Source organism: Lucilia sericata, unplaced genomic scaffold, assembly GCF_015586225.1.
Source record: "Lucilia sericata isolate MDLA Ls3-8-SP2 unplaced genomic scaffold, ASM1558622v1 Contig000830F_arrow, whole genome shotgun sequence".
Lineage (NCBI taxonomy): Eukaryota > Metazoa > Arthropoda > Insecta > Diptera > Calliphoridae > Lucilia > Lucilia sericata.
Window position 1 is genome coordinate 156,015 of NW_023994822.1, and position 66,336 is coordinate 222,350.

Consider the following 66,336-nt stretch of genomic DNA (forward strand, 5'->3'; position numbering starts at 1 on the left):
TAGCGGCGATATTGTGAATATGGATCATTGGCTGAATCTGGTGACACTGGATATAATTTGTGGTGCGTAGAAAATATATTTTTTTTGTATTAAAAAGCAATATAACAATATAATTACCTTATCGGGCGAGAACGGTTGTTCTTTAAATGTGCATACAGTTAATCACCAAAAAAAAAAGTATGCAGAAATACTGACGATTGGTTTTATTTAAAAAAACACATTATTTTTTCAAAAAACAAGAAAGTAACACATTTATTTATTAAAAACAATTATGATAAGTATTATTCACCACTTTTTTTCTTCATATTTTGGTTCTTTGAGTTCTCATTTAAGCTAAAGTTAAAAAGGTGCAAAATTTACGTCACAAAAGTAAGTATACAGATCATTTCAGTATATATATGTATATCGAAAATTGGGACTCCTTTTGTAACATATGGAAAAAATTTTCGTAGACGTAGAAGTTATTAGAAAGTAAGTTAGTTAGTTAGTTAGTTAGTTAGTTAGTTAGTTAGATAGTTAGTTAGTAGTAGTAGTTAGTTAGTTAGTTAGTTAGTTAGTAGTAGTAGTTAGTTAGTTAGTTAGTTAGTAGTTAGTTAGTTAGTTAGTTAGTTAGTTAGTAGTTAGTTAGTTAGTAGTTAGTTAGTTAGTTAGTTAGTTAGTTAGTTAGTTAGTTAGTTAGTTAGTTAGTTAGTTAGTTAGTTAGTTAGTAGTTAGTTAGTTAGTAGTTTAGTTAGTTAGTAGTAGTTAGTTAGTTAGTTAGTTAGTTAGTTAGTTAGTTAGTTAGTTAGTTAGTTAGTTAGTTAGTTAGTTAGTTAGTAGTAGTTAGTTAGTTAGTTAGTTAGTTAGTAGTTAGTTAGTTAGTTACTTAGTTAGTTTAGTTAGTTAGTTGTTTAGTTAGTTAGTTAGTTAGTTAGTTAGTTAGTTAGTTAGTTAGGTTATATTAGTTAGTTAGTTAGTTAGTTAGTTAGTTTAGTTAGTTAGTTAGTTAGTTAGTTAGTTAGTTAGTTAGTTAGTTAGTTAGTTAGTTAGTTAGTTAGTTAGTTAGTTAGTTAGTTAGTTAGTTAGTAGTTAGTTAGTTAGTTAGTAGTAGTTTAGTTAGTAGTTAGTTAGTAGTTAGTTAGTTAGTTAGTTAGTTAGTTAGTTAGTTAGTTAGTTAGTTAGTTAGTTAGTTAGTTAGTTAGTTAGTTAGTTAGTAGTTAGTTAGTTAGTTAGTTAGTTAGTTAGTTAGTTAGTTAGTTAGTTAGTTAGTTAGTTAGTAGTTAGTTAGTTAGTTAGTTAGTAGTTAGTTAGTTAGTTAGTTAGTTAGTAGTTAGTTAGTTAGTTAGTTAGTTAGTTAGTTAGTTAGTTAGTTAGTTAGTTAGTTAGTTAGTTAGTTAGTTAGTTAGTTAGTTAGTTAGTTAGTTAGTTAGTTAGTTAGTTAGTTAGTTAGTTAGTTAGTTAGTAGTTAGTTAGTTAGTTAGTTAGTAGTTAGTTAGTTAGTTAGTAGTTAGTTAGTTAGTTAGTTAGTTAGTTAGTTAGTTAGTAGTTAGTTAGTTAGTTAGTTAGTTAGTTAGTTAGTTAGTTAGTTAGTAGTTAGTTAGTTAGTAGTTATTAGTTAGTTAGTAGTTAGTTAGTTAGTTAGTTAGTTAGTTAGTTAGTTAGTCAGTTAGTTAGTTAGTTAGTCAGTTAGTTAGTTAGTTAGTTAGTTAGTTAGTTAGTTAGTTAGTTAGTTAGTTAGTTAGTTAGTTAGTAGTTAGTTAGTTAGTTAGTTAGTTAGTTAGTTAGTTAGTTAGTTAGTTAGTTAGTAGTTAGTTAGTTAGTTAGTTAGTTAGTTAGTTAGTTAGTTAGTTAGTTAGTTAGTTAGTTAGTTAGTTAGTAGTTAGTTAGTTAGTTAGTTAGTTAGTTAGTTAGTTAGTTAGTTAGTTCGTTAGTTAGTTAGTTAGTTAGTTAGTTAGTTAGTTAGTTAGTTAGTTAGTTAGTTAGTTAGTTAGTTAGTTAGTTAGTTAGTTAGTTAGTTAGTTAGTTAGTTAGTTAGTTAGTTAGTAGTTAGTTAGTTAGTTAGTTAGTTAGTTAGTTAGTAGTTAGTTAGTTAGTTAGTTAGTTAGTTAGTTAGTTAGTTAGTTAGTTAGTAGTTAGTTAGTTAGTTAGTTAGTTAGTTAGTTAGTTAGTTAGTTAGTTAGTTAGTTAGTTAGTTAGTTAGTTAGTTAGTTAGTTAGTTAGTTAGTTAGTTAGTAGTTAGTTAGTTAGTTAGTTAGTTAGTTAGTTAGTTAGTTAGTTAGTTAGTTAGTTAGTTAGTTAGTTAGTTAGTTAGTTAGTTAGTTAGTTAGTTAGTTAGTAGTTAGTTAGTTAGTTAGTTAGTTAGTTAGTTAGTTAGTTAGTTAGTTAGTTAGTTAGTTAGTTAGTTAGTTAGTTAGTTAGTTAGTTAGTTAGTTAGTTAGTTAGTTAGTTAGTTAGTTAGTTAGTTAGTTAGTTAGTTAGTTAGTTAGTAGTTAGTTAGTTAGTTAGTTAGTTAGTTAGTTAGTTAGTTAGTTAGTTAGTTAGTTAGTTAGTTAGTTAGTTAGTTAGTTAGTTAGTTAGTTAGTTAGTTAGTTAGTTAGTTAGTTAGTTAGTTAGTAGTTAGTTAGTTAGTTAGTTAGTTAGTAGTTAGTAGTTAGTTAGTTAGTTAGTTAGTTAGTTAGTTAGTTAGTAGTTAGTTAGTAGTTAGTTAGTTAGTTAGTTAGTTAGTTAGTTAGTAGTTAGTTAGTTAGTTAGTAGTTAGTTAGTTAGTTAGTTAGTTAGTTAGTTAGTTAGTTAGTTAGTTAGTTAGTTAGTAGTTAGTTAGTTAGTTAGTTAGTTAGTTAGTTAGTTAGTTAGTTAGTTAGTTAGTTAGTTAGTTAGTTAGTTAGTTAGTTAGTTAGTAGTTAGTTAGTTAGTTAGTTAGTTAGTTAGTTAGTTAGTTAGTTAGTAGTTAGTTAGTAGTTAGTTAGTTAGTTAGTAGTTAGTAGTTAGTTAGTTAGTTAGTTAGTTAGTAGTTAGTTAGTAGTTAGTTAGTTAGTTAGTTAGTTAGTTAGTTAGTTAGTTAGTTAGTTAGTTAGTTAGTTAGTTAGTTAGTTAGTTAGTTAGTTAGTTAGTTAGTTAGTTAGTTAGTTAGTTAGTTAGTTAGTAGTTAGTTAGTAGTTAGTTAGTTAGTTAGTTAGTTAGTAGTTAGTTAGTTAGTTAGTTAGTTATTTAGTTAGTTAGTAGTTAGTTAGTAGTTAGTTAGTTAGTTAGTTAGTTAGTATTAGTTAGTTAGTTAGTTACTAGTCTACCCTTTTTATTACAGTTTATTTTACACTAAATTCAAGTCAACAGTCAAGTCCATAGTCTAGTTCTACAATCTAGTCCATAGTCTAGTATATAGCCTAGTCTATAGTCTAATCTATAGTCTAGTGTATAGTCCAGTCTATAGTCTAGTCTATAGGCTAGTCTACAGTCTAGTATATAGTTAATCTATAGTGTAGCATATATGCTAGTCTACACTCTAGTCTTCAGTCTAAGCTACAGTTATTCCATAGTGTAGTCTATCTTCTAGTCTATAGTCTAGTCTATAGTCTAGTCTATAGACTAGTCTATGTATAGCTATAGTTATAGTCTATAGTCTAGTCTATAGTATAGTCTAGTCTATAGTCTAGTCTATAGTCTAGTCTATAGTCTAGTCTATAGTCTAGTCTAGTCTAGTCTATAGTCTAGTCTATAGTCTAGTCTATAGTCTAGTCTATAGTCTAGTCTATAGTCTAGTCTATAGTCTAGTCTATAGTCTAGTCTATAGTCTAGTCTATAGTCTAGTCTATAGTCTAGTCTATAGTCTAGTCTAGTCTAGTCTATAGTCTAGTCTATAGTCTAGTCTATAGTCTAGTCTATAGTCTAGTCTATAGTCTAGTCTATAGTCTAGTCTATAGTCTAGTCTATAGTCTAGTCTATAGTCTAGTCTATAGTCTAGTCTATAGTCTAGTCTATAGTCTAGTCTATAGTCTAGTCTATAGTCTAGTCTATAGTCTAGTCTATAGTCTAGTCTATAGTCTAGTCTATAGTCTAGTCTAGTCTAGTCTATAGTCTAGTCTATAGTCTAGTCTATAGTCTAGTCTATAGTCTAGTCTATAGTCTAGTCTATAGTCTAGTCTATAGTCTAGTCTATAGTCTAGTCTATAGTCTAGTCTATAGTCTAGTCTATAGTCTAGTCTATAGTCTAGTCCATAGTCTAGTCTATAGTCTAGTCTATAGTCTAGTCTATAGTCTAGTCTAGTCTAGTCTATAGTCTATAGACTCTAGTCTATAGACTAGACTCTAGCCTATAGTCTAGTCTAGTCTATAGTCTAGTCTAGTCTATCTATAGTCTATATTCTAGTCTATAGTCTAGTCTATAGTCTAGTCTATATTCTAGTCTATAGTCTAGTCTAGTCTAGTCTATAGTCTAGTCTATAGACTAGACTCTAGTCTATAGTCTAGTCTATAGTCTAGTCTATAGTCTAGTCTATAGTCTTCTCTATAGTCTAGTCTATAGTCTAGTCTAGTCTATATTCTAGTCTATAGTCTAGTCTATAGTCTAGTCTATAGTCTAGTCTATAGTCTAGTCTATTGTCTAGTCTATAGTCTAGTCTATAGTCTAGTCTATAGTCTAGTCTATAGTCTAGTCTATAGTCTAGTCTATTGTCTAGTCTATAGTCTAGTCTATAGTCTAGTCTATAGTCTAGTCTATTGTCTAGTCTATAGTCTAGTCTATAGTCTAGTCTATAGTCTAGTCTATAGTCTAGTCTATAGTCTAGTCTATAGTCTAGTCTATAGTCTAGTCTATAGTCTAGTCTATAGTCTAGTAGTCTAGTAGTCTAGTCTATAGTCTAGTCTATAGTCTAGTCTATAGTCTAGTCTATAGTCTAGTCTATAGTCTAGTCTATAGTCTAGTCTATAGTCTAGTCTATAGTCTAGTCTATAGTCTAGTCTATAGTCTAGTCTATAGTCTAGTCTATAGTCTAGTCTATAGTCTAGTCTATAGTCTAGTCTATAGTCTAGTCTATAGTCTAGTCTATAGTCTAGTCTATAGTCTAGTCTATAGTCTAGTCTATAGTCTAGTCTATAGTCTAGTCTATAGTCTAGTCTATAGTCTAGTCTATAGTCTAGTCTATAGTCTAGTCTATAGTCTAGTCTATAGTCTAGTCTATAGTCTAGTCTATAGTCTAGTCTATAGTCTAGTCTATAGTCTAGTCTATTGTCTAGTCTATAGTCTAGTCTATAGTCTAGTCTATAGTCTAGTCTATAGTCTAGTCTATAGTCTAGTCTATAGTCTAGTCTATAGTCTAGTCTATAGTCTAGTCTATAGTCTAGTCTATAGTCTAGTCTATAGTCTAGCCTATAGTCTAGTCTATAGTCTAGTCTATAGTCTAGTCTATAGTCTAGTCTATAGTCTAGTCTATAGTCTAGTCTATAGTCTAGTCTATAGTCTAGTCTATAGTCTAGTCTATAGTCTAGTCTATAGTCTAGTCTATAGTCTAGTCTATAGTCTAGTCTATAGTCTAGTCTATAGTCTAGTCTATAGTCTAGTCTATAGTCTAGTCTATAGTCTAGTCTATAGTCTAGTCTATAGTCTAGTCTATAGTCTAGTCTATAGTCTAGTCTATAGTCTAGTCTATAGTCTAGTCTATAGTCTAGTCTATAGTCTAGTCTATAGTCTAGTCTATAGTCTAGTCTATAGTCTAGTCTATAGTCTAGTCTATAGTCTAGTCTATAGTCTAGTCTATAGTCTAGTCTATAGTCTAGTCTATTAGTCTAGTCTATAGTCTAGTCTATAGTCTAGTCTATAGTCTAGTCTATAGTCTAGTCTATAGTCTAGTCTATAGTCTAGTCTATAGTCTAGTCTATAGTCTAGTCTATAGTCTAGTCTATAGTCTAGTCTATAGTCTAGTCTATAGTCTAGTCTAGTCTATAGTCTAGTCTATAGTCTAGTCTATAGTCTAGTCTAGTCTATGTCTAGTCTATAGTCTAGTCTATAGTCTAGTCTATAGTCTAGTCTAGTCTATAGTCTAGTCTATAGTCTAGTCTAGTCTATGTCTAGTCTATAGTCTAGTCTATAGTCTAGTCTATAGTCTACTCTATAGTCTAGTCTATAGTCTAGTCTATAGTCTAGTCTATAGTCTAGCCTATAATCTAGTCTATGGTAGAGTATATAGCCTAGTTTATAGACTTGTATTGTCCACAGAATTACAAAGAAACAATTTTTCTGGAATATAATATTAATTGTATATATTTTTTTTTTTTTTGAAAATTTCAGTCAACTTTCTAAAAATTATGACGCATTTCAGTACTCATACATTTCAGTACTCATGAACTATTTATATTATTATTTAAAATTATTATTATAGGCTCGTATTAGACTGATAATTCTGTTTTTCAATCTAGAGTTTGGGTTTTGTTTATTTAGTTGAATTCCGTACGTCGTATTATAAACAACAAACGTGCTAATGTATTTAATTGTAACTATCTCCGTATTATTTTTTCTCATTTTCTTAACAAAATTAAAAAAATTCCTACGTGTAAAATATTTAGCGCGTAATTTTGTGGGTCCCAAAACATGGCCTTTGCTAGGCAATTTAAATCTGTTTTTGGGTGCTCAACCAGATGACGTTTTCAAAATTGTCGCTGATGTATTGTGTAGTTATGGCAAAACTGTAAAATTCTGGGTAGGACTAGAATTGAGCATTTTCATGTTAGATACCCAAGACGTTGAATATGTTTTGGGTACCAATAATTTGCTATTTAAATCTAAAGAATATGATTTTCTAAAAAATTGGTTGTGTGAGGGTTTGCTGCTAAGTAAACCCGTCAAATGGTTTAAACGTCGTCGAATTTTAACGCCTGCCTTTCATTTTAAAATATTGGAACAATTTATTGAGGTATTTGATCGTAATGCAAGAATTTTTGTGAAAAATATACACAGAGAATCTCAGAAGGGAAGTGGTCTTATCAGCATGGATCATTGGGTACATTTGGTTACACTAGATGTTATTTGTGGTAAGTTTGAATGTTTGCACGTGTAAAATTTCATTTGATGAAACTGATAGATAGCCCATATAGACAGTCCTATAGTCCACACTTTAGTCCAGAGACCACACTATATCCCAGACTATAATCTGTAGTCCAGACTATTTTCTGCTCTATACTCTACAATATAGTCTTATATTTAGTTCACACTATAGTCTGTTCTATTGTCCCGACTATGATCATTTCTACAGTCCAGTCTATAGACCTTCCTATAGTCCAGTTAATAGCTTGTTCCACACTTTAAACTATTCTATAGTCCAGATTATAGACTGTTCGATAGATTGATAGATTTGTATATGTTCTACAGTCTACACCATAGTCTAAGTTCAGACTATAGTCTATTCTATAGTTCAGACTATAGGCTATTGTATGGTCCAGAGTATAGAATAGACTATAGTCTAGTTTATGCTACAGTTCAGACTATAAACTATTCTATATTCCAGACTGTAGTCCATTTTATACACCATTCTATAGTACAGACTACATTCTATTCTACATACAGTCCAGACTATAGTCTATTCTATAGTCCAAACTATAGTCTATTCTATAGTCCAAACTATAGTCTATTCTATAGTCCAGACTATAGTCTATTCTATAGTCCAAACTATAGTCTATTCTATAGTCCAGACTATAGCATATTCTATAGTCCAAACTATAGTCTACACTATTGTCCAGATTATAGTCTATTCTACAGTCCAGACTATAGCCTATTCTATAGTCCAGACTATAGTGTATTCTATAGATTAGACCATAGTCTATATAGTCTATTCTATAGTCCAGAGTATAGACTATTCTTTAGTCCAGATTAGAATCAATTCCATAGTCCAACTACAAACTATTCTATAATCCAGATTATAGTCAATTCCATAGTCCAACTACAAACTATAGTCCATTCTATAGTCCAGACTACAGTATATTCTATAGTTCAGACTATTGCCTTTTCTATAGTCCAGACTATAGTCTATTGTATTGTCCAGACTATTGCCTTTTCTATAGTTAAGACTTTTTTGTATTCTTTAGTCCAGACTATAGTCTATTCCATAGTCCAAACTATAGCCTATTCTATAATCCAGACTATAGTCTACTCTATAGTCCAGACTATAGTCTACTCTATAGTCCAGACTATAGTCTATTTTATAGTCAAGACTATAGTCTATTCTATATTCCAGACTATAGTTTATTCTATAGATCAGACTATAGTCTATTCTATAGTACAGACTATAGTCTATTCTATAGTCCAGAGAATAGAATTGACTATAGTCTATTTTATGTCATAGTTCAGACTATAAACTATTCTATAGTCCAGACTATAGTCCATTTTATAGTCCAAACTATAGATCATTCTATAGTTCAGACTATGGTCCAGATTATAGTCTATTATTTAGTCCAGACTATAGTCTATTCTATAGTACAGACTATAGTCTACACTATAGTCCAGACTATAGTTTATTCTATAGTCCAGACTTTTATTCGATAGTCCAGACTATAGTCTATTCTAAATACCAGAATATAATCTACTGTATACTTCAGACTATAGTATATGCTATAGTCCTGACTATAGTATATTCTACAGTCCAGACTATAGTCTATTCTATAGTCCAGACTATAGTCTATTCTATCGTCTAAACTATAGTCTATTCTACAGTCCAGACTACAGTCTATTCTATAGTCCAGACTATAGTCTATTCTCTAGGCTAGACTATAGTCTATTCCATAGTCAAGACTATAGCCTATTCTATAGTCCAAACTATAGTATTTCTATAGCTCAGACTTTGTTATATAGTCCAGACTCTAGCCTATTCTATAGTCCAACTACAGTCTATAACATTTTCTATAGTGCAGACTATAGTCTATTCTTTCTATAGTCCAGACCATAGTCTATTCTTTAGTCCAGATTATAATCAATTCCATAGTCCAACTACAAGCTATTCTATAGTCCAGACTTTAGTCTATTCTATGGTCCAGAGTGTTGTCTATTCTATATTCCATATTATAGTCTATTCTATAGTCAAGAGTATAGTCTGTTCTATAGTCCAGACTATAGGCTATGCTATAGTCTATTCTATAGTTCAAACTATAGTCTAGATTATAGTCTGTTCTATAGTCGACTGGAGCAAGATTTTAATACTCGCTTGCTATCCAGCCTTTTATCACGATTTTCACTCACTGGACCAAGATTTTGAATAGGAATTAAGTTAGATTAAGCGTTTAAAAAGCATATTAAGTTGTATAAGTATAAGTGTTAGAAATGTCTATAAATTAAGTTGAAATCGGATCTATATCATTTTAACCCCATCCCCATAAACCTTGATTTGGGACCTTACTTTTCTGTTGGAAAGTAATTGGTCGTTTTGTTAGGGTTTTTTGAATTTTTCGGAAAATATCTATTTATAAAACAACAAATTTATCGCCTGGTCTTCTTGGGCCATAAATTTAGCACAACAATTTCCTTGTAAAATTCCATTAAAAAATCATAACAAAAATTTAATTTTAGTATAAAAAAAATCTCATTTTTATATGTAAGTGAATGACACTTTTTAAAAAAATTTATAAATAATCTACTGAAAATTAAACGAAAGTTTAAAGTTCCTATATATGAAAGATTAATTGAAAAGAAAATATATTATATATATACGAACTGTCAATGTTAAGCAATTACATTGACAGTTCGTCTAAAAACACCAAACCCCCGAGTTACAAAATGACAAAACAAAATAATATGAATCTATTGCAATTACAAAAATTTTTAATTATTAAAATAGGCATCACTGTCTATACTCAATTGCAATTGCGTGTGGATTTCCAGTCGTTGTTGCTAATTGAGGTTTAAGTGTATTAAGTATAAAAATTTCTTATCAGTTTTTTAGCGTAAAGTTGCATGCATTTCAATTATTTTGAACAAAATTCAACTTAAAATATAACTGATCTTTTAATTGTTCCTCAGTTTAAGAACAATGGTCCACGGTGACGAGTTACAATACGGTTTCCTAGCATATCTCTTAACGAGTATTGCAATATTTTTATTTTCCGCTGTTATTTATGGTCTAATTTTATATTTAACCAAATTTAAACGTATCATCGAAATAACCAGCAATATACCCAGTGGTCCCACTTGGCCTATCATAGGTCATGCCTATCATTTTATTGGTGTACCGGCCCACATGATGCTGCAGCGTATTTGGAGTTTAGGTGAAGAAAATTTACGCCATACAAAATGTATGAAAATTTGGTTGGGCCCAGAGTTGAATCTTCTAACAAGTGATTTAAAAGATATTGAAATTATATTGGGTGGCATAGTGCACAATGAAAAGGCAGGCGAGTACCAGGTTTTAGAGCCCTGGTTAAAAGAAGGTCTGCTTATATCACGAGGACGTAAATGGCATCAGAGACGTAAATTGATAACGGGTGCATTTCATTTTCAAATTCTACGACAATTTATTGATAATTTTGAATCTGAATCACGGCTAATGATAACGAAATTGGAAAGAAAAATCCGTGAAATTGGATTTGCTTCAGAGATAGATCTCTATGAGTTTATAAGTCTATGTACTTTGGATGTTATATGTGGTAAATATATAATTTATATGTATATGTATATATGATTTTATTTATATGTAATCCATACTATATAGAATAAAATCTGAACTATTGAATATTAGCGAGGAGACTATAGTCTGGACTATAGAATAGAATATAGTATGGATTACAGAATAAACTATAGTACAAAGAGTAGACAGAATAGCCTATAGTCTGGAATACAGAAAAGTTTAAAATATAAAATAGACTATATTCTAGACTATAGAATAAACTATAGTCTGGATTATAGAATTAACTATAGTCTACTCTATAGAGTAGACTATTGGATTATAGAGTAGACTATCTGGACTATAGTGTGGACTATAGACTTCAGTCTGCACTATAGAACAGACTATAGTCTGGACTATAGAATATATTATAGTCTGGACTGTAGAATAGACTATAGTCTTAACTATAGAATAGCCTACAGTCTGTACTATAGAATAGACTACAGTCTGGACTATAAAATAGACTATAGTCTGGACTATAGAATAGGCTATAGTCTGGACTATAGAATAGACTATAGACTGGACTATAAAATAGACTATAGTTTGGACTATAGAATAGGCTATAGTCAGGACTATAGAGTAGACTATAGTCTGGACTATAAAATAGACTATAGTCTGTACTATAGAATAGACTATAATCTAGCCTATAGAATAGACTATAGACTTGGCTATAGTCTGGACTATAGAATTGACTATAGTCTGGACTATAGAATTGGCTATAGTCTGGACTATAGAATATACTATAGTCTGGACTGTAGAATATACTATAGTCAGGACTATAGAATAGGCTATAGTCTGAAGTATACAGTAGACTATATTCCGAAATTTAGAATAGTCTATAGTCTGAACTATAGAATAGACTATAGTGTGGACTATAGTGTAGACTATAGTGTGGTCTAGCCTATAGGATAGACTATAGTCTGGACTATAGGATAGACTATAGTCTGGACTGTAGAATAGACTATAGTTTAGACGATAGAATACACTATAGTCTGGACTATAGAATAGACTACAGTCTGGACTATAGAATATACTATAGTTTAGACGATAGAATAGACTATATTCTGGACTAGAGAATAGACTATAGTCTGAAGGTTACAGTAGACTATATTCTGGAAAATATCTGGCCTATAGAATAAACTATAGTCTGAAGTATACAGTAGACTATATTCTGGAATTTAGAATAGACTATAGTCTGGACTATAGAATATACTATTGTCTGGACTATGTAATAGACTATAGTCTAGATTAAAATCCAGACTATATAAGAGAATATAGTCTAGACTGTTTTGTTTAAATGTTTTCATAATTTATTAGAATTTGTTTAATAAGTAAACAAACCAGAAACCATAGATTAGCCTTTTACAAACCTGGGGGTTGCGATTTGTTTGACCTTAAATTCAATTCAAAGAGATTAGCCAATATCAGTCCCAAAATTTTTGTTTGTCTATTTAGAACAATATCAATTAACGATAAGATAAGCTAAGTAGCTACCAAAATAAAACAAATATTTATTTATTTTGAAGTTACGAAAAATATTTCCAAAAACAGTTATCGGCGTTGGTTCAAACCGTTAAGGCTTTCATAATGCTGGAAATTGTTTTAATAGTTTTACCCGTATGCTTTGGGTTAGGTCTTTATTTCTATAAATACAAATATTTAATCGAAATCACACGTAATATACCTAGTCCTCCTACCTGGCCTATAATAGGTCATGCATATCATTTTATTGGGCAACCGCCTCATAGGAATATTGCCATATTAACGGAATTTCTAGAGAAATATGGTAATACTCTGAAAATATGGTTGGGTCCGGAGCTTAATATGTTTTTTAGTGACATCAAAGATGTGGAAATTGTTTTGGCCAGTATGCGTTTCAATGACAAGGCCGACGAATATTTGCCATTGGAACCTTGGCTGAAAGAGGGATTACTAGTGAGTCGTGGCCAAAAATGGCATAAACGTAGAAAGGCTATAACACCAGCATTTCATTTTAAAAGTCTTGATGATTTTATAGAGATTTTTGAAAGAGAATCTCGGGTGCTTTTAGCAAATATGGATCGAGAGTGGCATATGCAAAGCGATAATGGAATGGATTTATATGAATGGGTTAATTTGTGTACTTTGGATACGATTTGTGGTAAGAGTTGATGTAAAAAGGGACAATTGTAAAATAGTCTATATAGAAGTTTGTGTTTTTGATGAAAAATAAGAGTTTTGAAATTGAGATTTGCATCAGGACTCCAAATATATAAAAAATATTGATTATAAATAAAATTTTGAAATGTCTAGAACCATTTAGTGATTATTTAAATGTTTTATTATGAAATGAAGTAATATATTTTTAGTTTAATTGAAACCCCTCTTTACTTTCAGAATCCGCCATGGGTGTTTCGGTGCATGCACAGACCAATGCCGATTCCGAATATGTAAGAGCTGTCAAAACGTAAGGTTTTCATTAATAATTTTTTACACAAATTCCTTGTTAGAAATATCGTTTTTTTTTCAGAATTTCTACTGTCCTACACAAGCGTATGTTTGACATATTATATCGTTTCAACTTAACCTATCAATTTACCAAATTGGCGCGTGATGAAAAGAAAGCTTTAGCTATATTACACGGATTCACTGAAAAGATTATTGTTCAAAGACGTGAAGAACTTTTAAAGGCTCAAGATAATGTAACAGAATCGCATGAAGATGATATCGGTTCTAAACGTAAAATGGCCTTTTTGGATATATTGCTGCAGTCTGAAATTGATGGCAAACCTTTAAGTAATTTAGATATACGTGAGGAAGTGGATACTTTTATGTTTGAGGGTCATGACACCACTTCGTCAGCCATTACATTTTGTTTTTATAATTTGGCTATGAATCCGAAATGTCAACAGAAATGTTTTGAGGAGATAATACAGGTATTTGGTAAAGATAAAAGCAAGCCGGTAACCTATGAAGATCTTAATAATTTACATTATGTGGAGTTGTGCATAAAGGAGACCTTGAGAATGTTTCCCTCGGTGCCTTTGTTAGGCAGAAAAGTCACAGAAGAGTGTGAGATAAGTAAGTAAATCGTTTCAGTTTTAATTCGAAATCTTATTCCCCCTATATTACAGATGGTAAAATTGTACCTGCCGGCACTAATATAGGCATTTCTCCCTTACATTTGGGCCGTCAAGAGGAACTGTTTCCCGAAGCCAATACCTTTAAACCGGAACGTTTTGAAATGGACTATACTACCGATAAAATGAGTCCCTATGCTTATATACCTTTCTCGGCGGGTCCACGCAATTGTATTGGTCAAAAATTCGCCATGTTGGAAGTTAAGACTGTTTTGACTAATGTTTTGCGTCACTATGAGCTGGACTATGCGGGTAATAAGGATGAGGAATTATTGTTAATTGCCGAATTGATATTAAGACCCAAGGATCCTTTAATGTTTAAAATTAAACCCAGAGTTTATTAGATTTATTCCTATTGTGTGTTTGATAAGTATCTATGTACGTATTTTTATGTGGTTAAATCTTTTTATATTTATGTTTATAATAAAACTAATTATAATTATGTAAGAGATTGAAAGTCTTTATATGATTTATGCCACGCCTCCCTTTTATAAAAAATTTGGGTAAAACAAAAAAAAAAAAAAAAAATATTGTAATGATTTATACCCTCCCCAGAGAATGCCAACGTATTGATTAGCTTAAACCCGGTGTTATTGTATGGAGGTGCTACCGCATATTCTTTATAATAATATAAGCTATTCTTGTTATTGGACCAGTGGTTGTAGTTAAAACGTAAGTGGGGAAAAGAGTAAATCTGTTAAATGACTAATGCAAGGTGAAACACAGAATTTAATGGACTTAACAGGGTCCCACAGAGGTGACAGAGACACGATTCATGCTGATGTTTCCGAAGTAATTGGTTAAGTGATTATTGATGTACGGTATTCATATCCTTTTGGTATAGATAAAGTACTTTTCTTTGTCGGGTATGCATCGGCTGTTAGTCACACTTGACCTACCGCAATGTGTTTATCAATACTAGTTTAGTTCAGTTTTAGTTCAGTTCTCGTGCAGCTCTAGTTCTATTCTAGGTCTGTTCTAGTTCTGTTCGAGTTCTGTTCTAGTTCTATTCGAGTTCTGTTCTAGTTCTGTTCTTGTTCTAGTTCTGTTCTAGTTCTGTTCTAGTTCTGTTCTAGTTCTGTTCTAGTTCTGTTCTAGTTCTGTTCTAGTTCTGTTCTAGTTCTGTTCTAGTTCTGTTCTAGTTCTGTTCTAGTTCTGTTCTAGTTCTGTTCTAGTTCTGTTCTAGTTCTGTTCTAGTTCTGTTCTAGTTCTGTTCTAGTTCTGTTCTAGTTCTGTTCTAGTTCTGTTCTAGTTCTGTTCTAGTTCTGTTATAGTTCTGTTCTAGTTCTAGTTCTGTTCTGTTCTGTTCTAGTTCTGTTCTAGTTCTGTTCTAGTTCTGTTCTAGTTCTGTTCTAGTTCTGTTCTAGTTCTGTTCTAGTTCTGTTCTAGTTCTGTTCTAGTTCTGTTCTAGTTCTGTTCTAGTTCAGATCTAGTTCAGTTCTAGTTCAGTTCTAGTTCAGTTCTAGTTCAGTTCTAGTTCAGTTCTAGTTCAGTTCTAGTTCAGTTCTAGTTCAGTTCTAGTTCTGTTCTAGTTCTGTTCTAATTCACTTCTAGTTTAGTTCTAGTTCAGTTCTAGTTTAGTTCTAGTTCAGTTCTTGTTCAGTTCTAGTTCAGTTCTCGTGCAGCTCTAGTTCTATTCTAGGTCTGTTCTAGTTCTGTTCGAGTTCTGTTCTAGTTCTATTCGAGTTCTGTTCTAGTTCTGTTCTAGTTCAGTTCTAGTTCAGTTCTAGTTCTGTTCTAGTTCTGTTCTAGTTCAGTTCTAGTTCAGTTCTAGTTCAGTTCTAGTTCAGTTCTAGTTCAGTCCTAGTTCAGTTCTAGTTCAGTTCTAGTTCAGTTCTAGTTCAGTTCCAGTTCAGTTCTAGTTCTGTTCTAATTCACTTCTAGTTCAGTTCAAGTTCAGTTCTAGTTTAGTTCTAGTTCAGTTCTAGTTCAGTTCTAGTTCAGTTCTAGTTCAGTTCTAGTTCAGTTCTAGTTCAGTTCTAGTTCAGTTCTAGTTCAGTTCTAGTTCAGTTCTAGTTCAGTTCTAGTTCAGTTCTAGTTCAGTTCTAGTTCACTTCTAGTTCAGTTCTAGTTCAGTTCTAGTTCAGTTCTAGTTCAGTTCTTGTTCAGTTCTAGTTCAGTTCTAGTTCAGTTCTAGTTCAGTTCTAGTTCAGTTCTAGTTCAGTTCTAGTTCAGTTCTAGTTCAGTTCTAGTTCAGTTCTAGTTCAGTTCTAGTTCAGTTCTAGTTCAGTTCAGTTCAGTTCTAGTTCAGTTCTAGTTCAGTTCTAGTTCAGTTCTAGTTCAGTTCTAGTTCAGTTCTAGTTCAGTTCTAGTTCAGTTCTAGTTCTATTTTAGTTCTGTTCTACTTCAGTTCTAGTTAAGTTTTAGTTCAGTTCTAGTTCAGTTCTAGTTTAGTTTTAGTTCAGTTCTAGTTCAGTTCTAGTTTAGTTCTAGTTTAGTTCTAGTTTAGTTCTAGTTCAGTTCTAGTTTAGTTCTAGTTCAGTTCTAGTTCAGTTCTAGTTCAGTTCTAGTTCAGTTCTAGTTCAGTTCTGGTTCAGTTCTAGTTCAGTTCTAGTTCTAGTTCAATTGTAGTTCAGTTCTAGTTTAGTTCTAGTTTAGTTCTAGTTTAGTTCTAGTTTAGTTCTAGTTAAGTTCTAGTTCACTTCTAGTTCAGTTTAGTTCTAGTTCAGTTCTGTTCTAGTTCTGTTCTAGTTCTGTTCTAGTTCTGTTCTAGTTCTGTTCTAGTTCTGTTCTAGTTCTGTTCTAGTTCTGTTCTAGTTCTGTTCTAGTTCTGTTCTAGTTCTGTTCTAGTTCTGTTCTAGTTCTGTTCTAGTTCTGTTCTAGTTCTGTTCTAGTTCTGTTCTAGTTCTGTTCTAGTTCAGTTTTAGTTCTGTTCTAGTTCAGTGCTAGTTTAGTTCTAGTTTAGTTCTGGTTTAGTTCTAGTTCAGTTCTAGTTCAGTTCTAGTTCAGTTCTAGTTCTAGTTCTAGTTCAGTTCTAGTTCAGTTCTAGTTCAGTTCTAGTTCAGTTCTAGTTCAGTTCTAGTTCAGTTCTAGTTTAGTTCTAGTTCAGTTCTAGTTCAGTTTTAGTTCAGTTCTAGTTCATTTTTGTTCTCTTCTAGTTCTGTTCCAGTTCTGTTCTAGTTCTGTTCTAGATCTGTTCCAGTTCAGTTCTAGTTCAGGTCTAGTTCAGGTCTAGTTCAGCTCTAGTTCAGCTCTAGTTCAGTTCTAGTTCAGAATTTGAATTTAAACTTTTCGAGGTAGGCTTCATATATGGTCTAAAGACTGCCGGACATTCTTTCACTACCGCCACCAGATTGTTCTTGCTAGTCACAAAGGGCGGCTGGAGTGAACTCTCTAGCTCATCGTGCGATTAAAATATATGAAGTCTTCAAGGCAGGTGATTACGTACAGCACTTCTAGAAGTTTGTAACGATTTAAAAGTAGTGTAGGAAATCTATAAGTCTATTCAAATGATTTGCTGCCACGCCCCCTTTTAATGTTCTTGCTAAAACTATTATAATGTAATATTTTTAAAAATTTACATCACAAATTGTACAAATTATGAAAAACAGATTATAAAACTATGAATTGGAATAAACCATAAGACATAAAATTTTTAATGACACACCCTGAGAATATTTTTCCGAATTTTCAAGAAAAGTTCTAATTTTCAAAACATTTGTCGTAAAATGTTTACAAACAAATTGCGTATAGAAATTTCCATTTTATGTTCATTAAGACCTTGTACATTTATTGTGTTTCTTTTGCAAAAAAAAAAACAATTTTTCATTAACATGTTTTTTAGCGGTTTCAAAAGATATTTTTCATTTTTAAACTACATGAAACATTAAATACCAAAATTTATTATAAATACAAATTATTTCTTTTCTTTTTTTTGTAAAATCACACACAATTCCACAAGGTCTTTGTTTTGTTTAAGATTTTGCTTATTTTTTTTTATATAGACTAGAACAAATATTGTCATTTTGTCATCAAATAGAATTATGATCGTGATGATGCCTCCGCAGCTGATGAAAAATTGTTTTTGAAAATTTTCTTTTTTTGGGGAATTTTTTTCTCACACTAGATGTTTGTATATTATATGTTTTTATTTCGATTTAGTTGTTGAATGATATTTTTTTTTTTGCAAAATAAAATAAAAATATCTAGAGAAACAAAAAGACGTTTTTAATATAAATATAATAGAAAATACCATATGTATATCCGAAAATACTATGAAAACTAATGAAATTACGTTGTCTCTGAACTTCCGCATTGTTAGTCATCGAAATATATTTTTTGTTTTCTATAATATTTAAATATGATTTTCTTAATAACATAAAAAGGGGAAAATCATATATAATAAATTTTAGAACTAGTTAGTTGATAAAAAGATGATGTTTTAGTTCAGCTCTAGTTATGTTCTAGTTTAGTTTTAATTTACTTCTACATCTAATTTACTTCCAGTTCATTTCTAGTTCTGTTCTAGTTCTGTTCTAGTTCTGTTCTAGTTCTGTTCTAGTTCTGTTCTAGTTCAGTTCTAGTTCAGTTCTAGTTCAGTTCTAGTTCAGTTCTAGTTCTGTTCTAGTTCTGTTCTAGTTCTGTTCTAGTTCTGTTCTAGTTCTGTTCTAGTGTTGTTGTAGTTTTGTTGTAATTCTATTCTAGTTCTGTTGTAGTTCCGATCTAGTGTTGCTGTAGTTCTGTTCTAGTTTTGTTCTACTTGTGTTCTAGTTCTGTTTTAGTTCTGTTGTAGTTCTGTTTTAGTTCTGTTCTAGTTCAGTTCTAGATGTGTTCTAGTTCTTTTGTAGTTGTGTTCTAGTTATGTTCTAGTTCTGTTCTAGTTCAGTTCTAGTTCTGTTCTATTTCTGTTCTAGTTCTGTTTTAGTTCTGTTCTACTTCTATTCTAGTTCTTTTGTAGTTGTGTTCTAGTTCTGTTCTAGTTATGTTCTAGTTCTGTTCTAGTTCAGTTCTAGTTCTGTTCTATTTCTGTTCTAGTTCTGTTTTAGTTCTGTTCTACTTCTATTCTAGTTCTGTTCTATTTCTGTTTAAGTTTTGTTCTAGTTCTGTTCTAGTTCTGTTCTCGCTCTGTTCTAGTTGTGTTCTAGTTCTGTTCTAGTTCTGTTCTAGTTCTGTTCTAGTTCTGTTCTAGTTCTGTTCTAGTTCTGTTCTAGTTCTTTTCTAGTTCTGTTCTAGTTCTTTTCTAGTTCTGTTCTAGTTCCGTTCTAGTTATGTTCTAGTTATGTTCTAGTTCTGTACTAGTTCTGTTCTACTTCTGTTCTAGTTCTGTTCTGGTTCTGTTCTAGTTCTGTATTAGTTCTATTCTAGTTCTGTTCTAGTTCTGTTCTAGTTCTGTTCTAGTTCTGTTCTAGTTCTGTTCTAGTTTTGTTCTTGTTCTGTCCTAGTTCTGTTCTAGTTCTGTTCTAGTTCTGTTCTAGTTCTGTTCTAGTTCTGTTCTAGTTCTGTTCTAGTTCAGTTCCAGTTCTGTTCTAGTTCTGTTCTAATTCTGTTCTAGTTCTGTTCTAGTTCTGTTCTAGTTCTGTTCTAGTTCTGTTCTAGTTCTGTTCTAGTTCTGTTCTAGTTCTGTTCTAGTTCTGTTCTAGTTCAGTTCCAGTTCTGTTCTAGTTCTGTTCTAATTCTGTTCTAGTTCTGTTCTAGTTCTGTTCTAATTCTGTTCTAGTTCTGTTCTAGTTCTGTTCTAGTTCTGTTCTAGTTCTGTTCTAGTTCTGTTCTAGTTCTGTTCTAGTTCTGTTCTAGTTCTGTTCTAGTTCTGTTCTAGTTCTGTTCTAGTTCTGTTCTAGTTCTGTTCTAGTTCTGTTCTAGTTCTGTTCTAGTTCTGTTCTAGTTCTGTTCTATTTCTGTTCTGTTCTAGTTCTGTTCTGTTCTAGTTCTGTTCTAGTCTGTTGCAGTTCTAGTTCAGTTCTAGTTCTGTTCTACTTCTGTTCTACTTCTGTTCTAGTTCTGTTCTGGTTCTAGTTCTGTTCTAGTTCTGTTCTAGTTCTGTTCTAGTTCTGTTCTAGTTCTCTTCTAGTTCTGTTCTAGTTCTGTTCTAGTTCTGTTCTAGTTCTGTTCTGTTCTAGTTCTGTTCTAGTTCTGTTCTAGTTCTGTTCTAGTTCTGTTCTAGTTCTGTTCTAGTTCTGTTCTAGTTCTGTTCTAGTTCTGTTCTAGTTCTGTTCTAGTTCTGTTCTAGTTCTGTTCTAGTTCTGTTCTAGTTCTGTTCTAGTTCTGTTCTAGTTCTTTTCTAGTTCTGTTCTTGTTCTAGTTCTGTTCTAGTTCTTTTCTAGTTCTGTTCTAGTTCTGTTCTAATTCTGTTCTAGTTCTGTTCTAGTTCTGTTCTAGTTCCGTTCTAGTTCGGTTCTAGTTCTGTTCTAGTTCAGTTCTAGTTCTGTTCTAGTTCTGTTCTAGTTCTGTTCTAGTGCTGTTCTAGTTCTGTTCTAGTTCTGTTCTAGTTCTAGTTCTGTTCTAGTTCTGTTCTAGTTCTGTTCTAGTTCGGTTTTAGTTCTGTTCTGTTCTATTTCTGTTCTAGTTCTGTTCTGTTCTAGTTCTGTTCAATTCTTGATCTGTTCTGTTCCTTTTCTAGTTTAGTTTAGGTTCTGTTTTGTTCTAGTTCTATTTCAATGTAAGTCTGTTTTAGTTCTGTTCTAGCTCACGAATATTCCTAGAACAGTTCCTTTTTTTAAATTTAATCCCTCTATAACTCTTAATCTGAAATAATACATTTTATTATAATTTTTGTAATTAAATTTTCTTTTTTATTAATTTTTCTTTTATTTTCTTTTTCTTGTCAATCTTTTATTATTTATTTTTTTTATTTTATTCATTTGTTTTTTATAATATTGCTGGTAAGGTAGATACACAAAATTATATTCACATTTCAATTTGTTGTTAGTTTTTTATAATTTGAAAATGTTTTTTTTCTGGTTTTTATGTAAAGGATTTATTAATTGCAATGTTTTTTTATTTGTTTTTTTTTTTTTTACTAATTAAATGGGGTTTTTTCTTGACATAAAAAATCTGTTTTTTCATTGTTTAGTTAAATATAATTGTAAATATTTTTTTGTTTGTTTTATTTTTATTGTTTTTTCTTTTTTATTTATATAATATAATATATAATTGGAATATATAGTTTTTTTTGTTTTAGTTGTATATAACATTTATAAAGATACATTATATATAACAAGTTTATAAATTGGGAGGTTGGTTTTATTTATATTTTTTTTGTTAATTTTAAATTTTTTTATATAACGATTTTGTTTAATGGTTTTTTTGTTGTTATTTGTTATTAAGAGTTTTGTAAAAAAGATTTGAATAGGATTTTGGTTTTTAATTATTTTTTATATTAATTAATTGATTTTAGCTTAGAAAATATAACTAGAGGAGTTTAGTTCATTTGAGATTTTGAAAAATGTTGTTTTTTTTTTAAATGAGTTATAAAAAAATTATATAAAATTTAACAAAAAACAATGTATCAGAAAATCCAGCAAAATTTTAGAAAATATTTGGACTTAAGGCCATTATATACAGCCCATCTATTTACAGATATAATGTTGTTTATTTGGTTCAGAGTAAGACTATTCCCGAAAATGTATGGTCAGTGTATTGGTAAGCCTTTAATCACTCAACTATTGTCAATCTATAGACGTAACTATAGTCTGTTTATAGTCCAGTCTATAATCAGTGTATAATCCAGGATATTCAGTCGAAATAATAGTAAGTCTATAGTCCAGTCCGAAAAACTATGGTCAGTGTATTGGTCAGACTTTAATCGGTCTATAGTCTATACAGACAATTGACTATAGCTATAGTCTATCTAGTCTACAGTCAGTCTATAGTCCCTACTATGGTTACTCAATAGTCGTTACTATAGCAGTCTATAGTCCTGATTATATTCAGTCTATATTCCAGACTATTCAGTTTAGAATTCAGACAATATAATTCAGACTGGAGTCAGCCCGGACTATAGACATTCTATAGTCGACACTATAGACATTCTATAGTCGACACTATAGACAGTCTATAGTCTGAACTATTGTCAATATATAGACGTGTCTACAGTCTGTTTACAGTTCAGTATAGTCCAGTCTATAATACAGGATATTCAGTCCAGATAATAGTAAGTCTATAGTCCAGACTAAAGTCAGTCTATAGTCCAAATAATAGTCAGTCTACAATCTAGACTATAGTCAGTCTATAGATTAGACTAGTACACAGTATAATCAGTCCATAGTCCAGATTGTAGTTAGTCTATAGGCCATTCTATAGTTGACACTATTCAGTCCAGACAATAGTCGGTCAAATGTCACTCTACGGTCCAGACTATAGCCAAGGCTATAGTCCCAACTATAGTCAATCTATAGTAGTGACTATAGTCAATATTTAGTCGTGACTATAGTCAGTCTAAAGTACAAACCGTAGTCAGTTTATTAACTTGACTATAGCCAGTCAATAGTCGTTACTATACCAGTCTATAGTCCTTATTATAATCAGTCTATATTTAAGACTATATTCAGTTTATGATTCAGTACACACTTCCCACCGTAGTCAATCAATAGTCCAGCTTATAGTAGTCAATATATAGTCAGTCAATAGTAGTTACCATGACAGTTTATAGTCCAGATTATAGTCAGTCTATATTCCAGACTATAGTCAGTTTATAATTGACACTATAGTCTGGAGTGAAGACATTCTAAAGTCGAGACTATTGTTAGTCAAAAGTCCAGATAATAGACAGCCTATAGCCAATCTATACTCGCGACTATAGACTGTTTATAGTACATTATAGTCCAGGCTTCTCAGTCCAGACAATAGTAATTCTGTTGTCCAGATAATAGTTACTCTACAGTCCAGAATATAGTCAGTCTATAGCACAGACTATAGTAACTCTATAGTACAGAATACAGCCATTCTATAGTACAGACTATAGTAAGTCCATAGTACAGACTATAGTCAGGTTATAGAACAGGTTATAGAACAGTTCTTCTATAGTCCAGACTATAGTCAGTCTAAAGTCTATACTATAGTCACTCTAAAGTCCAGACTATAGTCAGTCTATAGTCCAGACTATAGTCAGTCTATAGTCAGCCTATAGTCCAGACTATAGTCAGTCTATAGCCCAGATTATAGTCAGTATATAGTCCAGGCTATAGCCAGTCTATAGTCCAGACTATAGTCCGGACTAAAGCCGATACAATAGTCATTCTATAGTTGAGACTATTTAGTCCAGACAACAGCCGGTCAAAAGTCTGTCTACGGACATGGTCTGGTCAAGGCTATAGTCCAGACTAAAGCCGATACAATAGTCATTCTATAGTTGAGACTATTCAGTCCAGAAAATAGCCGGTCAAAAGTCTGGCTACGGACATGGACTGGTCAAGACTATAGTCCGGACAGTAGTGATGATAATTTGTATATAGTCCAGTCCACAGTCTAACTATTGTCAGTGTAAAGCCCAGGCTTATTGATAGTTCAAACTAATTAAATTTATAATCTGAACGCTAGATATTTTCGTGATCTTTGCTGGATTTTATGATTTTTTTGTAATTTAAAGTATTTTTTAAGCAGACTTTTATACATTTTTATTAAAATTTTGTATTTAATGTCAATGTTATTGAAATTTTTTATATAAATTCAAACTACAAACGAGTAGATAATTATTTTTTATTTCGTTAATTAATTTAAATATTTCTTTATTTGATTACAAATATTTCAAGTCTTTTCTGTAGTATACTTTTTTTACTTACATAATTTGTTTGTTTTTATTTTAACTAAAAATATACAATACATTAAAAAAAATTAAAATTTAAAGGAATAACAATATTCACCTAAAACTTTTAATAAAACGTCTTTACAGTCTATGAGATTTCCGGATTCTTCAAAACTATATAAAGTTTAACTTTTTTTGAAGCAAAGAGCTATCTTTCTCTGCCCTTTAAAGCATTTCCATCTATAGATTGAAGTTTTCGTTTAAGTGAATATTCTTCCAAAACAAAAGATCCTTAAAAATTAAACTCTTGAACATCAAATTTAAATTTACATAATTTTAGGCAAAATTATAACCAGCAATATAAAAGTGAACGTCATTCTGTTTGTAATAATGTTTCTTCAATTTTTATCATTAAATCGTTATTATATTAAACTATTCTTAACTGTTTGCTTTAAATTTATTTATTATTATTTTATTAAATTTATTTATTTATATATATTTATACTTAGAATTCAATTTTATTTAGCAGCTAATAAAACATATTATTTTTACGTATGTACTTATTATTTTAAAACTATATTTTATCATCTCATATATATTTTATTTGACTCTTCTGTGTGCGAAAGAAATTCGAAAAAAATAATTTGTCATCTTAACTATTAATTTCATTAATTAAGTTATTAATAATTATCCAATAGTTCATTTGTGAATATAAAATGATTGATTGAGTTATATATAAAGAAATTGTTTTTTAACGATTTAAAGTAACATAACTAAACAGAACTAGAACGGGACTAGAACAGAACAGAACTAGAATAGAACAGAACAAGAACAGAACTAGAACAGAACTAGAACAGAACTAGAACAGAACTAGAACACAACTAGAACAGAACTAGAACAGAACTAGAACAGAACTAGAACAGAACTAGAACAGAACTAGAATTGAACTAGAACTGAACTAGAACTGAACTGAACTAGCACGGAACTACAACTGAACTAGAATTGAACTAGAACTGGACTAGAACTGAACTAGCACGGAACTACAACTGAACTAAAATTGAACTAGAACTGAACTAGAACTAAACTAGAACTGAACTAGAACTGAACTAGAATTGAAGTAGAACTGAACTAGAACTGAACTAGAACTGAACTAGAACTGAACTAGAACTGAACAAGAACTAAACTAGAACTGAACTAGAACTGAACTAGAACTGAACTAGAACTGAACTAGAACTGAACTAGAACTGAACTAGAACTGAACTAGAACTGAACTAGAACTGAACTAGAACTGAACTAGAACTGAACTAGAACTGAACTAGAACTGAACTAGAACTGAACTAGAACTAACTAGAACTAGAACTGAACTAGAGCTGAGCTAGAACTGAACTAGAACTGAATTAGAACTGAACTAGAACTGAATTAGAACTGCACTAGAAATGAACTAGAACTGAACTAGAACAGAACTAGAACAGAACAAGAACAGAACTAAAACATAACTAGAACAGAACTAGAGCAGAACTAGAACAGAACTAGAACAGAACTAAAACAGAACTAGAACAGAACTAGAACGGAACTAGAACAGAACTAGAACAGAACTAGAACAGAACTAGAACAGAACTAGAACAGAATTAGAACAGAATTAGAACAGAACTAGAACAGAACTAGAACAGAACTAGAACAGAACTAGAACAGAACTAGAGCAGAACTAGAACAGAACTAAAACAGAACTAGAACAGAACTAGAACGGAACTAGAACAGAACTAGAACAGAACTAGAACAGAACTAGAACAGAACTAGAACAGAACTAGAACAGAACTAGAACAGAATTAGAACAGAATTAGAACAGAACTAGAACAGAACTAGAACAGAACTAGAACAGAACTAGAACAGAACTAGAACAGAACTAGAACAGAACTAGAACAGAACTAGAACAGAGCTAGAACAGAACTAGAACAGAACTAGAACAGAACTAGAACAGAACTAGAACAGAACTAGAACAGAACTAGAACAGAACTAGTACAGAACTAGAACACAACTAGAACACAACTAGAACAGAACTAGAACAGAACTAGAACAGAACTAGAACAGAACTAGAACAGAACTAGAACAGAACTAGAACAGAACTAGAACAGAACTAGAACAGAACTAGAACAGAACTAGAACAGAACTGAACTAGCACGGAACCACAACTGAACTAGAATTGAACTAGAACTGAACTAGAACTGAACTAGAATTGAACTAGAACTGAACTAGAACTGAACTAGCACTGAACTAGAACTGAACTAGAACTGAACTAGCACGGAACTACAACTGCACTAGAACTGAACTAGAACTAGAACAGAACTAAAACTGTACAAGATCTTAACTAGAACTAAAATAGCAATAGAACTGAACTTGAAATAACACGGAACTAGAAATAGAACTAAAATAGCAATAGAACTGAACTTGAAATAACACGGAACTAGAAATAGAACTGAATAAGAACAGAACTAGATCTGAACTAGAACAGAACTGGAACTGGAACTGAAACTGAATTAGAACTGAACTAGATCATAACTATAACTTAACTAGTACTACAGCTGAATTAGAACTGAACTAGTGCATAATTATAACAGAACTAGAACTTAACTATAGCAGAACTATAACAGAACATAGCTGGAGAGCACTAGTACAGAATTACAATAAAACAGAACTACAACAGAACTAAAACGAAACTAGAACAGAAATATGTAGAAATAGAACTGAACTGGAACTGAACTAGAACTGAACTAGTATTGAACTAAACCTGAACTGAACTAGTACCGAATAAAAACTTAACTAGAACTGAAACAGTTCTGAACTAGACAAAAATCGACCATGAATTCTTCAGTTGAGAAATATAAAGGAGAAGTGTATTGTAATATGATTTTTAAAGTTCGTCTGGTGTCTGTTTAAAAAGCCGTTTTAGTGTTCGTGCCCTGAGGCAATATTTGTTGATCTTAGTTGTCCTAACTTATGGCAAACTACTTAAGTTTACCCCCTCTTCGACTACGACTTTAAAGAACACAGAGAATTTAGACACTTAAGCAGAAGAGTCAAATAGTTCCTTGTTAATAGCCTAATTAACTTACTAATAATTGGTTTAAATATTTTTTTATGGTTTTATTATTTTATAAATAATGCAATTTTTTTAAATTTTTATATAAATAATTGAGTCGTTTAATTTGAAAACTTTTTTCTGTTGTTATCACTTAGGTAGGTAATAGAATGCTTGAACTAAAAAAAGATTGTGAATTCACCTAAGTTTTTTTTTTTTGTTATAATTTGCTAATCTTAAGTGATTTTTTAATTTTGTTCTTTTTTTGTTATTAAAAATTCGTTTTACATAAATTATTATCATAATAATACGTTGTTATTGTTACAGTATTATAAATAGTGTTTTTTCCATAAATAAATTAATTTTGTTTTAATAATTAAATTTGTTAATAATTTGATCCACTAACAGTTTATATATATTTATATATAAATATTAAAATTTATTTTTTTTTAGGTTTTTTATTTATTTATATTATTAATAATATTTTTGTTTTTTTGTAATTTTATATCGGTCTTAACTTCTTTAAAAATCTTTATATGGGCAGTTGACGTTGTTCATATTTTTTTTTACTTCTTCTCCTTAAACTTTTGCTTTAAGTAAAAAAGTATTTTTTTGTTTTTGTATTTAGGTTTATAGTTAGTTTTGAAAAAATTATTAATTTACAAAGTTTTTCTTTTGTTAAATAATTGTTTTTTATTTATTTTTTTTTTTAGTTTTTTTAATAATTTACAAAAAATTTTAACTTTTTAACATGAATTTCTGTTTCAACAATTCTTTTTTTTATTTATAACAATTTTTATTAATTTTGTATATAATTTTTTATTTTTTAAATGCTAAAGCTAATGGTAAGTTCTATGGAAGTCAGTTTTTGTTAAAATTAAGAAAATTTAACATAAATAACAAAATTTTGTAACAAATTCAACAAATTCAAATTTAAAAAAATATTAGTTATTAGAGGGAAAGTTAAGAAAGGAAGAATAATCTCTGAATTCACTCGCGAATATTGCAGCTTATTCCTTACAAGTCTTGTCCAGCCTATAATAGTTTGTAGTCTAGTAGATAGTCTAAATTATATTCTAGTTTGGGGACTAGCTTATGATCTAGTCTATAGTCTAGTCGATAATCTAGTATATTATAGTTTAAGTCTAATCTATAGTAAAGTCTACAGTCTATTGTATAGTCTAGTCTATAGAGAAGTCAAGAACAGAACTGGAAAAAGAGAACAAAGCTAGAACTGAACCAGAACATAACTAGAACAGAACTAGAAAAGAACCAGAACAGAACTAGAACAGAATTAGAACAGAACTAGAACAGAACTAGAACAGAACTAGAACAGAACTAGAACAGAACTAGAACAGAACTAGAACAGAACTAGAACAGAACTAGAACGGACCTAGAACAGAACTAGAACAGAAGTAGAACAGTACTAGTACAGACATACAACAGAACTATAACAACGAAAACTGAACCAGAACAGAACTAAACTAGAACTGAATTAGAACTGAACTAGAACTGAACTAGAACTGATCGAGAACTGAACTAGAACTGAACTAGAACTGAACTAGAACTGAACTAGAACTGAACTAGAACTGAACTAGAACTGAACTAGAACTGAACTAGAACTGAACTAGAACTGAACTAGAACTGAACTAGAACTGAATTAGAACTGAACTAGAACAGAACTAGAACTAGAACAGAAATAGAACAGTACTGGTACAGACATACAACAGAACTATAACAACGAAAACTGAACTAGAACAGAACTAGAACTGTATTAGAACTGAACTAGAACTGAACTAGAACTGAACTAGAACTGAACTAGAAGTGAACTAGAAGTGAACTAGAACTGAACTAGAACTGAACTAGAACTGAACTAGAACTGAACTAGAACTGAACTAGAACTGAACTAGAACTGAACTAGAACAGAACTAGAACTGAACTAGAACTGAACTCGAACTAGAACTGAACTAGAACTAGAACTGAACTAGAACTAAATGAGAACTGAACTAGAACTGAACTAGAACTGAATTAGAACTGAACTAGAACAGAACTAGAACATAACTAGAACAAAACTAGAACTGAACTAGAACTGAACTAGAATAGAACTAGAACAGAACTAGAACAGAACTAGAACAGAACTAGAACAGAACTAAAACAGAACTAGAACAGAACTAGAACAAAACTAGAACTGAACTAGAACTGAACTAGAAATGAACTAGAACTGAACTGCACTAGAACTGAACTAGAAGAACTGAACTAGAACTGAACTAGAGCCGAACTGAAATTGAATTAAAAGAGAATTAGAACAGAACTATAGCTGAACCAGACCTAGTTTATAGTCTAGTCTGAAGTGTAGTATATAGTCTAGTTTATAGTCTAGTCGATAGTCTAATCTATAATCCAGTATACAGTCTAGTCTATAGTATAAGCAATACTAGTCTAGTTTAAGTCTAATCTATAGTCTAGTCTATAGTCTAGACTATAATGTAGTATGCAGTCTAGTTTATAGTCTAGTATGTAGTCTAGGTCATAGTCTATAGTCTATTCCCTAGTCTAGACTATAGTTTAGTCTATAGTCTAGTATATAGTCTCGTCGATAGTATAGTCTATTGTATAGTAGTCTAGGCGATAGTGTAGTTTATAGTCTAGTCTACAGTCTAATCTATAGTGTAGTCTATAGTTTAGTCTATTCTCTAGTCTAGAATGTGGTCTAGTCTATAGTCTAGAATGTAGTCTAGTTTGTATTCTATTCTATAGTCTAGACTATAGTCTTGTCTATTATCTATTCTATAGTCTAGTATGTAGTCTAGTCTATAGTCTAGTATGTAGTCTAGTCTGCAGTCTAGTCTATAGTACCTTTTATAGTCTAGTCTATAGTTTTGTCTATAGTCTAGTCTACAGCCTAGTTTATAGTCTAGTCTATAGTATAGTCTGTAGTCTACTCTATAGTCTAGCCAATAGTGTAGTCTATAGTCTGGTCTATAGTCAAGTCGATAGTCTATTCTATGGTATAGTCTATAGTCTAGTTTACAGTTTAGTGTATACTCTATTAGATTTTCTTATAGAGCATCTACTGCAAGGTAGATTTTCTTATAGGAAAATCATCCGCCAGGTAGATTTTCTTACAGAAGATCTTCTGCCGAGTAGATTTTCTTAATGACTCATTTATTAAATATATTCTGTCTAGTAGAAAGTAGATTTTCTTATAGAAAACCTCTACCAAGTAAATTTTCTTATAGAAATTCTTTTGTCAAATACATTTTTAAAGAAATTCTTCTCCCTAGATTATCAACCATTCATTATTTTTCAAAAATTTTAAATTAAAATTAATACATCAATCCTAATTTAACAAATTATTTAATTACATAGTCTAATCATCCAATTTTAGTTAAATAATTTTATTAATCTTTTTTAAATTTAATTTAATAACTTTTTTAATGTATGAAACTTATGCATGACTTTTTTTTAATAATTTTAAATATTCTATATTTGTTTATTTTGTTAAATCTATATATAATTTATTTATTTATTTTTTTTATTAAATAATCTAGCAAATATTTTGTTTTTTTCTTATTAATCAGTCAATAATTTATTTATTTAATTATTATGTTTTTTAATTGTTGTTAAACCTTAGTAGAACTTGTGTAAATTATAAAATGTTTATTAAGTTTGTTTTTCGCTAGGTACTTTGATTTAAATTATAATAGAAATAAAAAATTGCAGGTTTAAAAATTTAATACAAAAGTAATTGGTTAAAAACTTAAATAATAAATTTTAAATTAAATTTAGAATCAAATTTATAATTTAAATGTTCTTTTCTTTATAATAAAGTTAAAATTATCGTTTTATTTGTACTCGTCGTACTCGATCCTAGGGTGTTGCCATGTTAAATTGATAGTTCCGCTTATACTCGTTGCACTGAAGCACACCAGAGCCTCTGGAGTGGCAAGTAAACCCACGACACATCGGCAAATAGCCTACCGAGCCAACCCAAACTAGAACTGAAGTAAAATTAAGAGGAATTGTGCAAAAACTGAGTTGAATTCAACCAGAATTGAGCTAGAACTGAGCTAGAACTGAAATACGACTGAACTAGATCTGAACTAGGACTGAAATAGAACTGAACAAGATCTGCATTTGAACTAAAACTGAACTAGAACAAAATTTTAACTAAACTAAACCAATTTAAATAGAAGTGAACTAGAACTGAACTAAAACTGAACTAGAACTGAACTAGAACCGAACTAGAACCGAACTAGAACTGAACTAGATCTGAACTAGAACTAAAACGGAACTAGAACAGAACTAAAACAGAACTGAAACAGAACTAGAACCGAACTAGAACAAAACTAAAACGGAACTAGAATAGAACTAGACAGAACTAGAACAGAACTGAACTAAACTAAAACTGAACGAAAACTGAACTAGAACTGAACTAGAACTGAACTAGAACTGAACTAGAACCGAACTAGAACTGAACTAGATCTGAACTAGAACAGAACTAGAACAGAATGGAACAGAACTAGAACAGAATGGAACTGAACTAGAAGAGAACTGAACTAGAACAGAACTAGACAGAACTTGAACAGAACTAGAACAGAACTAGAACAGAACTAGAACAGAACTAGAACTAAAACAGAACTAGAACAGAACTAGAACAGAACTAAAACAGAACTAAAACAGAACTAATCAAAAAACTGGTCTATATACTAGTCTATATAATAGTCTATTGACGAGAAAAAAACTGATCTATAGACTAGTCAATAAAGTAGTCCGTGGACTAGTCCATAGACTTGTACAAAGACTAGTCGATAGACTTGTATATATAGTAATCCATGGACTAGTCAAAAGACTGATATATAGATTAATCAATTAAAATGAACTAGTCCATGGACTTATCAATAGACTAGAAATAATACTTGTACATAGACCAGCCGAAAGACTGGTCTATAGTCTAGTCGATATTCTAGTCGATGGACTAGTCGAAAGACTGGTCTATCGACTAGTGAATATACTAATGCGTAGACTAGTCGTGCTACTGATCAATAGAATTGTACATAGACTAGACGAAAGATTGCTCTATATTATATAGACTTGTGAAGGCACTAGTCCATAGACTATTCATTGGACTAGTATATAGACTAGTCGAATGACTGGTCTATAGACTAGTCAATATACTAGTCCATGGATTAGCCAAAAGACTGATCTATAGGTTAGCTAGTACATGGACTAATCAATAACTAGTCCCGAGACTCGTCCAAACAGAATGGAACTGAACTAGATCAGAACTAGAACTGAACTAGAACAGAACTAGACAGAACTTGAACAGAACTTGAACAGAACTAGAACAGAACTAGAACAGAATAGAACTGAACTACGACTGAATTAGAATTGAACCCGAACTGAACTACAACTGAACTCGAACTGAACTAGGACTAGAATTGAAATATAACAGAACTTGAACTAGAACTAAAATAGAACCGAAATAGAATTGAACTCGAACTGAACTCGAACTGAACTAGAACAGAACTAGAACTGAAATGGAAGGGAACTAGAACTGAACAGGAACTGAATGAGAACTGAAGTAGAGCTGAACTAGAACTGAACTAAAACTGAACTAGAACTGAACTAGAACTGAACTAGAACTGAACTAGAACTGAACTAGAACTGAACTAGAACTGAACTAGAACTGAACTAGAACAGAACTAGAATTGAAATATAACAGTACTTGAACTGAATTAGAGTTGAACTAGAACTGAACTAGCATAGAACTAGATTTGAAGTATATAACAGAACTTGAACTTGTACTAAACTTAAACTGAACTAGAACTAAAATAGAAATAAAATAGAACTGTTCTAGAACTAGTACTAACCAAAAACTGAACTAGAATCTCAATAGAATCTAAATGGATACTTCGGCCCTGTACTAAAATAGAACTGAACTCCAACTGACAAAAAACTGAACTAGAACTAAACCAGAACAGAACTAGTACTGAGCTATAATTGAACGAGAACTGAATTAGAACTGAAATAAAAGGGAACTGGAACTGTACTGGAACTGAATTAGAACTAAACAAAATCTGAAATAGAAGTTAACTAGAACTAAACTTGAACTGAACTGAAGTAGAACTCAACTAGAACAGACCAAGAACTGAATTAAAACTGAACTAGTTCAGCTCCTTTAGAGAATTTCCTGTAATTGCTTACAATTTAGTTTACTAATGATGTGTCAATTTAATTTTAATAAATGTATTTGTAAAGTTCATAAGATAACCCTATTTTATAAGTTGCTATTATAGAAAAGATACAAATGAATACACAATAAAAACCGAAATATTAATTATATTTTTCAAATAAATTTCCAGTCTTTGTTTTTCTTTTATTCAAATAAAATTAAACATTTAAGTAATGAATAATTACAAAAGCAAAAGAAAAAGAATAATAAAAAAGATTATTAAAAACTAAAAAAAATATAATAATTCTTAAACTAAAGATAAAACATTAAACAATATAACTTTAAGAACTAAATTAATATTTTGAAAATAACGCCTGCATTAACTCAAAACTATAAAATAAGAAAATAAATCATTAAGTTTAATACATATTTAAATGAAATGTAAATTATTTAAATTCAAATTTAAATTAATTTAGTTAATTTTTGTTTGTTCTTATATTTCTTTTTGTTGTTTTTTTTTAAATTGTTAATTGTTATTTTTATTATAATTATTATTTGTTTTGTTCTCTCCTAACATTATACACAATTCTAAATTATTATTAATTATTAAATTTAATTAATTATTTACACTAAAGTCTGGCTGAATTATAAATAAGGATAATGATAAGATTTATTCCGATAAAAACCATCCAAAAGTCCCGAATAGTTGTACGCTGTTGTTGTGATTTTAAAATTTGTCAGCCATTGATGGTTATGAAGTGTTGCAGAGTGGGAGTGCATGCAAAAGATACAAAAATTAACAAGAATTAGTATTTTGTTTTTATAAATATTTCAATTATTTCCTTTAGAAATTAAATAATTTCCTTTTTTAAAACATAAAAGTTTAATTTTATTTTTATCCTGCTGTTTTATTAAGTACTTTAGCTGTCTTTGCACATTTTTACTTAGGATTTATTTTATTTACATTGGATTTTAAAAAGAAATTTCCATTTAAAATGATAAGCTGATGGTTCTTTTCCTAAAAAGTTTTAAAATAGAAAGGCAATTATGATTTCGAAAACATTTCCCTGGAATTTACTTAAATCTCTCATAATAAACAATTCCAATGAAATATTTTTTTTGTTAATAATTTGTCAAAAAGTACACTAACCAGTTCTGGAATAGTAATACCAAAGTTCTTATGGCTAACACAAGTTACTTATTGGACTGGATAAAGGTAGTCTAAGGATTCTAATAGGGACGCTAACGGCACATTGCTCAATAAAGGTTTTGGTTAGCAAGTTGGATCTGATAAAGTGGGATTGATCTGATAAATATTTTGGGTTGAAACCACTTGAGAATAGAACTGTTTCTGGTAAGCGAGTGGTGGTGTTTCTTTTTTGGTCCACCACCCCTTCTTAACCCAAACACAAATCGAAATGAACTGAAAGTGAATCAAAACTGAACTTGGGCTGAACTAGAACAGAACTAGTATTGAACTAAAACAAGAACTGAACTAGAACTCAAAAAGTACTGAACTAGAACGGAATTACAAAAGATCTAGAACAGAACTAGAACTGAACTAGAACAGAACTAGAACTGAACTAAATCTGAACTAGAACTGAACTAGAACTATACTTGAACTGAATATAACTGAACTAGAATTTATCTAGAACAGGACTAAAACTGAACTAGAACTACACCTGGACTACAACTGAACTAGAATTGAACTAGAACTGATTTAGAATTGAAATGGAACTGAACTAGAAATGAACTAGAACTGAAATAGAACTGAACTAGAACAGACCTAGAATTCAACTAAAACTGAACTAGAACAGATCTGAAACAGAAATAGGACAAAACTAGAAGAGAACTAGAACAGAACTATAACAGAACAAAAACTGAACTAGAACAGAACTATAACAGAACTAGAACTGAACTAGAACTGAACTAGAACTGAACTAGAACTGAACTAGAACTGAACTAGAACTGAACTAGAACTGAACTAGAACTGAACTAGAACTGACTAGAGCTGAACTAGAACTGAACTAGAACTAGAAATGAACTGAAACTGAACTAGAACTGAACTAGAACTGAACTAGAAACTGAACTAGAACTGAACTAGAACTGAACTAGAACTGAACTAGAACTGAACTAGAACTGAACTAGAACTGAACTAGAATGAACTAGAACTGAACTAGAACTGAACTAGAAACTTGAAACTAGAACTGAAACTAGACTGAACTAGAACTGCACTAGAACGAACTAGAAACTGCACTAGAACTGAACTAGAACTGAACTAGAACTGAAACTAGACTGAACTAGAATGAACTAGAACTGAACTAGGAACTGACAGAACTGAACTAGAACTGAACTAGAAACTGAACTAGAACTGAACTAGAACTGAACTAGAACTGAACTAGAACTGAACTAGACACTGAACTAGAACTGAACTAGACCTGAACTAGAACTGAACTAGAACTGAACTAGAACTGAACTAGAACTGAACTAGAACTGAACTAGAACTGAACTAGAACTGAACTAGAACTGAACTAGAACTGAACTAGAACTGAACTAGAACTGAACTAGAACTGAACTAGAACTGAACTGAACTAGAACTGAACTAGAACTGAACTAGAACTGAACTAGAACTGAACTAGAACTGAACTAGAACTGAACTAGAACTGAACTAGAACTGAACTAGAACTGAACTAGAACTGAACTAGAACTGAACTAGAACTGAACTAGAACTGAACTGAACTAGAACTGAACTAGAACTGAACTAGAACTAAACTAGAACTGAACTAGAACTGTACTAGAAGTGAACTAGAACTGTACTAGAACTGTACTAGAACTGAACTAGAGCTGAACTAGAGCTGAACTAGAACTGAACTAGAGCTGAACTAGAACGAAACTAGAACGGAACTAGAACAGAATTAGAATTGAACTAGAACAGAACTAGAACAGAACTAGAACAGAACTAGAACAGAACTAGAACAGAACTAGAACAGAACTAGAGCTGAACTAGAACTGAACTAGAGCTGAACTAGAACTGAACTAGAACAGAACTAGAATTGAACTAGAACAGAACTAGAACAGAACTAGAACAGAACTAGAACAGAACTAGAACAGAACTAGAACAGAACTAGAACAGAACTAGAACAGAACTAGAACAGAACTAGAACAGAACTAGAACAGAACTAGAACAGAACTAGAACAGAACTAGAACTGAACTAGAACTGTACTAGAACTGAACTAGAGCTGAACTAGAACTGAGCTAGAACATAACTAGAACGGAACTAGAATTGAACTAGAACAGAACTAGAACAGAACTAGAACAGAACTAGAACAGAACTAGAATAGAACTAGAACTGAACTAAAATAGAACTAGAACAGAACTGGAACAGAACTAGAACTGAACTAGAACTGAACTAGAACAGAACTAGAACCGAACTAGAACTGAACTAGAACTTAACTAGAACAGAACTGGAACTGAACTAGAACTGAACTAGAACAAAAATAGAACTGTACTAGAACTGAACTAGAGCTGAACTAGAACTGAACTAGAGCTGAACTAGAACATAACTAGAACGGAACTAGAACTGAACTAGAACTAAATTAGAACTGAACTAGAAATGAAGTAGAACTGAACTAGAACTGAACCAGAACTGAACTAGAACTGAACTAGAACTGAACTAGAACTGAACTAGAACTGAACTAGAACTGAACTAGAACTGAACTAGAACTGAACTAGAACTGAACTAGAACTGAACTAGAACTGAACTAGAACTGAACTGAACTAAACTAGAACTAAACTAGAACAGAACTAGAACAGAACTAGAACAGAACTAGAACAGAACTAGAACAGAACTAGAAGAGAACTAGAACAGAACTGGAACAGAACTAGAACAGAAGTAGAACAGAAGTAGAACAGAACTGGAACAGAACTGGAACAGAACTAGAACAGAAGTAGAACAGAAGTAGATCAGAACTAGAACAGAACTTAAACAGAACTAAAACAGAACTAGACCAGGACTAGAACAGAACTAGAATAAAATTAGAACAGAACTAGAACTGAATTAGAACAGAAATAGAAGTTAATTAATTTCTTATAAAAGATCATCTACTATGTGAATTAAAAAAAAAAACTTTAGAGGAATACAAAATTTGCAACTTTCTTTCTAAAATCCAACTTTATAAAAACCATTAAATTTGTGCTTACAAAGAAAATAAAACTTAAATTATAAAAATAAAAAACTAAAAAATAAATAATAATAATAAAATAGATATCGATATGTTTTTTCTTTGTTTTTCTTTTAATAAAATACATCAATTTATGTACAAGTACATGCATAAAAAAGCATTTGTAAGTTTTGTGCCAAAAAAGGCTTCTTTATAATTTATAATAATAATAACTGTTTACGGACTGCTTTTTTCCCCGTTAAAAAAAAACATATAAAAAAATATTGTGTGTGTTTTTTATTTAGTTTAAGATATAAAAAAATAAAAAAAAAATATATATTTATATGTATGAAAAAAAAAAACAAAACAAAAATAATTCTCACCTCCTTTAGGGAAATACAAAATATTTTAACACTCAATTTTCTTTCAATTTCATAAATCATTGATGGCTGTTGTTAAAAAAAAAAATATAAAAAAAAAAATAAAAAAAATATATATTTACAAAAGATTTTTTTGTGGAAGAATATTCAACAGTAAATAACGGGACCGATATTGGTGGGTATACTTGTTTAGTTTGCTTGGCTTTGAGGTGAATATAAATATCGGTTGGCGTATACTTACCACGCCCACCTTTATTCGCTCTTCATTTGAATTTGCTAGAAGTAGTAGATATAAAAAAAAAACAACAAAAACAACAAAAAACTTTGCTTCCCGTTGAGTTTGAAAATTTCAGGAATTCTTTTTTTTTTCTTTTCACAATTTTGATATAGAAATAGTTGGAGGATATTTTGAAATAAATTAAATTTTCTTTTTTGGGGGATATGAAAAAAAGATTTTCTTTTCTGTAATCTTTTTTTCCGAAATATTTTCAAAAAAAAAAATCCGTTTAAACACACACTTTCTGTAAACAAAAATTTAAAAAAAAATCCTTTTTTTGGGTTTTTCTGTTAAAGTAACTAATTTCTTTTTATTACTAAATTTCTACAGAACTTTGTATGAATATTAATTTAATAATTATTAATTTTTTTAGTATTATTGAATATATAGTTTTATATATGTTTGTGTGTAGATATTATACAGTGAGAATTTTGAAAATATAATGGAAACAGTTATTTAGAAAGAAATCTCAATTGATTTCAGTATTTTTTCTTAAATCAATTTCCATTCTATGTATTAACCCTCTCACTGTACATATAAATATATTGTTCGTTTCTTTTTAAATATAAATCAAGACCTAACGTTTTATATTAATCTAAATATTTTGTATATAGCAATAAAGTTAGTTTAAAAATAATCTCTTAGAATGTTGTGCAAAAAAGTCAACTTTCTGCAAAATTATTTTCAAACCTCTTTATCTTTTTATGTTAAATGTTTAAATATTTCAAGACTTTAATATATGTTCCTTTCTTTAATATTATATTTGTGTTAAATATCTCAAATTCAATAATTCAATTATATATTTCACTTAATAAATTGTTAAACTTGTTCAGATTAATGCTATTATTTGTATTAAAAACTTTTGTTAGGGTATAAATTCTTATGATTTTAGAAAATGTTTCAGGGAAATGCTGCTTGAAAACGTCAAAAAAAGTTCTACGAGAACTAGAACAGTACTAGAGAAGAACTAGAACAGAACAACAAAATTAAAACTAACCTAGAAGAGAACTAGCACTGAACTAGAAGAGAACTAGAAGAGAACTAGAACAGAACTAGAAATGAACTAGAACAGAACTAGAAATAGAACAGAACTGGAACAGAACTAGAACAGAACTAAAACAGAACTAGAACAGAACAGGAACAGAACTAAAACAGAACTACAACAAAACTAGAACTAGAACAGAACTAGAACAGATCTAGAACAGAACTAGAACAGAACTAGAACAGAACTAGATCAGAACTAGAACAGAACTAGAACAGAACTAGAATAGAACTAGAACAGAACTAAAACAGAACTAGAACAGAACTAGAACAGAACTAGAACAGAACTAGAACAGAACTAGAACAGAACTAGAACTAAACTAGAACTGAACTAGAACTGAACTAGAACAGAACTAGAACAGAATTAGAACAGAACTAGAACAGAACTAGAACAGAACTAGAACAGAACTAGTACAGAACTAGAACAGAACTAGAACAGTACTAGAACAGAACTAGAACAGAACTAGAACAGACTTAGAACAGAACTAGAACAGAACTAGAACAGAACTAGAACAGAACTAAAACTGAACTAGAACAGAACTATAATAAAACTAGAACAGAAATAGGTTCGAACTAGAACGTTACTAGATTTTAACTAGAACAGATCCTGAACATGACTACAATAGAACTAGAACAAAACTAGAACTGGACTAGAAGTGTTTTCAAACTGAACTAGAGCAGAACTAGAACTGACCTAGAACTGAACTAGAGCAAAACTAGAACTTAACTGGAACTGAATTAGAACTGAACTGTAATTGAACTAGAACTAGAGACAGAACTAGAACTGAACTTAAACTCGATCAGAACTAGAACGGAAGTAGAACTGAAAAGAACTAGAACGGAAGTAGAACTGAAAAGAACTAGAACACAACTAAAACTGAACTAGAACAGAACTAGAACTAAACTAGAACTGAACTAGAACTGAACTAGAACGGAAGTAGAACTGAAAAAAACTAGAACACAATTAAAACTGAACTAGAACAGACCTAGTACTGAACTAGAACTGAACAAGAACTGAACTAAAACTAGAACTGAACTAGAACTAAAATAGAACTGAACTGGAACTGAACTGGAACTGAACTAGAACTGTGAACTAGAACTGAACTAGAACTGAACTAGAACTGAACTAGAACTGAACTAGAACTGAACTAGAACTGAACTAGAACTGAACTAGAACTGAACTAGAACTGAACTAGAACTGAACTAGAACTGAACTAGAACTGAACTAGAACTGAACTAGAACTGAACTAGAACTGAACTAGAACTGGAACTGGAATAGAACAGAACTAAAACTGATCTAGAACATAACTGAAATACAACTGAACCAAAACTAAATACAACAGAACTAGAACTAAACTATAACAGAGCTAGAACAAAACTAGAAAAGAACTAGAACTGATCTAGAACTGAACTAGAACTAGAACTGAACTAGTGCTGAACTAGAACTGAACTAGAACTGAACTAGAACTGAACTAGAACTGAACTAGAACTGAACTAGAACTGAACTAGAACTGAACTAGAACTGAACTAGAACTGAAATAGAACTGAACTAGAACAGAACTAGAACTGAACTAAAACTGAACTAGAACTGAACTAGAACTGAACTAGAACTGAACTAGAACTGAACTAGAACTGAACTAGAACTGAACTAGAACTGAAATAGAACTGAACTAGAACAGAACTAGAACTGAACTAGAACAGAACTAGAACTGAACTAGAACTGAACTAGAACTGGAATAGAACAGAACTAAATCTGATCTAGAACATAACTGAAATACAACTGAACCAAAACTAAATACAACTGAACTAGAACTAAACTATAACAGAGCTAGAACAAAACTAGAAAAGAACTAGAACTGATCTAGAACTGAACGAGAACTGAACTAGAACTGAACTAGAACTGAACTAGAACTGAACTAGAACTGAACTAGAACTGAACTAGAACTGAACTAGAACAGAACTAGAACGGAACTAGAACTGTGAACTAGAACTGAACTAGAACTGAACTAGAACTGAACTAGAACTGAACTAGAACTGAACTAGAACTGAACTAGAACTGGAACTGGAATAGAACAGAACTAAAACTGATCTAGAACATAACTGAAATACAACTGAACCAAAACTAAATACAACAGAACTAGAACTAAACTATAACAGAGCTAGAACAAAACTAGAAAAGAACTAGAACTGATCTAGAACTGAACTAGAACTGAACTAGAACTGAACTAGTGCTGTACTAGAACTGAACTAGAACTGAACTAGAACTGAACTAGAACTGAACTAGAACTGAACTAGAACTGAACTAGAACTGAACTAGAACTGAACTAGAACTGAACTAGAACTGAAATAGAACTGAACTAGAACAGAACTAGAACTGAACTAGAACAGAACTAGAACTGAACTAGAACTGAACTAGAACTGGAATAGAACAGAACTAAATCTGATCTAGAACATAACTGAAATACAACTGAACCAAAACTAAATACAACTGAACTAGAACTAAACTATAACAGAGCTAGAACAAAACTAGAAAGAACTAGAACTGATCTAGAACTGAACGAGAACTGAACCAGAACTGAACTAGAACTGAACTAGTACTGAACTAGAACTGAACTAGAACTGAACTAGAACTGAACTAAAACTGAACTAGAACTGAACTAGAACTGAACTAGAACTGAACTAGAACTGAATTAGAACTGAACTAGAACTGAACTAGAACTGAACTAGAACTGAACTAGAACTGAACTAGAACTGAACTAGAACTGAACTAGAACTGAACTAGAATTGAACTAGAACTGAACTAGAACTGAACTAGAACTGAACTAGAACTGAACTAGAACTGAACTAGAACTGAACTAGAACTGAACTAGAACTGAACTAGAACTGAACTAGAACGGAACTAGAATAGAACTAGATTATAACTAGAAAAGAACAGGAGCTGAACTAGAACTAGAAAGGAACTAGTAATGAACTAAAACTGAGCTAAACAGAACTTACTAGCGCTGAACTAGAAGTGAACAAGAACTGAACTAGAACTGAACTGAAAGTATTAAAGCAGCACTGTACTAGAACTGTACAAAAGCTGTACTAGAACTTGGACAAAACCAGATTTAAACTAGAACTTCATAAGTAAGAACGAAACTAGAACTGAACTACAATATAACAAGAACCAAAATAGAACAGACCTAGAATTGAACTAGAACAGAACCAGTATTGAATTAGAGCTGAACTAGAATAGAGCCGGTATTGAACTAGCGCTCAACTAAAACTGAACTAGAAGAGAATTACTATTGAACCAGCGTCGAAATAGAAATGAATAAGAACTGATCTAGAACTGAACTAGAACAGAACTAGAATAGAATTAGAACATAATTGGATCAGATCTATAGCAGAACTAGAATAGAACTGGAACTGAACTAAAACATAACTATAAATGGAATAAAACAGTACTAGAATTGAACTAAAACTGAACCATAAGAGAACTATATACGTAAGACAGCCATAACTCCCTGTTGGAGTATATTATATCTGCTACATTTTCAGGTTTTGTTTTTATAGATAAATTCATTTTAATTGAGTGTTATATATGTATGTTAGTCGAATTATACATATTCTAAGGGGTAGTTTAGTAGGTTTGTTTTATTGTGATATATTCTGAGGAGCAAAATGTATTTTTTCTTCAACTTAAAAATTAAAGTTTTCTCTAATTTATATGTTTTCATGTTAGGGTTTTCTTAAAATTAGTAGATACATACACAATGTTAGTAGAATTAAAATATTAATTGAATTTTGTGTTTAAAAACATTACTTTTTGTTATAATATTTATGTTAAATATATTTTTCAGCTTAATTAAAATTTTGGAAAACAATCTTTGAAGAGGGAAAGGTTTAAAAAAGTATTTAAGTTTTTATGAGAAAATTATAAAATTTTTAAAAATTTTCTTAGACCTTAGTTTCGATGCAAAGTTGCCAATAACAATAAACGCAATTTAATTATTTTAATTAAAACTTTAATTAAACCTCTCCTTTCAAAATTTGTCTACCATTATGTTCTCTTAGCCTAAATCTCTGTATATAATTCTAATAAAAACTGTGTAACCTTTAAGAGGCGTCACAGTCAAGAAGACGAAAAACAAAAATCCGCTTAATAAAACCAACTAGTTTTTAGTTAATTATTCTTTAATCAATTTAATATTAATGCTTGTTTTTTAATATGTTTTATTGTAAGATAAATTGTATTCAATAGAAGAAGTAATAAATGGTCAATCGTTTTAAGAAATGTCTGTAGCATTTCCTTTTTATATTGTTAAAATATGTATGTTGTTTGCTTTCAAATGTTATATAAATTGATGATATATAGTAAGAATAATGTATAATTATTATTACTTATTTTTCATTTCTTTTAATTGAAGAAAAAAAATAATTAAACAAAAATTTGTTTGTTGATGTTTAAATGAATTTTTGTGGATTATGATAGGGATGTGATTTTTGATTACGATTTTTATTGTGTCTACCTCTATGCACCATATTATTGTAGCCAGGTCCAGCCGCAGGTATAGGAGCAGCAGGTGGACCCATGCCCAATTGATTCATAAAATGATTTGCTTTCATTTTGCCATGTTCTTCGGCCAAGCGTACGGTTAAAGGTTGTGAGGCACCTTCAGGTATAACATTATTTAAAGCTGAGATGGCTTCTTGGGCTTCTTCGCGTTTGTTAAATCTGTGAATGGGGAGGAGAATAATTGAAAGTTTTATGGAAAATCGAAATGAAAACACAGGTGGCAATTTAAAGAACTTGCAACGGAACTAGAATAGAACTAAAACAAAACTAGAACAGAACTAACGCTAAACTAACACTAAACTGGAACTAGAATAGAACAAAACTAGTGTAGAACTAGAACAGAACTAGAACGGAACTAGAACAGAACTAGAAAATAACTAGAACAGAATTAGAACAGAACTAGAACAGAACTAGAACAGAACTAGAACAGAACTAGAACAGAACTAGAACAGAACTAGAACAGAACTAGAACAGAACTAGAACAGAACTAGAACAGAACTAGAACAGAACTAGAACAGAACTAGAACATAACTAGAACAGAACTAGAACAGAACTAGAACAGAACTAGAACAGAACTAGAACAGAATTAGAACAAAACTAGTGTAGAACTAGAACAGAACTAGAACGGAACTAGAACAGAACTAGAACAGAACAGAACTAGAACAGAACTAGAACAGAACTAGAACAGAACTAGAACAGAACTAGAACAGAACTAGAACAGAACTAGAACAGAACTAGAACAGAACTAGAACAGAACTAGAACAGAACTAGAACAGAACTAGAAACAGAACTAGAACAGAACTAGAACAGAACAAGAAACAGAATTAGAACAAAACTAGTGTAGAACTAGAACAGAACTAGAACGGAACTAGAACAGAACTAGAACAGAACAGAACTAGAACAGACTAGAACAGAACTAGAACAGAACTAGAACAGAACTAGAACAGAACTAGAACAGAACTAGAACAGAACTAGAACAGAACTAGAACAGAACTAGAACAGAAACTAGAACAGAACAGAACTAGAACAGAACTAGAACAGAACTAGAACAGAACTAGAAAGAACTAGAACAGAACTAGAACAGAATTAGAACAAAACTAGTGTAGAACTAGAACAGAACTAGAACGGAACTAGAAAAAGAACAGAAAACTAGAAAACAGAACTAGAACAGAACTAGAACAGAACTAGAACAGAACTAGAACAGAACTAGAACAGAACTAGAACAGAACTAGAACAGAATTAGAACAAAACTAGTGTAGAACTAGAACAGAACTAGAACGGAACTAGAACAGAACTAGAACAGAACAGAACTAGAACAGAACTAGAACAGAACTAGAACAGAACTAGAACAGAACTAGAACAGAACTAGAACAGAACTAGAACAGAACTAGAACAGAACTAGAACAGAACTAGAACAGAACTAGAACAGAACTAGAACAGAACTAGAATAGTACTACAATAGAACTAGAACAGAACTAAAACAGAACAGAACTAGAACAGAACTAGTACAGAACTAGTACAGAACTAGTACAGAACTAGTACAGAACTAGAACAGAACTAAAACAGAACAGAACTAGAACAGAACTAGTACAGAACTAGTACAGAACTAGTACAGAACTAGAACAGAACTAGAAGAGAACTAGAATTAGAACAGAACTAGAACAGAACTAGAACAGAACTAGAACTAGAACAGAACTAGAACTAGAACTAGAACAGAACTAGAATAGAACTAGAACAGAACTAGAACTGGAATAGAACTGAACTAGAACTGAACTAGAACTGAACTAGAACTGAACTAGAACTGAACTAGAACTGAACTAGAACTAAACTAGAACTGAACTAGAACTGAACTAGAACTGAACTAGAACTGAACTAGAACTGAACTAGAACTGAACTAGAACTGAACTAGAACTGAACTAGAACTGAACTAGAACTGAACTAGAACTGAACTAGAACTGAACTAGAACTGAACTAGAACTGAACTAGAACTGAACTAGAACTGAGCTAGAACTGAACTAGAACTGAACTAGAACTGAACTAGAACTGAACTAGAACTGAACTAGAACTGAACTAGAACTGAACTAGAACTGAACTAGAACTGAACTAGAACTGAACTAGAACTGAACTAGAACTGAACTAGAACTGAACTAGAACTAGAACTGAACTAGAACTGAACTAGAACTGAACTAGAACTGAACTAGAACTGAACTAGAACTGAACTAGAACTGAACTAGAACTGAACTAGAACTGAACTAGAACTGAACTAGAACTGAACTAGAACTGAACTAGAACTGAACTAGAACTGAACTAGAACTGAACTAGAACTGAACTAGAACTGAACTAGAACTGAACTAGAACTGAACTAGAACTGAACTAGAACTGAACTAGAACTGAACTAGAACTGAACTAGAACTGAACTAGAACTGAACTAGAACTGAACTAGAACTGAACTAGAACTGAACTAGAACTGAAACTAGAACTGAACTAGAACTGAATAGAACTGAACTAGAACTGAACTAGAACTGAACTAGAACTGAACTAGAACTGAACTAGAACTGAACTAGAACTGAACTAGAACTGAACTAGAACTGAACTAGAACTGAACTAGAACTGAACTGAACTAGAACTGAACTAGAACTGAACTAGAACTGAACTAGAACTGAACTAGAACTGAACTAGAACTGAACTAGAACTGAACTAGAACTGAACTAGAACTGAACTAGAACTGAACTAGAACTGAACTAGAACTGAACTAGAACTGAACTAGAACTAGAACTAGAACTGAACTAGAACTGAGCTAGAACTAGAACTGAACTAGAACTGAACTAAAACTGAACTAGAACTGAACTAGAACAGAACTAGAACAGAATTAGAACAGAACTAGAACAGATCTAGAACTAGAACTAGAACAGAACTAGAACAGAACTTGAACAGAACTAGAACAGAACTAGAACAGAACTAGAACAGAACTAGAACAGAACTAGAACAGTACTAGAACAGAACTAGAACAGAACTAGAACAGAACTAGAACAGAACTAGAACAGAACTAGAACAGAACTAGAACAGAACTAGAAACAGAACTAGAAACAGAACTAGAAACAGAACTAGAACAGAACTAGAACAGAACTAGAACAAAACTAGAACTAGAACACAACTGGAACAGAACTAGAACAGAACTAGAACAGAACTAGAACAGAACTAGATCAGAACTAGAACAGAACTAGAACTGAACTAGAACAGAAATAGAACAGAAATAGAACAGAACTAGAACATAAGTAGAACAGAACTAGAACAGAACTAGAACAGAACTAGAACAGAACTAGAACAGAACTAGAACAGAACTAGAACAGAACAGAACTAGAACTAGAACTGAACTAGAATTGAACTAGAACTGAACTAGAACAGAAATAGAACAGAAATAGAACAGAAATAGAACAGAAATAGAACAGAAATAGAACAGTACTAGAATAGAACTAGAATAGAACTAGAACAGAACTAGAACAGAACTAGAACAGAACTAGAACAGAACTAGAACTGAACTAGAACAGAACTAGAACAAAACTAGAACAGAACTAGAACTAGAACAGAACTAGAACAAAACTAGAACAGAACTAGAACAGAACTGCAATTAAACTAGATCTAAATTAGCATTAAACTAGAACTGATATGTATGATCTTTTGCTATCTTAAATGGCCACCTGTGTTTCTTAATAAATTTTTTGATGGACTCACCTTACAAATGCTACACCTCTTGGTTTACCAGTTAATTTATCTCTGAGTATATTCTTTTGTACAATATTGCCATATTTACCAAAAATTTTTTCCAACTCATCATCGGTGATTGTACGCGGTAAATTGGTAACATATAAATTGGTATCCTTAATTGATTCACCACCCGGGCGGGCATATGAAACCTAGAAAAAAAGGAGAAGTTTTTAATTTTTGAATTTTGTAAAGATTAAATTGAAAATTCTTTAAGGGTTTGCAAATATTTTATAATTTTGAACTATCATCAAGCTATTTGTTGTTGTTTTATTTAAATTTTTAACACTTTGGAAAATCTTTTTCTATCTTCTATCTATTATGTTTTTATTTTGACTTTTCTTTTCAAAAATAGTAAAAAAAAATCTTTCAAATTCATTGCACGTCTTTGATGTTTAAATGTTCACGTACAAATCTCTTGCTCTAACACTCTCAGTGAGTGTGTGATACATCAGGTGAAATGTGTAGCCAATTGGCTGCCATTAAGCGTGACAATTTAAGTAATTAGTAGTTCACTACACAACACTACACTCAACTACAGTTTAGTATCGTTTTAACTAACTAAAAGCTAATGGTGAATGGGGGCGAAAACAAACTATTTCACAAAAGTTGTTTCGTTGGTTAGAACATTCTAACCGAACCACAACACCCACAATGCTATATTTACTATATGAATAAGAGTGATTAAAAGTTTGTATTCCCGAGTATTTGTTTCAATTTGAAGTAGAGTCAGTAATAAGTATACGTTTATGTTGTAACAGAAGAAAAAAAGATTAATTAGTTTTCCCTTGTACATGTATGAATGTATGGAATAGAGTGGCTTCGTCCATTGCCATAACAATTTCGATGAAGGATGACAAATAACAAAAGTAGTTATTGTGTTGCTAGAGGGCGGGGCGGCCACCAGCAGGAGTTGGGGCGAGAAAATGTTTGTATAATTGAATAAATGAACAATTAAATGATTGATGAAGGTGAAAATGTGTAAGCGAAAACTTACGTCCATTTTTCGGTATAAATGTTTTGTTGGCGAGAGAAAACATAAAATATCAAATCAAATTTAAGTAAAAATATGTTATGGGAATAATATTAAAGGAAAAAATATTTACAAAATTAAGAAATGAAAACATATAAATAAATTTAAGGAAAACAATTTAGTTAAAAGGACATTTTTAAAGAACTTTTGAAAAAAAATTCTTAAATGCATATTTTGCTTGAAAACAACCCACTGTCTGAAAATTACTGAACATGCCCTAAGAGTTTAAAGAAAATTTATTAGTTAACAGGACATTTTTAAAGAATTTTTTAAAAATCTTTATAAAACGAGTAATTTGATTAAACACACCCGCAGTCAGAAATGAACTGAACATACTCTATGATATATTATTGGAATTTGACAACTAATTTATGAAAACCTATAGAAACAGAAGTAAGATTAAAAATATAAAGTTAATATGAATTGAAAACTTAAATCAGTTAGATTAAACATACCCAGTGGCAACTCTGAACATACTCCCAAAACTAGAACTGAACTAGAACAGAACTAGAACTGAACTAGAACAGAACTAGAACTGAACTAGAACTGAACTAGAACTGAACTAGAACTGAACTAGAACTGAACTAGAACTGAACTAGAACTGAACTAGAACTGAACTAGAACTAGAACTGAACTAGAACTGAACTAGAACTGAACTAGAACTGAACTAGAACTGAACTAGAACTGAACTAGAACTGAACTAGAACTGAACTAGAACTGAACTAGAACTGAACTAGAACTGAACTAGAACTGAACTAGAACTGAACTAGAACTGAACTAGAACTGAACTAGAACTGAACTAGAACTGAACTAGAAACTGAACTAGAACTGAACTAGAACTGAACTAGAACTGAACTAGAACTGAACTAGAACTGAACTAGAACTGAACTAGAACTGAACTAGAACTGAACTAGAACTGAACTAGAACTGAACTAGAACTGAACTAGAACTGAACTAGAACTGAACTAGAACTGAACTAGAACTGAACTAGAACTGAACTAGAACTGAACTAGAACTGAACTAGAACTGAACTAGAACTGAACTAGAACTGAACTAGAACTGAACTAGAACTGAACTAGAACTGAACTAGAACTGAACTAGAACTGAACTAGAACTGAACTAGAACTGAACTAGAACTGAACTAGAACTGAACTAGAACTGAACTAGAACTGAACTAGAACTGAACTAGAACTGAACTAGAACTGAACTAGAACTGAACTAGAACTGAACTAGAACTGAACTAGAACTGAACTAGAACTGAACTAGAACTGAACTAGAACTGAACTAGAACTGAACTAGAACTGAACTAGAACTGAACTAGAACTGAACTAGAACTGAACTAGAACTGAACTAGAACTGAACTAGAACTGAACTAGAACTGAACTAGAACTGAACTAGAACTGAACTAGAACTGAACTAGAACTGAACTAGAACTGAACTAGAACTGAACTAGAACTGAACTAGAACTGAACTAGAACTGAACTAGAACTGAACTAGAACTGAACTAGAACTGAACTAGAACTGAACTAGAACTGAACTGAACTGAACTACTGAACTGAACTAGAACTGAACTAGAACTGAACTAGAACTAAACTAGAACTGAACTAGAACTAAACTAGAACTGAACTAGAACTGAACTAGAACTGAACTAGAACTGAACTAGAACTGAACTAGAACCAAACTAGAACTGAATTAGAGCTGAAATAGAACTGAATTAGAACTGAAATAGAACTTAACTAGAACTGAACTTTAACTGAACTAGAACTGAATTAGAACTGGACTAGAACTGAACTAGAACTGGAACAGAACTGAACTAGAACTGAACTAGAACTGAATTAGAACTGAACTAGAATTGAACTAGAACTGAACTAGAACTGAACTAGAACTAAAGTAGAACTGAACTAGAAATGAAAAAGAACAGAACACATTAACTAAACGCACCCACTATCAACACTGAACATACCTACGTAACATTTTTGACAACTCTCTGATAAGTGATATATAAAAGTTTATATTTTTGTAAAATCTTAAACCCAAACCAATGTAGTAAAACAAATTTATAAATATTGTTTCAATGAACTTTAAACTTAAACCAACTGTTCATAACTGACTTCCATATCTCTCATATGTAAACTTAAAATTAATTCAAAAGTCTATATTTTGAACCTCTTCATAAATAAGAATGTGTATATTAAATGTTAATAACTGTTACTAAAGTATTTTTGCATGTATGAAATAATAATAAAAACAAGGTAATAAAAATTCAAACATAATTTTTATAAATTAACCAACATTACAATGATGAATATGAGGTTTAAGTTGGCAAAAAATTCAGTTTATTTTGAGCTTACACTGAAAAAAATTAAAAAGTTTAAATTTACGTACAAGCGAACTAGAACAGAACGTGAAATGAAATAAAACTGAAGTACAACTGTACTAGAAATGAACGAGAACTGAATTAGAACTGAACTAAAACTGAACTAGAACTAGAACTGAACTAGAACGGAACTAGAACAGAACTAGAACAGAACTAGAACAGATCAAGAACATAACTAGAACAAAACTAGAACAGAACAGAACTAGAACAGAACTAGAACAGAACTAGAATAGAACTAGAACAGAAATAGAACAGAACTAGGACTGATACTAAAAATGAACCAGAACTGAACTAGAACTGAACTAGAACAGAACTAGAACTGAACTAGAACTGAACTAGAACTGAACTAGAACTGAACTAGAACTGAACTAGAACTGAAATAGAACTGAACTAGAACTGAAATAGAACTGAAATAGAACTGAAGAAAAGAACTAGCACTGAACTACAACAAAACTAGAACTAAACTAGAACTGAACTAGAACTAGAACTGAACTAGAACTGAACTAGAACTGAACTAGAACTGAACTAGAACTGAACTAGAACTGAACTAGAACTGAACTAGAACTGAACTAGAACTGAACTAGAACTGAACTAGAACTGAAATAGAACTGAAATAGAACTGAACTAGAACTGAAATAGAAATGAAGTAGAACTGAACTAGAACTGAAATAGAACTGAAATAGAACTGAACTAGAACTGAAATAGAAATGAAGTAGAACTGAAATAGAACTGAAATAGAACTGAACTAGAACTGAACTACAGCTGAATTACAACTGAACTAGAACTGAACTAGAAAACAACTAGAACAGAACAGAACTAGAACAGAACTAGAACAGAACAAGAACAGAAGTAGAACAGAAGTAGAACAGAACTAGAACAGAACTAGAACAGAACTAGAACAGAACTAGAACAGAACTAGAACAGAACAAGAACAGAACTTGAACAGAACTAGAACAGAAGAAGAACAGAAGTAGAACAGAACTAGAACAGAACTAGAACAGAACTAGAACAGAACTAGAACAGAACTAGAACAGAACTACAACAGAACTACAACAGAACTACAACAGAACTACAACAGAACTAGAACAGAACTAGAACAGAACTAGAACAGAACTAGAACAGAACTAGAACAGAACTAGAACAGAACTAGAACAGAACTAGAACAGAACTAGAACAGAACTAGAACAGAACTAGAACTGAACTAGAACTGAACTAGAACAGAACTAAAACAGATCTAAAACAGAACTAGAACAGAACTAGAACAGAACTAGAACAGAACTAGAACAGAACTAGAACAGAACTAGAACAGAACTAGAACAGAACTAGAACAGAACTAGAACAGAACTAGAACAGAACTAGAACAGAACTAGAACAGAAGTAGAACAGAACTAGAGCAGAACTAGAACAGAACTAGAACAGAACTAGAACAGAACTAGAACAGAACTAGAACAGAACTAGAACAGAACTAGAACAGAACTAGAACAGAACTAGAACAGAACTATAACTGAGAACTTTTAGCCGCTCCACAGTGACAGAGCAATGTTTCAAAGCACCAGGAATAGTAGGGAAGACTGGCTCGGGAAAAGAACAGCCATCGAACTGAACCTTCCAAAGTCATCGTGCTCAGTAGAGATCTTTGAGAATGTTACGTCTAAGGATGTTCGTCAAATAAAGAGATGTGGAAGTCATTGCGCCCGGCAGGTCACCTTTAAGTGGTAAACATCGATCGAAATGATCTCGATGGGGGGATTAGTAACAATTATTTGGAAGTAGGCTCTGTGATAAAATAGTATCAGTGGCATCTCTTTATTTCTTCTTTATATATTAAAAGATACGATTAACAGTAATTATTTCTGTAAGTATATACAATCTCATCATAGAGATGATGGCTCCCAAAAAAATATTATCTGTTTCATTTTTATTATCAACCTAAATAATACGATATTAAAAACAAGAAAGACAGGAAAAGAATATGTTTAAATAAAATTCACTACTGGAAAAAATATAAAAATTAAACATAAAATATTCAAGGATTGCGACGAAGGCAAAAATATCCCCCCCAAAAAAGTAAGGTTCACAAGGTTAAAGAAAAGTAAAGAAAACAGCAAACTGACACACATACACACTTATAGGGAATACGACCACCGACATGAGTTGAAGTAATTAAAATAACAACAATGTATATTGTGCATGAGTAAGACCGAAAAGTACATTTCCTTTTATGCATGTCCTTGTGCCAATCAAAAAAAAAAAAAAAAAAACAAACCACACTTAAATGTATAATAAGAAAACGAAGAAGTGAGTGGGAGAAAAAAAAAAACTGGAAACGGAAGTTGAATAAACCTGATTTCAATTAAAAATTTAAATCAATTTTTATGTTACCGGTTTTATTATACAAAATTTACATAAAAGAAATACAACTGTTACTTAAACAATTGAATTAAATAATACACTAGCAGCCACTTACCTTTAAACGTTTATTCCTTACTGTAACACCATTTAATGACTTGATCGCATTTTGGGCATCAATTTCGGAAGCAAAATCAACAAAAGCATAACCAAAACTGTAGCCAGTCTGTTGCAATTTCATTTTACAGTTTATTGTTGTTATTATTGTTGTATTCCCAAAAGGACACCCACCGCCAACACACCCACACAGATTGTTAAATTTAACGTGATGAGATAATAAAAACAATGGCGTTTGATTATACAAGTGAGTATGTTTGTGTGTGGAAAAATTGAAAAAGAAAGGTGGGAAATATAAGAATTAAAAAAATGTATATTTTAATATTTAAAGAATTTAAATAAGTTTCAACAGATATTACAGGTTGAACACAACAAATGCGGGACAGTTTAAATTTTTTATCTAGGCTGTAGAGTTTAGTCTATAGAGACCAACTACAAACTAAACAAAAGTCTAGACGATACTATAGTTCAGATAGACTAGAATGGAGATTAGATTATGGACCAGACTAAAGACCACACTATAGACTAGACTAGATTATAGACTAGACTAGACACTAGACTATTGACCAGACTACAGACTAGATACTGGACTATAGACTGGACTATAGACTGGACTATAGACTAGACTATAGACTATACTATAGACTAGACTATAGACTATACTATAGACTAGACTATAGACTATACTATAGACTAGACTATAGACTAGACTATAGACTTGACCATAGACTAGACTATAGGCTAGACTATAGACTAGACTGTAGACTAGACTATAGACTTGACTATAGACTAGACTAGAGACTAGACTATAGACTAGACTATAGACTAGACCATATACCTGACTATAGATTAGACTAAAGACTAGACTATAGAGTTAACGATAGACTAGACTATAGACTTTACTAAAGACTAGATTATAGACTAGACTATAGAATAGACTATACCCTAGAATATAGACTATAGTGCAGACTGTAAACTAGACTATATTCCAAACTGTAGACTAGACTATAGTCCAGACTATAGACCAGACTACAGTCCAGATTGTAGACCAGACTATAGTCCAGACTATAGTCCAGACTGTAGACTAGACTATAGTCCAGACTATAGACTAGACTATAGTCCAGAATATAGACTACACTATAGTCCAGACTATAGACTAGACTATAGTCCAGACTATAGTCCAGAATACAGACTAGACTATAAGTCAGAAAAAGATTAAAGTCCAAACTATAGACTTGACTATATTCCAGACTATACACTAGTCTATAGGTTATATATATAGACTATAGTATAGACTTGACTGTAGACTAGACTATAGACTAGACTGTAGACTAGACTATAGACTAGACTATAGACTAGACTATAGACTAGACTATAGACTAGACTATAGACTAGACTATAGACTAGACTATAGACTAGACTATAGACTAGACTATAGACTAGACTATAGACTAGACTATAGACTAGACTATAGACTAGACTATAGACTAGACTATAGACTAGACTATAGACTAGACTATAGACTAGACTATAGACTAGACTATAGACTAGACTATAGACTAGACTATAGACTAGACTATAGACTAGACTATAGACTAGACTATAGACTAGACTATAGACTAGACTATAGACTAGACTATAGACTAGACTATAGACTAGACTATAGACTAGACTATAGACTAGACTATAGACTAGACTATAGACTAGACTATAGACTAGACTATAGACTAGACTATAGACTAGACTATAGACTAGACTATAGACTAGACTATAGACTAGACTATAGACTAGACTATAGACTAGACTATAGACTAGACTATAGACTAGACTATAGACTAGACTATAGACTAGACTATAGACTAGACTATAGACTAGACTATAGACTAGACTATAGACTAGACTATAGACTAGACTATAGACTAGACTATAGACTAGACTATAGACTAGACTATAGACTAGACTATAGACTAGACTATAGACTAGACTAGACTATGGACTAGACTATAGGCTAGACTATAGACTAGACTATAGACTAGACTATAGACTAGACTCTAGACTAGACTATAGACTAGACTATAGACTAGACTTTAGACTAGACTATAGACTAGACTATAGACTAGACTATAGACTAGACTATAGACTAGACTATAGACTAGACTATAGACTAGACTATAGACTAGACTATAGACTAGACTATAGACTAGACTATAGACTAGACTATAGACTAGACTATAGACTAGACTATAGACTAGACTATAGACTAGACTATAGACTAGACTATAGACTAGACTATAGACTAGACTATAGACTAGACTATAGACTAGACTATAGACTAGACTATAGACTAGACTATAGACTAGACTCTAGACTAGACTATAGACTAGACTATAGACTAGACTATAGACTAGACTATAGACTAGACTATAGACTAGACTATAGACTAGACTATAGACTAGACTATAGACTAGACTATAGACTAGACTATAGACTAGACTATAGACTAGACTATAGACTAGACTATAGACTAGACTATAGACTAGACTATAGACTAGACTATAGACTAGACTATAGACTAGACTATAGACTAGACTATAGACTAGACTATAGACTAGACTATAGACTAGACTATAGACTAGACTATAGACTAGACTATAGACTAGACTATAGACTAGACTACAGACTAGACTATAGACTAGACTATAGACTAGACTATAGACTAGACTATAGACTAGACTATAGACTAGACTATAGACTAGACTATAGACTAGACTATAGACTAGACTATAGACTAGACTATAGACTAGACTATAGACTAGACTATAGACTAGACTATAGACTAGACTATAGACTAGACTATAGACTAGACTATAGGCTAGACTATAGGCTAGACTATAGACTAGACTATAGACTAGACTATAGACTAGACTATAGACTAGACTATAGGCTAGACTATAGACTAGACTATAGACTAGACTATAGACTAGACTATAGACTAGACTATAGACTAGACTATAGACTAGACTATAGACTAGACTATAGACTAGACTATAGACTAGACTATAGACTAGACTATAGACTAGACTATAGACTAGACTATAGACTAGACTATAGACTAGACTATAGACTAGACTATAGACTAGACTATAGACTAGACTATAGACTAGACTATAGACCATGCTATAGACTAGACGATAGTCCAGTCTATAGTTTGTGCAGATTATAGACTAAATTCACACATACTACACTTTAGTCCAAACTTCACCGTAGTCCTGTTTTAATTTTCTGAACGATATCTTTTAATTTAAATTTTTTCACTGTTCACTTTTTGTTGTGCACCACCTGTTATTTAACTTAAAATTTCACCTGCGCAAAGCTAGTGAGTGACTTTCAAAATGTACTGGTGAACTTTTAAGATAAATAATTTAGACAATATTTTTGACGATGACACTAATGTCTGTACTGAAATGTATGTGTCCTAGAATAATGTTGACAGCAGATATTTTTAGAAAAAAAAGAGATAATAATGACAAGTAAATCTGAAAAGATTTAGTACAATATTAATCTAATTTAAAGGTTAAAAAGAACATAATTTTAAAGGATTTATAAATTTTTGAAGGAGAGGTGGATTAAAGTTGAATTTTGCCTATTCACTATTCTAAAACACATCATCTGAGTAAAAACTAAATTAATGAAAATTCTATATAGAAAAGAAAACCTTACCTTATAGTCTTTCATGATACGACAGGTATTGATAGGACCACACGTCCTAAATAATGCATACAGTTCACGATCTGTCATATCTTGAGGCAAATAATTCACAATTAGATTCGTACCATTACAGCCCTGTGTATCACCACAATCGCCGCCCCCGCTATTCACCGAATTTGTGCTAATCGCTGGTGCCATGTTGCACATTGAGCCCATGGCACTGCCACCACCTGAAAAATCATTATAACCACCGCCACGACCACCGCGATGATTCATTGCTGAGGGACCTGGATACGATGAGGTGAAATCTGTGTCCTGTGGTGAAAACGCATAACGTGACTGAAATATCAAGTCAAAGAATTTTGGAAACATTTATTTTGTAGATGGCGCTTTTGTCTATTTTACACTGTTGAGGTTTTTGAGGTTTTTATTTTTTATTTATTTGTTAATTAATCGTTGCATTATATTATATAGTTTTCATATTTCACAAACAAGTTTAAACAAAATATATTTTTTGTTGCAATTGCATACGATTTTAATTGTTTTGTTTTTTTACATTGCAAAATTTTTTGTAAACCGTTTTGAACAATTAAAGGAAAAAGTGGGGGATTAAAGTTGTAATATTTTCAAGAACTTTTGTAACAGTTTTGTATTTTTCAGTATTATTTATATATTTTTTTCTTTAGTTGGCAAATCAAAATTCAAATTACAACACACTTTACATTAACTATTTTACAGAACGAAAAAATAAGAATGGTTTCAATTGTAATTTATTTTAAAACGAAATTATAACAATCACAACAACAACAATTTGCAAGCTTTTTTTCTAAAGGTAAATGTGGTAAAAAATATATTTTTTATATATAAAAAGGTGGTTTTTCAAATGAAATTTTTAAAACAAAAGGATTTTTGAGATGAAAACATAAAAATATAAATTATGAATTTTAATTGTAAATACACCATTTCCTAAGACTAACCTATAGTCCAGACTGTAGCCTGAACTATTGTCTAGCCTATAGACTAAACTGTAGTCCAGACTATAGACTATAGTCTAGACGATAGCCTATAGTCCAGACTGTAGACTAAATTATGATGCAGACGATAGACTAAACTATAATCCAGACTATAGACTATAAAGTCCACACTATAGACTAAACTATAACCCAGACTATAAACTAAACTACAGTCCAGATTATAAACTAAACTATAGCCCAGATTATAGACTATATAGACCAAACTATAGTCCAGACTATAGACTAAACTGTAGTCCAGACTATACTCAAAAATATAGTCCAGACTATAGACTAAACTACAGTCCAGACTATAGTCTAAACTATAGTCCAGACTATAGACTAAACTAAAGTCCAGACTATGGACTAAATTACAGTTTAGACGATAGACTAAACTATAGTCCAGACTATAGACTAAACTATAGTCCAGACAATAGACTAAACTATAGTCCAGACTATAGACTAAACAGTAATCCAGATTAGATTCTAAACTACAGTCCAGACGATAGACTAAACTATAGTCCAGATTATAGAATAAACTATAGTCCAGATTATAGAATAAACTATAGTACAGACTACAGACTAAATTATAGTCCAGACTATAGCCCAAACTATACACTAAACTATAGTACAGACGATAGACTAACTTGTAGTCCAGATTATAGAATAACTATAGTCCAGAAGATAGACTAAACTACAGTGTAGTCCATTCTATACACTAAACTGTAGTCCACACTATGGACTAATCTAAGTTCAGATTATAGACTAAACTATAATCCAAACTATACACTAAACTATAGTCCAGACTAAAGACTAAACAATAGTCCGGACTATAGACTAAACTACAGTCCAGATTATAGACTATATAGATATATAGACTAAGCGATAGTCCAGACTATAGACTAAACTGTAGTATAGACTATAGACTAAACTATTGCCCAGACTATAGATTAAACTACAGTCCAGACTATAGACTAAACTATATTCCAGACTATAGACTAAACTATAGTTCAGACTATATACTAAACTATAGTCCAGACGATAGACTAAACTATAGACCAGACTCAAGACTTAACTATAGTCCAGACTATAGACCAAACTATAGTCCAGACGATAGATTACTCTATATTCCAGAACTGTAGCCCAGACTATAAACTAAACTATAGTCCAGACTATAGCCCAAACTATATTCCAGACGATAGACTACACTATAGCCCAGACTATAGACTTAACTATAGTCCAGGCTGTAGACCAAACTATAGTCCAGACGATAGACTACACTATATTCCAGACGATAAACTTTCCTATAGTCGAGACTATAGACTAAAGTATAGTCCAGACGATAGACTAAACTACAGCGCAGACTATAGACTAAACTATAGCCCAGACTATAGACTCAACTATAGTGCAGACGATGGACTAAACTATAGTCCAGACGATAGACTAAACTATAGTCCAAACTATAGACTAAACTATAGACTAAACAATAGTCCAAACTTTAGACTAAACTACTGTCATGGCTATGTATAGACTGACTATAGTTCAAACTAGAGACTAGACTATAGTCCAGACCATAAACAAGGCTATAGTCCGGATTATAGACAAGACTATAGAGGAAATGGTGTAATCCTTTTTTTTGTGTTATTTCCAAAGGTTAAATAAAACAATGAAAAAAAACTAATTAATGAATTAAATACGAAATGGTGCTTAACGCTAGAAAACTACAAAAACAAACTATAATTTTTAATAAATAATTTAATGGTTTATGATTTTGTTAAACTAATTTCTAAAAATAGTGAAAAAAAGCATTCCTCATACCACTAAGTTTAAACAAAAACTATATTGAAAGAAATATGTTTAAATTTAAATTTTTGGAAATTTTTAAAGCAGGATTTAATATTATTTTTTTTTTTTTTTCAACAAATTTATTGACTCAAACAAAAGGATAGGGCGCACTTTATTAAATAGCCAATTGTAGAAAATTTAATTAAATTTTTATAGATTTAATTGGTGTTTTTGTTGTTAATGTTTGTTTTTTTTTTCAATTAGAGTTTTGTGGTGGGTTTTTAAAAAATTGTTTTCATTAATTATTGTAGAAAATTTGAGGGAAATTAAATAACTAAATTATTGTTTTACATAAATAAAAAAACTAAATTTTATTTTAATAAACTAATTAAAAATTGTTTAAATATTAATAATATATTGTTGTAGCAGTATTTATGTATGAGTTAGTGGTATAAATATTTGGATTATATATACATAGGATGGTTAAGGTTTATATATAGATTTATGGGGATTTAATAACTAAATGGCTTTAAGCCTTAAAAGAAGTTGAGTTATAGTTTAGGAAAGCTTATTAACATTACTTTTATAGAATATATATATTCAAGGATATATCTAAAACTCACTAATTTATAAACATATAATTTTTTTTTTATTAAACTTATAAATTCTAAGACCAGCCCTATCGTTTCCGTGATAGTCACCGATCTACAAACTTATATTTTCTTTTAAATCAGTACAACAATACCCTTATTCTTAATTAACTATTCATTTTTGTTTGATCAAACAACTATTTGGTTTTTGAAACTAAACTAAAGTACTGATTAAAGACTAGATTATAGCCCAGACTAAAGATTATACTTTAGTCTGAACTAGAATATAGTAGAGACCTAAGTCTACACCATAGTTCAAACTATAGACTACACTATTGTACAGACTATAGTCCAGACTGTAGTCCAGCCTTAAAATTAGACTACATTCCAGACTAAAGACTAGACTATAGTCCAGACTATATAGACTAAACTATATACTAGACTAGACTATAGTCCAGACTATAGACTAGACTATAGTCCAGACTATAGACTAGACTATAGTCCAGATTATAGACTAGACTATAGTCCAGACTATAGACTAGACTATAGTCCAGACTATAGACTAGACTATAGTCCAGACTATAGACAAGACTATAGTCCAGACTATAGACTAGACTATAGTCCAGACTATAATCCAGACTATAGACTAGACTAGACTATAGTCCAGACTATAGACTAGACTAGACTATAGTCCAGACTATAGAGTAGACTATAGTCCAGACTATAGACTAGACTATAGTTCAGACTATAGACTAGACTATAGTCCAGACTATAGACTAGACTATAGTCCAGACTATAGACTAGACTATAGTCCAGACTATAGACTAGACTATTGTCCAGACTAAAGATTAGACTACAGTCCAAACGAGGCAATAGCCAAGACTTAAGACTAAACTACAGTCTAGACTTAAGACTAAAATACCATCCAGACTAAAGACTAAATTATAGCCCAGACTATATATTAGACTATTGTCCAGACTAAAGACTAGACTATAAGCCAGACCTGAGACTAGACTACAGTCCAGACTATAGACTATTGCCCAGACTAAAGACTAGACTATAACCCAGACTATAGACTAGACTATAGCACAGACTATAGACTATTGCCCAGACTAAAGACTAGACTATAACCCAGACTATAGACTAGACTATAGCACAGACTATAGACTAGACTATTGTCCAGACTAAAGACTAGACTATAACCCAGACTTAAGACTAAACTACAATTCAGAATAAGACTAGACTATACTCCAGACTAAAGACTAGACTGTAGTCTAGACTACAGTATAGACTATAGTCCAAACTAAAGACTAGACTATAGATTAAACTATAGTCCAGACTATTGCCCAGACTATCGTCCAGACTAAAGATTAGACTATAGCCCGGACTTAGGACTAGACTACAGTTCAAACTATAGACCAAAATAAGAACCTGATCTTTAGTCCAGACTAAAGATTAGGCTATAGGCTAAGTCGAAAAAATAGTCTAGAAGAATTAAATAAACATAATATCAACAGAACTAAAGTGTTTCAGAAACTTTTCCAAATGATCCTGTGAACCAGTCATAATTTAAAAAGAATATTTAAATGTATATACTTTGACTCAAAGTCACAAAAACTTGTAGAACTGTTAGATAAATGGTAAATATCTATAGAACTAAAGCGTTTCAGAAAATGTTGAAAATGGTCCTTCGAACCAGACTTCTTCTAAAAAGAATATTTAAATCAAAAATGCTTCTATTCTCTAGAACAAAACACTAGAAAGATTAGATAAATGATTATAACAAGAATATTAAAACATATCAGAATGTTTTCTAAATGGTCCTTCGAACTAGACTAAATTTAAGATTGACAACACGTGGCCATGTGAACCATCAGTCTAAAGTAAAAGTTCTCAAAAACAGTAAGGGAAACCATAATTTATTTTATATTTCCAGAGTATTAAAGCTTTTTGTAACTTAAAAAAGTAGTCCTATAAACCAGACTTAATTTAAGAAGAACATTACATAGCGTAGAATACGTAGCAAGACTCCATAAGAGAGTCTTGATAATATCAAACTTACTAAAACGTATACTTTTCGAAATGGTCCTTCAAACCAGACTTAATTTAAAGAGTCATAAGAACTAGCAATATAGTTAAAAAAAGACTCTAGAACAGTTAAGAAAACTATATTTTTAAAAATTTTCGAGTCCTGCGAACCAACCAGGACCATAATAATCTCAGTTCGAAATAACATTTTCTATTTTTTTGGCAGAATTTAAAAACTCTATTCCCTTTTAAGGCCTCAAACTTAGCACACCATCTTCCTGCTAGATATTGGCAAAACATGTACTAGTTTTGAGTACAATTGTATCTAATTTAAATGTGTCAAATGTTTTTTCAGGATATGAAAACATATTTTAATAGTTAGATGACAGATAGAAAATTATGATTGATGTTGGAATGATATTATTAAATTAAATTGTATTTTCAAATGTTTGTTGTCATTTTGTTTAATCTTCCAAAAAGGTAATTATGGTCCTTCGAACCTTAAAGTTATTAAAATTGTTTCTTTAAGTAAAAGGAAATAACATCTGAAATTCCTATTCCTAAGAATTTCTAAAAGAGGTAAAGTCTATAATATTTCGCACTTTCCATTTAATAGTGCAATTATGGATGGTCCTTCGAACCGTAAAATCTCTTAAAATACTATATTTTCTTTAATTTGCTACTTATCTTATTACATAAGAAAAATTTCTCTCAAATTCTAAATTTTTCTCTATTGCATCAAAATTTATCTACTTTTTCAATTCTTCTAACATTACATACCCTCCTGTCAAATGTCATTAATTTTGTGAAAATATATGTATAAGAAAAGCAAAGTCAAATCTAAAGTTCTTTTAATATCTTAAAAAGTTCAAAAAACACACCGTCTTGTTGTTGGAAACTTATAAGTTTTCATTACAACAAAATTGTTGATTTCTCTGACTAAAAACTAAAAATCCTAAATGAAAACTTTTACTCTAAAAGAAACTTAAGAAACCGAAGTTAGAAGAATGAAAATAAAAAATTGCTGCAATCTAGTTTATGGCATGATTGTAACACCTCTTATGTCCTTTTGGATTATGTGGTTGTCACACACACACACAGCCATACAACGATTACAACTTTAACTAAGCCAGAGAAAAACTGTTGCATGTTTCAGGGGAATTTGAAAAAAAAAGAGATTAGGGTGATGGTTAAAATGGAAATATTTGAGGTTAAGACACTTTACTTAGGTGAATAATTGAGAAAATGATAAGTACTACAAACTACAAATAATAAGAGAAATTTAATTTAATTTAAAAGAAAAAGTAGCAATATATCAAATATTTAGTTAATATTCCGAACAAGGAACTAATGGTTCTTCGAACCCGGAGCAATTGACTTAAAACTACATAATAATATTTCCAAAATTTTCAGTTAAAGTCACTACTGAATATACTGAAAAGAATAGACTATAGTCCAGACTACGGACAAGACTATAGTCTAGACTATGAGCTAGACTATAGTCCAGACTATAGACAAAAATATAGTCCAAAGTATAGATAAGACTATAGAACAGACTATAGACAAGACTATAGTCCAGGCTATAGACAAGACTATAGCCCAGACTATAGACTATAATTCAGACTATACACTAGACTATAGTCCAGACCAGACTAGACTATAATCCAGACAATAGACTAGAATACAGTCGAGACTATAGTCCAGACTATTGACTAGACTATAATCCAGACAGTAGACTAGGCTATAGTCCATACTATGGACTAGACTATAGTCTTGACTAGACTATAGTCCAGACTATAGACTAAACTATAGTCTTGACTATAGACTAGACTATAGCCCAGACTATAGACTAGATTATAGTGAAGACTATAGACAAGACTTTAGTCTAGACTATAGACTAGGCTATAGTCCAGACTATAGACTAGACTATAGTCCAGATTATACACTAGACAATAGTCCAGACTATACACTAGACTATAGTCTAGTGTATAGTCTGGCTATAGTCCAGACTATTGACTAGACTATAGTCCAGACAATAGACTAGACTATAGACTAAACTATAGTCCAGACTATAGACTAGACTATAGTCCATACTATGGACTAGACTATGGACTTGGCTATAGTCCAGACAATAGACAAGACTATATTGTTGACTATAGATAAGATTATAGTCCAGACTATAGGGCAGACTATAGTCCAGACTATAGACAAGACTATAGTCCAGACTATAGACTAACCTCCAGTCCAGACTATAGACTAGGCTCCAGTCCGGACTATAGACAAGACTATAGTCCAAACTAGGCTGTAGTCCAGATGGAAGACAAGAATATAGTCCAGACTCTAAACTAGACTATAGTCCAACCTATTGACAAGATTATAGCTCAGACTATAGTCCAGTATATAGTCCAGACTGTAGACTAGTCTATAGACTAGACCAGACTATAGTTCAGATTATATAATAGAATATAGTCCAGACTATAGTTCAGACTATAGACTAGACTACATACTAGATGATAATTCAGACTATATACTAGACTATAGTCTATACTATAGACTATATAGTCCAGAATATAGTCTATACTATAGACTATACTATAGAATACACTATAGTCCAGACTATAGACTAGACTATAGTCCAGACTATAGACTAGACTATAGACCAGACTATAGACTAGACTAAAGTCCAGACTATAGACTAGACTACATACTAGATTATAATCCAGACTATAGACTAGACTATAGTCTATACTATAGACTACACTATAGTCCAGACTATAGACTACATTAAAATCCATACTATAGCCTTGACTATAGACCAGACTAGACTATAATCCAGACTATAGACTATATAATCCAGAATATAGACTAGACTTTAGAATAGACTATAGTCCAGGCTAAAAACTAGACTATAGTCCAGACTATAGAACAAATTCAAGTTCAGACTACAGTACAGGCTTTAGTCTTTAGGTTCCTACTTCGTAGAGAAAATCATAGACCAGACTACATATACATATATAGTCTTTTGTCCGGACTAGGTTATATTTCATACTATAGACAAAACATAGTTCTTACAAGTTATAGTCTATACTATAGGCAGGACTATAGTCCACACTATATTCCAGATTAAGTATAAGACTATAATACAGACTATAGTCCAAATTATATGTTAGAATTTAGACGAATTTAGGTTAAAAAAATAGAGAATGTTAAAGTTTAATTTGATTAGATTTCTTAAAAAAAAAAATGGTCCTTCGAACCCACATTTTACATTAAAAACTTCATATTTAATAATTGTCGAAACTAATGATACCACGATCTTATATAAAATAATACTAAGATTTTAGCTTAATTGTCCTGTTTAAAAACTCTTATCCCGTTTACTAATAAATAGCCCTTATTATATATTTCCTCCTTAAAAAAAATGTCTCATCATTTGTAAGAAACTTTTTTCTTATTAATAATGAGACTTTTCCAACAACTTCTTTGCTCATTCAAATAAGTATAAATCTTAAGTTTAAAACCAAAATGATATTTTTCTTTACACGCCATAAAATAAACTTCCAAACTCCACCTTTGCTTTCAACAATATATACATATGAAAAGATCCTTTAAAGAAAGAACCTTATCTAAGAAAAAAACTGCCACAAAGTTTTATTTTACTTTACTACAAATACTAGTAGAGGAAAAATAGGAAAAACTTTCTAACAAGAACAACAAAAAATGTTGTGTATTATATTGTCACCTTTGTACGGAGACTGTCATTAGGATCAAAGGTGAAAAGTATCACTATTGCCTGCCTTGCCTGCCTGACTGCTTGCCTCTAATGTTAATGTACTTGGGTTTCAAAATGAAGAAGACAACAACAAAAAAATGTATCAACTACTTTCAAGGATTATTTTGCTGTCGAAACTTTAGATTTTAAACTATAATACATACAATAACAACAACCACCACACAGTTTAGGTTTGCAAGAACAATATACTCAGGAAGTTATAGCCAAGAGTAAGAAAATAGCAAAATTGGAGAGAATATTAGAATTGTCGACTAAAGATGCATCTTTAGAGAAAACGAACTTTTAAAATTCTAGGATATTTTATTGAAATTTCTATAAATTTTTCAAAATTTTAAATTATATTTAGAAGTTTTTTAAGTGCTGTGCTATTTAGTTGTTCTTAACTGTAAATCCATGCATTAGCAACAAGAATATTTTCTACATTACTATACACATACGCACTCTAAACTCTCACATTTAAAAAGTCTGTGCTTTTGGAATAGGGTTTTTTGCAGCAAAAACTATCGGCATAGATTTCACGAAGTTAGATCAAAAGTTCAACACCTATAGCTTTTTATATAAATACTTAATAAATTTGCTATAAAGAAATAATCTCGGGAACTTCTCGATACAAATAGATATTTATAAAACTTATCCGATCATTTTAAAAAAAAAATTCGCGAAAATTTGTAATTAATTAAATTTTTGAAGAAAATTCTTTAC

General features: G+C 31.3%; 2 protein-coding genes across 6 annotated transcripts in view; one reads left to right on the forward strand and one right to left on the reverse strand.

Annotated features, from left to right (window-relative positions):
* LOC119608404 (cytochrome P450 4d1) overlaps positions 1–14,183 on the forward strand; it is a 14,554-nt gene extending 371 nt beyond the window's left edge. The window contains exons 1-5 of one of the 5 annotated variants that reach the window (XM_037962808.1): positions 6,906–6,999; positions 9,974–10,596; positions 12,990–13,059; positions 13,123–13,673; positions 13,727–14,183. In XM_037962808.1, coding sequence (XP_037818736.1) covers positions 9,984–10,596; positions 12,990–13,059; positions 13,123–13,673; positions 13,727–14,076 — 1,584 coding nt within the window. In that variant the 5' untranslated portion in view covers positions 6,906–6,999; positions 9,974–9,983 and the 3' untranslated portion in view covers positions 14,077–14,183. Of the gene's footprint in view, positions 63–6,407; positions 7,000–9,965; positions 10,597–12,170; positions 12,754–12,989; positions 13,060–13,122; positions 13,674–13,726 lie in introns of those variants that run through there. The other 4 variants (XM_037962810.1, XM_037962812.1, XM_037962809.1 and 1 more) reach the window with 4 other exon arrangements.
* An 18,990-nt stretch (positions 14,184–33,173) lies between these two features.
* Positions 33,174–56,815, reverse strand: LOC119608408 (sex-lethal homolog). The gene is made up of 5 exons (XM_037962819.1): positions 56,441–56,815; positions 52,722–52,829; positions 46,815–46,996; positions 43,036–43,241; positions 33,174–33,375 (listed from the first exon to the last, which is right to left on the reverse strand). The coding sequence occupies exons 1-5, from the start codon at positions 56,798–56,800 to the stop codon at positions 33,308–33,310; spliced, it is 924 nt and encodes a 307-aa protein (XP_037818747.1). The 5' UTR covers positions 56,801–56,815; the 3' UTR covers positions 33,174–33,307.
* Between the last annotated feature and the right edge of the window lie 9,521 nt (positions 56,816–66,336).

Excerpts from the sequence above, each read along its gene's own strand:
- LOC119608408 (XM_037962819.1), bottom strand. The coding sequence starts at position 56,800 with ATGTTTCCAAAATTCTTTGACTTGATATTTCAGTCACGTTATGCGTTT. Across the intron at positions 52,830-56,440 it reads GTATCATGAAAGACTATAAG|ACTGGCTACAGTTTTGGTTA; the intron begins GTAAGGTTTTCT and ends AAATTGCAACAG. Across the intron at positions 43,242-46,814 it reads AGAGGTGTAGCATTTGTAAG|ATTTAACAAACGCGAAGAAG; the intron begins GTGAGTCCATCA and ends CCCCATTCACAG.